Source organism: Juglans regia, chromosome 2 (genome assembly GCF_001411555.2).
Source record: "Juglans regia cultivar Chandler chromosome 2, Walnut 2.0, whole genome shotgun sequence".
In the NCBI taxonomy this organism is placed as follows: domain Eukaryota; kingdom Viridiplantae; phylum Streptophyta; class Magnoliopsida; order Fagales; family Juglandaceae; genus Juglans; species Juglans regia.
In genome coordinates, this window is record NC_049902.1 from 25,466,649 (window position 1) to 25,538,737 (window position 72,089).

Below are 72,089 nucleotides of genomic sequence, written 5' to 3' on the forward strand. Positions count from 1 at the left end.
TTCACATTCTGATGTTCCTTGTCTTAGAAAATTGTCTGGGAGAATGGACCAAGTTTGAAGATTTAGGTAAGGTTATTGTGTGAAATCCTCCTTTAATCTGTAATCAATTGTTATAATGAAAGAAGTCATGTGTAGTATTGGCGTGTCTTTGGAGATTGAAAGTGTAAAAGTGTTGAGGAATTGCTTTGTTAGAGAAAGTACCACTCTTATTTGACAAAATTCCTATCCTTAAAAGTTTTTTGCTACAGCCTCTCTATTGGAGACTTGGGTTAGCAATATAATGACAGAACATCATTATATTAATATCTATTGGAAACTAGGCTTGATATTAATATCTTCTTGACTTAGTTAAGTTAAAATGAAATGAGATGAGATATTTTGATAAAAGTTAAATAAAATATTGTTAGAATATTTTTTTTTTTGAATTTGAAGAAATTTAATTATTTATTATATTTTGTGAGAAAGTTTGAGAAAATTATAATGATGAGATGAGATAGTTTAATTTTGTGTAACCAAACCACCACTTTCATGAGATTTGATTCCTTGCTTTATGATTGAGTTTGGTTGTTGGCTAAATGTTAATTTGGAACCAACTATCAATGAAAGAAAAAAATAAAATTTATCTGCAAATATATTTCTTGACAAACTCAATATATTACTGATGTAAATTAAGATATTTCACATCAACTAACATAAAAATATTCGTTTTTTGTTTTTTGTTTTTGTGATGGTAATAAATCTCATAATAAATAGTATATCTATACATTGAGTTGTAAATAACATAATTCAAAGGAAAAAAAAAAAAACAAAATTGCAAGGTAAAGTGGCCAACAGAACCTATGCTCCATCAAGCGGAATCTATTGGCCATAAACTGATCAGGACCAGACGACAGTTGCAATTGGATGCATCGAGAGGACAATGGATCAATATTACATTTTCTGGAATACAATGTCAAAAGTGTTGTCATCATATATATTCTCTCTAAATCTTTTGCAATTTTTTTTCTTTCTCTCTCTTAAATACGACATATTTTACTTTTGCTTAGTACATGTACGAGAGAGAAGCTTTGCGGATAAAACAGATACTCAAGGTTCTAAAAAAAATAGAACAAAAAAGAAAGACACTGGTTTGGATAGAGAGTTAAGTGAGATGAGATGTTTTGTTGAAAGTTGAATAAAATATTATTAAATATAATTTTTTAGTATTATTTTTATTTTAATATTTAAAAAAATTGAATTAATTATTAAATTTTTATACGGAAATTTGAGAATTTAGGGTAATCTTTTTCACTCAGTTTGTGTGGTACAAAGATGCAAGTCAATGCAAGCTTTCTACAATTTATACGTTTAAAGTATTTTTGAGATTCTCACTTTAACTGGCTTGAAAAATAAAAAAGAAAAAAAACAATTGATTTTGATTACTTTAATGACTCGCCCAACCGCCAACAACACCTTAGTCAACAAACCATCATCTCGAAAGCAGAGAGCCAAATGAAAGAAAAAGAGATCACGAACAAGAAAAAGAAAGAAAAAGAAAAAGAAAAAGAAAAAGAAGACCCTCGAGCTCTCCTTAATGTTGCTGTCCTTGTTTTCTATCCAAGCCCCTTTGGCAACTTTTCCACCCTATCTTGTCTCTTCATAGAAACTTAACATTGTAGGAGCTTTCTCTCCCTTTGCTTGTTATTCTTGCCTTCCCATCACTGCTAATCTACAAAATCAGCAGTGTTTTCTGTTGCGCTCATCTGCTTTATATCAATTATTGGGAAGAAATTCTCACGAACCAAACAGGAACTATCCAATCTAAACTCTTGTGTTCAGGTAATAGTTTGGTTATCCTATTTTCATTTCACAATTACAATACACGATTATTACTCACATTCCTTTCATGGTTTCTAGATTTTGGGATTCCAGTCTGTAGTATGAAGGTCGTGTGCAACTGTTTTGAATGATTTCATTCCCAACCTCTTCAAATACCACTTTCTGTTCTCAAAATATTCATGATCTTAGCAGGAAGAAAGAGAAGCATGATGTTCTTAATAGCTTAAAACTCTCTAGTCTTTTTATTAAAATCAGTAATGGCGACTCTAGACAACCCAAAAACTTGGATACCATATATGGGCAGCAAAGACTGTTCTCAAGGCTTCTGTACTTTATACTGTCCTCAGTGGTGCTACATCGTCTATCCTCCTCCACCTCCCTTTGAATTCCCAGATGGGAATTCTGGTCCAAATTTCTCCCCTCTTGTTATTGCAATCATTAGCATTTTGGCAAGTGCTTTCCTTCTTATAAGTTACTACACCATTATATCCAAGTACTGTGGCAATGGGGACTCGGCTAGAAGAGACGATCATGACTTGAGTGAAGAATCGGAAGATAATCAGAGCCATTCTCTCCATGAACCATGGCATGTTGTAACTGCTGGCTTGGATGAAGCTCTTATAAAGTCTATCACAGTATGCAAGTATAAGAAGGGAGAAGGGTTGGTTGAAGGCACTGATTGCTCTGTTTGTCTCAGTGAGTTTGAAGAAGATGAGAGCATAAGGCTCTTACCAAAGTGTAGTCATGCTTTCCATCTCCCATGCATTGATACCTGGCTCAAATCCCACTCGAATTGCCCTTTATGCCGTGCTAATATAGTATCTTTAGGCGGTACGCCGCTTCCTTTGCCTGCACCAGTGACCGACATACCTTCGAGTAATGAGACTTTGCCGGGAACCCAACAGGCAAATGAAAATGTAACCCTTGCCCAAGACTTGGAAAGCTATGTTAGGGAGGAAGAAATGGTGCATGGTGATACAGCTCCAAAGACCTCAGTACGTGCTTTTAGTGATTTGGGCAACTCAGAAGAGAGAGATACAATTATTGAGATTAGAGATGGAGGATATCAGCATGTTAGAAGATCGTTTTCCATGGATCTTTTGTGCCAAAGCCGTCCTTCCGTAGCTGATATATTGTGCATGGATGAAGATCATGAAGATGTTCAAGTAGTAGTGGAAGATTGCGTTGGTGATTCTAGCTCATCGAAGCAACTAGCAGCAGGAGTCGAGGAGAAGTCTAGCAGTAAAAGCAGGGTCTTGCATATGGTAACGAGTCCTATTGCAATGAAGAGATCATTTTCAAGCGGAAGATTCTTTCTCACCAGGCATGGGAGGAGACGGCAAACGGTCATTCCAGTCTGAAAAAAAGGAAAAGAGAAAAAAAACAGAAGTCTTTGAAGTAAATGAATTTAGTAATATTCTTGATGAGATTACAAAATTTTTGTTTGAGATTATGGAATTTGATTATTGTCCTATATAATGTTTAAGAGTGTGAGAATTAGTCCTCTTCTCCGGAAATGCTTGATACTTTAATGTTTTGTTGATCCCTTTATATTCTCAACAAGTTTTCTTCTCTCTGGGTTCATGGTGCAGTGAAAATGAGTTGTGCTACATTGAATCACTTTTACTTACTATTTTTACACACTGCTGAAATGATCAGTCAAGTCAATTATTTTATATTAAAAAAAATAACGCAGCCAATCACATTAATGAAATGTGTAAAAAATATGCAAAATTGACTGTACATAAAACTTTTGAGTGAAGAATTAAATTAGACACAAATACCTTCAATATGTCACTTTAGATTAATTTTGACTAAACTCTTGTCTATTGTGCCAAAGTTCCCATGTTTTTTTATATGATATAGCACGGCCACCACCTGCCTCAAGTATGGGACGATGTGGTAGAACTAGGATGCGATCCCAAATGAGAGGTGTATATCCCTTGAATATTTTCTAAAAAAATAGTGACTTTACTCTAATTTAACCTATTAAATTTAAACGAGTCAGGATATTCTAATCTAATTTATATTATATTTTTTTACCTTAATAAAAGTTGCCAGTCTTAAAGATCAAGTTGTATATCATGCGGCAATCTTAACCCAATTCATTTTATTAAACGGTTGAAATCCTCTCAATTTCAATCCTTTAATTTTGTTAACAATATGATACAAATAATTAAATATATATTTTTCATTATGTTAAATTTTTGGAATAAATAATAATTTTACATAATATCAAAATAAAAATTTTGAATTCAAATCTTGACTCTACACTCTATTATATTTATTAAATATTCTTCACGTTGAATCTGCTTAATAAAAAGAATCTGACTTATAAGAGAGAATATTAAAAAAATAATATAAATAATTAAATTTTTTTTTTATCAATTTAAACTTTTAACACAAATGTGAAAGGATAGTTTTACAAAATTTCGTGTTCAATTACTATCCAATTCAATCGTCTACAAAATACAAGCACTAGAGCAAGCCTTTCCTAATAATTAGCCACCTGCATGTTGTATGTCGCTCACTGATCACTCAATGTCTAACATGGCGGTGACAGAACATAATTTCGGGATGATAAATGATAGCCTTACTATCTCTTTACAATTTTTTTACAATTTTTTAATAAAATATTTTAACTTTAGATTATGATTTGATGTGTTTAAAATCTAAAAAAGATATTATTTTATTAAAAAATTGTAAGGAGGTGGTAAAGCTATCTCTGCGATGGGGTTATTCCAACATCTGGAATGAAGGGGCCTAGGGGAAGAACCCCCAACGCATTCTTACGTGGCATGAATTATTGTGTCATGTAGGCTGTCACTCTGCTGGGTCCACACAAGTTGGAGTTAGGGCATGAATTATTGTGCAGAGATTTTATTAAATAAAAAAAAAATATTATTTTAAAATAGATAATTTTATAATTTTAAAAAATTTTAAAAATAAATTATTTAGATTTGTATTACAATCCTCAAATAAGAGTAGTCCCTAATATTGCTCAAATATAAATGGGTATGTGTGTGGGAAAAAATACAAGGGTTAAAATCTTATAACATAATTATTAACACTTTGTTTTATATGAAAAGAAAGCCAATTTTATTTATTTATTTTTTCATGGACAAAGAAAGCTAATTTGAAATGATAGTGTCGTGTCGTGCACGCTTTGCTTAGTATTAGGAGAAGGCTTCCAATGACAAGGGTAATGCTACAACCACCGTTCTCTCTTATCTTTTTTACTTTTTGCTTGACGTGTCATTTTTTTTTTTTTGCTTTTTTTTTTTTTCCTTCCCACGTCGTCTTCCCCCATTTCATTTAGTCTTCACTATTCCATTTCGTCTTTCCGAATCTCCATTCCAGTTCACTCTCTACATTTTTTTTTCATTTTTACTCCCCCTTTTTCTTCCTTCCCATTTCTTCCCTCCAATCCATTACATATTTGCTCTCCTCTGATTTCATCTCTCTGCATTTTGTTCTCCTCTGATTTTATCTCTCTGCATTTTTTTCCCAATACAAGGCCTACTTGATTGAAGCATAATGATTTCTTGATAACATAATACATATTTGAATAATTTGAAATTAAAAACCTTATTTCTGTTATGTTCCAGCATTTTGTCAGCAACTATGCAAGAATCAAGAAAACTTACTTACTACATACAAATCAAAGGCACGTTGCAGTTGGTGTCTATTGTTTGGAGAATCCATCAAAGTCATGAAACAGAAGCAGGAGATATTACCAAAAACCCAAAAGAAAAATTCCAAGCTTTCTGACACGATCTCAAACAATTCACCGAAGTGGGTTGAGAGTTTTGAAAGGTTTGAAGTGTAGGGCTTTGTTGCAAACTCAGTATTGGAATTAATGCTTTTGTGAAACCAACTTTATTAAAAATACAAGTGTAAGGGTCAAATTCTGGGGGTATCAAAAATGGGTCATTTGAACGACCTCAACTTTAACTACATTTTTGGGAGAGAGGGAGGGAAACAAGAAAGAGAGGGAAAAGCTATTTCACATTTTCGGAAGAGAGATTTCTGCCGCTTCACGGTTTTGGGAGAGAGGCTGAAGAAGGGGATATTTTTTAATCTATTAAATATTTTCACATGGACTGCCACGTCAAGCGGGATGGATGAAGCAGGATGTTGAAGCGGTGGGCGTAGCTTTATCCTAATGACAATATATGGGGAAGCCGATCGATGAAGTAAACGGTCTGCCTCCGTATCAACACCCTCGTCCATCAAAACATATAGAAGAAAATATTTTAGATAAAAAAATTACACAAAAATAAAATTATAAATTGATGTAGCTTGATTTTATATATCAGATTATAAATTTATTTTATTATAAAATAGACCTAACGGATTTTATAATGTCACTTCAGTTTATGAATTTATTTTGTATAATTTCTTTATGTCTGTAGCATAAATGACCACCCTAAGAAGCGTTGCCCTCCTTCCCCCACCACCACTTTAACTCTCGTTTGATCATGATTGTAATCTGAATGAAAATTCTACTCATTATCTTCATACTATACACTACATATAATTTTTTTAATTTTTTTTTTATCTTATTGAATGTGTAATGCATGGATGATGAGTAAAAAATCAAAATTAATTTAAGAATAAAAAAAAATATGGTGTATTGTGTGTTAGAATGGTGAGTAGTAAAGTTCTACCTTAATTGTGTTGAATGGAATTTTCATAAATATTGAGGCTACGTTTAAATAGTTAAGTGATTTCAGATGATCTATAAATGATAATAAAAAAATAATAATAAAATATTAAATATTACACCGTCTAATCTCATAGTTACGAAGGCTTGCTTGCAAACAAGAATCGTGAAAAAATGCTCTAAATATGGCCCACATGGCACATGATGACATTCATAATTGAAGACTTTTAATTTTACCCTACTCTCTCTCTCTCTCTCTCTCTCTCTCTCTCTCTCTATATATATATATATATATATATATAAGCAGTATATGATGCGCATAAAAATTTATAACAATAACCAATAGTTTTGATCCTAAATAATGTTGATCTCATTTAGGCTAGAAGCTCGTTATTTTTTTTTTTCAAACAAGAACATATATTACAAATCCTCGACTGAGTCCGAATTACATATCTTATCCTGCACCAAAGCATTGCAAATTACAAATGGAATCCTTCGATCCAAACCCTTTCTTCCCCAAGCACTAAAGCATGTTTTGCCAATAAATGAGCAACATAATTTCCTTCTCTAGGAACATAACAGACTGACCATCCTTCCTTTTGATGAAAAACCTGTTTTAGATCATTGATAATATGCCCCATCCACGATTGATCTTCACCTTCCTTGTTGATCTTTTGAATAATATCAGCTGCATCTCCTTCAAATACTAGTTTAGAGAAAGAGAAAGAGAGGTCATTACTTAACTCGAGTGCTCTCCACAAGGCTAGACTCTCAGCCAAAGTAGGGTCATTCACATGTTGTTTCACGTCACACACATATGCTAGAAGATCGTTATTGAAAACGAAACATACATGTATTGTTCATTTACCTAACACCATATTATTTTATGGGTTGATTTTGTCTAATTTCGTGGAACTAGGCTTTCCAATTTCTTCATAATTTGCATGGTCACTATTATTCTTGTAACAACATAATAGTAGGAGATCTTGGTTTTGCTACATAAATATTAGAACATATTTAAAACTCCAATGACATACGAATTTCAAACAACCAAAAAGATGTCTTTGATGGAATCATACTATCATAATATAAGGATTTGAGGCGGAATATTGAATATCCTTGAATGTATTTTTTTGGAACATATTAATTGCCATGGATGTACGTACATATTGAATTCTTATTAAAGTATTCTAATAGCCACTTCAGCTACTATGAGAATTGAAACATTAGTTTATTTTTGCTCATGTTTGAATTGCTTAAATGAGAAAGATAATTCCTTTAGAATAGATGATAAATATATAGCAAGATGTACAAAGAGCATTGCTGTTCATAAACCTCATACACTACACACTATAATTTTTTTTTTATTTCTTTATTTTTTTAATTTTTAATTTTTAATTTTCTTAAAACAATTAAATTCTTCTACTCATTATCTATATATATACCACACATTTGATAAGAAAAAAACTTAAAAAAATAATAAAAAAATGTGGTGTGTGGTGTATTTATGAATAAAATTTTTCATGTACAAATATCTGTCTATTTACATGCAATAAATAGACAGATTGATAATTACTTTCTTTATCATATTTTTTTCTACGTCTAAAAGATTGCATGCATCATAACAACTAGGGGTGTAACCGGTCCGGTCCGGTCCGGTTTTGGACAAAATCTAGGACCGAACCGGTATGTACCGGTTTTGTATTTTTCAAAACCGATTACGCCCCGATTATCTTCCTAAACCGGTACTTCCGGTTTTACCGGTTTCCGGTCCGGTCCGATTTTCTGGTTTTTTTTAAATGTAAAAAACATATAATAAAGTGTTAATTCTTATTATAAAATGTTATTAAAAATTTAATATATATATTATGCTTAAAGCATATGATCAATTAAATTTTTATCTTTAAGATTAAACTTTTATTTTATAAATTATAACAACATTATCTTATATATAATTATATTAATAACATATGATCAAATAAATTACAAATATTCATATTTAAGATTAACATTTTATGTTATTATTTATAAATTATAATATAAAATTTTTTGATATATGATATATAATTATATATAAAAATTTAACATATAATTATATATTATATATATAAATATTTTGTATAATATATAAATTAATTTTTATATTTTTTTTTTCCAACCGGTCCGGTTCGGTCCGGTCCGGTCCCAAAACTACGGAACCGGAACCGGACCGGAACCGGCCGGTTTTCATAAAATAGGAACCGGTTCCGGACCGGACCGAACCCAGACCGGTTTTCTGGTTTAAATTTACATCCCTAATAACAACACATGAAGGAGTTTATAACCGGTCTAGATACTCAAAACAAAAAATATAGGAAGTAAAAACATGCTTCACTCTACTTGACATCTTGGGCCATTTTGGGTAAAGCCCAAACAAGAGTGGCACGAAGTGTACACTGTTTAACTACGGGCCTAAAATGACAATATCCAAACCTAAACTAAGCTAATTGAGATAGGCTATAAATCCTTCGCATTCTACAGTGTGATAACGAAGTCCAATTTGAGAGATGATAACGAAATTGAGAATCATTGAAACTCTGTACACATATTTTGTTTCGATTAATTTTTAATTTTCTCTATATTTTTTTATTTAATATTTAAATAATTATTTTTAAATAATTTTATGATTTTTTTATTTTTAAAATTTTTTAAAAAACGATTTACACCATTCAGTAGAAAAAATGGGTAGAAGCTTTTGAGGTTGTAGCATCACCCTTTAAAAAAACCATGATCTCTGCAAGAATTTAACAATAACAAGAGAGCAAAATACTCTACTTTAAGAATCAAAATTTCAGTATTATTTAACTCTTTTTTAGAAAATAGGATGATAGCTCATTATTTTTATTAAAAATCCTCAGTTATTGTAAAAAAATACCATATATACCTCGAACCGGTTTTATACGTGACTGGTCTCATTACAAGGAATTTACTCTTTTTCAACGCTACAAATTCATCGCTAAAAGTCCAACAAGATGTTGTAAAAAGTTATTTTTAGCAAATTTATAATCGCTGCACATTGGTTGCCATATTTTTTACCGGTAATTTACAATAATATATGCTGAGAAAAACAAGGGTTAGAATGTACGACAAATTTTCCTTGAATTCTGCTCGAACTTGAAATAAGATTTCAAGTTAGAAAAAATTAATATATAAACCCTCAATAATATTCATTACAATTTTATTATTTATATCTCTCCTGCTTGAAATTATCAGATTCTATTAGAATTTGAAGGAACCTGATCCCAATGACAACATAACTGCAACACTTGTTTTAAAGGACATCAAAAGAAAGCCAATTTAAAATGAAATTTTGCTGCATAACTTCCACTATACTCTACATTTTGCTGCATAACTTCCACTCCTCCCTCACTAAGCAGCCCGCGATGCCCTCCCTCTACCCAGCGACGCCGTCGATCTGTTCAGCACCACTCGTCGAAGCTCATTCGATTCCTAGCGCCACACCTCCCCGCGAGCTCACTTAACGGACCAAACCTCCGACACTGCTCCGATGGAGCTCTGTTTCGCTGCCGCCCATGCTCAGCTTTGTAGGTAAATGGTACCATTTTTCCTTCCATACTATTATGTTCTTCTTGTGTACCGAGAGAGGTGATTTTTGGGTTTTGTTAGATGGGTATTTCCGCTGCATGGAGAAAAAACATTGTTCTCTGAACCTGAGTTCAGAGGCATGGAAAAAAAATAATGTTCTTCGATTTCTACTATTTTAGTCTTATCATGCACTTTCAAGTTTGTGTGTTTCTACTTTAACTGCTTGAGTGAAAGCAAATGGTCTTGGTGAAAGTCATGTGTTTCACCATTGTTACAGTCTATAATTAAATATGTGTTCATGAAGTGGAGGTAAATGCTGATAGGAAAATTATTTCTTATATAGGAATCGGTACAAGAATTTGATCAGGAGACTGCTGCTATGGTAATGGCAAGATTGACTTCCCAGAAAATGATTATAGACTTATTATTATCATGTTTGTCACTTAGACATGATGGGCACCCTCCATTGAGTTAAGAATATACGAAGGATAAATATTATGGTGTACTAACTGAATTTCTCTTCATGGTATAGCCCATATGGTTGTTGCTAGCATGTTTCTTTCTTTATTATTTTTTCTTAACTCCATCCATGTTAGTTTTTTCATGCCAAATTTACACTATTACAATCAGGTGGGAGCCACTCTAGGTTCTATAGAGCAACTTGTTGAAGAACAGAGTCTGGACCCATTGTTTTTTAATAAGTAGGTATCTTTAATTTGTGATTAATGTGCATTCAAATATATGGTTGGTTGGAACTTATAAAATATATATATATATATATATATGTATATGGTTGGTTGGCTGGTCATATTGCCTAGAACAGCTAGATTGATATTAGCATCCACCAATTAAGAGGCAAAGCAGTCTTGGTTTTCCTCAACTTCTCCTCTAAAATCCAAATATATATACATGAATACCCAAATCCAAGACAGTCATTGACATAATGAGAATGGAGAGGAGGAATGAGTCAACAACATTTTAGAGAAATTAGGACGTGCACGCTTTTTCTTATACCCTTCTAGCTCTTCCCAAATTTTGTTCACCTAGGAGGATCAAATCAGTGATAAGTAATAAATCAATGTAAATAAATAGCATCTGAACTGTTTGCACATTCTAGTTTCGTATTAATAGCTTACTATATATTAAGTAGCAAAACTTGTTCTAAAGTGAATTGCAAATGGTAACATATCATAGTGCAAAGGAAATAAAGCACCCCTTAAGTGCCTCTAACGTGCTATTAAGTTTTCAGGAGTCAAGTTGATGCCAAAGAAATATAGTGTGGTATGCAAATGGTGCTTAGCAATTTGCCGAGGATTTTTTTCTTTGGTTTTTGAGCTTTGAACTCCAAGTCATCCTAAATGTGGTGTGATGTGCAATGTTGCTGTTATTTAGTATGTGAATATAAGGCTTCAGAGTGACATGTTAATCTTTTGCTGCTACATTTGCCAAGAAATGTTGTTGTGATTGCCACCCGCAGGATTGTAAGACCACCAAAGAAAGGTTCTGTTGCTCAGAGGCCAGGCTCCCGCACACTAACATCTGTTAAAAAATGCTATGTTAGAGGACATTGTGCATCCTGCTGAGATTGTTGGGAAACGCATCAGATACCGAATTGATGGTTCTAAAGTAATCAAGGTAAATGCAAATTTTGTTGAACATTGGATGATGACAACTAAAATCTGATGCGTTTGCCGGTTTAACTTCATACCATTTTCATAGTCATTGATGTCTGTTGGACTGCACCTTTTGCATTTATTAACAATTTCTTAATTACTTATAAAAGAACATTCTCATTGTTTATCTTTGTATGTGCAGCAAATTATGTGCTTCACATTTTTCTGTCTTTTTCTTTTCTTCTTTTTTGGGCTAGCATTTCAATTTCTACACTCTTTAAAATCTAGACATTTATGATATGGAAACCTATGTATTTTTCCTATCTTTACATGTATGAGTTGTGTTGTATGCTTTTGTTGCTTCCATGATTGTTATTGTTTTGGAAAAAATTGCAGGTTTCAGAGGCCTCCTGGAGCAATTCCATCTTCAATGTTGGGTTTGGAGGCTGTTACTGGTGGCTTGGATGATTTTGGTTTTTCAGGATTATCTGAATGGTAAGGAACCCATCGTAAACCAAGTGATACTGTGAATTCCAATAGTTATTCATTTGAAAAATTTTTGTTTGTTCTATTTCAATTTTAATAATTGATCAACAGCTTCTACGATTCTCAAATTTTTACTTCAGTTTCTATGTTTTCTGGATCCTAACATGAAAGTTTCTGCATCTTCGCCTATTCTTCTTATTCTTCTTTTTTTTTTGCCAAATTTTAGAATTTTTAATAAGAATGAGAATTGGTACCATCAAGAAAAGGAGAATGTTCGAGTGGCATATGTCTTGGAGATTGACATGGTTTGCAGATGTGCAATGCAATTTTCAAACCAAATGCTTGATGTGGAATGTTTTGGACATGCTCCAAATTTTGATTTTCCTTTCTATTTTGTTTTATTTCATGATTTCTTGTTTGAAGAAGTCGAATTCAGTTCTTTGTCCAGTTTTCCTCTTCACATATCCATCTCCTTTCTCAATATGTTTTTTCTACTAACTTTTCACCATTCAAAGTCTACTACTTTAGTCTCATACTTATGCTTTCCAGGTTGCCAATTGATTTTTATAGCAAGATGATGGAACCAGAGACGAGGATCCTTTCCAATGATTCAAGGAGCCAAATGGCCATTTTCTGATCTCATTATTTCTAGGCACCTACTCATCTCCTTTTGATTGCAACATAACAGGCGAAACTGACTTCATAGCATTGTCTAGTTTAGCAGTTTTTGTTAATACACTTTTCCATGTCATGTAAAAGGAAAAACAAAAGAGGAGAGATTGCTAGGATATTGTAGATAGTTTTTACTTGTTTTTATCGCAATTCTAATACACATTGCAAAATAAGCATTCTGTTTTGGTTTGTCAAAAGGGGTCTGGCTTTTTTATGCTCTTCCAAAATTTATACATTTTTTGTACAATTTTTATTTTTATTCGGAAGCAAGTTTCCTGTGCAATATTTATTCCAAGTTGAGTTGAGTTTTAAAATTTCATCCTCGGTTCTAAAAGACATAAAAAGCTTGAAATAGTCTCTGAAATGTTAGTTAAAAAAAGAAGATCGTTTTCCTGCTTAAAGAAAAATTCCAACAGCAGTTGATCAGTGTCGATCAATTCCAATTTTTATTTCCTTCATTTATTTGAGTGTTCCCCGAACCAAGCGTCTGATGCTTAGAAAGAAAAGCAAAAATAGATGACATAGACTTCTCTGTGATGGGTACCTCAAGAAGCAAGTAGGCAGGTTATGGCACTTCTCTATTCCCAGTCACAAAGATGACATGGACAGAGATAACAAATGGTAGTTTGCAATTTTCAAACCATTCATACAGCAGCAGTTAGAAAATTAAACAAAGAAATCACTATCATGCTTGATTAACTACATCATCACAAACAAATAAAGCATCGAAAGTTATCAACATGGGGACCTTTTCTCTGACCTATCAACATGGAGAAATTGCTTCTTCACCATATAAAATCAAATACAGTAATCACACTCATCCATGATGAAAACAAAGCAAAGAAATTAATCAATAAATGATTAATCTTACACACAACCATTAATCAATAAATGATTAATCTCACACACATCCATTATGAAAATAAATGATTAATCTCGTACTCAAAATTATCTTTTTGAGTATGACTACATGATGACAATCATGGGCAACTAATTTTCTCAGGAAAAGTAATTTTCGTGCCCTTTTTCCAAACAGAGTAAAGTATTAGTTCACTTGATTCTTACATATTGCAATACCTAATTCTGCATCAACAGTCATTGGGAATTAAGAAAGGCACAAAAAAAGGGAGCCTTATGTCTGCACCCAGAAAAACTCAACAAAAATAAAATAAAAAAGGGACCCCAAACTTGTTTTGTCTGCACTATGAATTTGTTTTTTCTAAAGCTCAGACCTAAACTATACCTCTTACGGCATTTGATATGGAAGTAAGGATCAAGTGCACTCTAAATACTAAAGTATCTTATGAATTTGTTTGAGATGTTAAAAGTCATGAATTTGTGGAGTGGTGAGCAAAGGAGATTTGGCGTGTGCGGTCGAGTTGTTGGCTACCGAGGTTTGGAGGGTGGGTTGTTTGGTTGATATTGAGTTGTTTTAGTTGTGGGAAATTGTGGTTGTTGTGTTTGATGTGTGTGTAACTTAATGATCATGGCTGATGGTTTATTTGACATGTCAGGAATGAGTTGTTTGGTTTGAAGATGTGGTGGTTTTTCTTAGCGGGTGTATGAGGAATTAACTACTAAGTATGAGCTTATGTTAATCCACCATTAGAATCGGGTAGTACTGTAGTTGAGTAAGTTTGGGTTTGTATAGGTTATTAGTATGTTAATGTTTATTCTCCAATATAGGTGTTGAGATTGCTAGAGCTCAGACTGAAGATTTAAACAATACATTACGAGAATCATGTAAGCGAGATTTTTATGCTAGAGTTTGCATGAAATATATGAACTGAGGTTGACTTTGTAAAAAATTATGCATGTTTTGTTATGAAATGAGAACTTAGAAAAAATAACCCTAGTCATTTATCTGCATTACTCATTAGATTTTTACAAGTAAAGAAAAATATTTTGTCATAACTAGTGTAGACATGAGCAAGTTTTTGGCATTTAGTTCTTAAATTTTGTAAAAAGAGTGATTATGAAAATATGAAAATTGGTGCATAGTTTTATCAAGATGCTTTGACTCTTTTTTTTTTTAAGTATGTGAGAATGAACTGAATACATTTTGTACTCTGTTTTATTTTGATATGGCATCTGAAAACCTTTAGCATAATGTTCTGATTTTGTATTTGACTCTAATTCTGATATGTTCTGCTCTGTTTGGGTTGGTACCAACTTCTCTGTCTCTGAGTACACCCACTTTGAAAACAAAGTGATTCTCTGTGTGGTCTTTCCTATATGCACACTTGGGGCTTCGAGAATGATAAGGGGAAGATTCACTTCTGTCTCCACCTCATTTGGCAACTGGGGAAAGCACAACCTTACCACGAGATTAAATATAGTCTTTGTTCTGATATGATATGATGATGATAATCAATTTATACTATGCCAAAGTACTTTGAAATATAAATATTTTGAACCATCGCTCTGTTATTTTTATATCATATTTTGTTCTGCAAGCTGATACTGAAAAATGTTTTAGTTCTGCATTCTGTACTTTTAAATGCTCATGGTTACATATTAGTATATGTCATTCACTTACTGAGTTGTGGATAACTCAACCCCTTATCTTCATTATATTTTCAGATGATTTAGACGGTACAACTGGTGATCAGGAATAGACAACTTGAGCAAGATTAACTGGGGGGTAGGGAGTTGAGTACTGAAGGGTACATTCGCTATTGGAGAATCCTCTTTTGGTAGTTTGGTTTTCAGTATGTGTAACTGGTTTATGGAGACTTATGAAATTTCTAATTATTATGTTGAGTTTAATGGGAGTTTGTGGAACAACTGTAACGCCCTGTACCCAGAAGGGTCGGAGAATTACTACATGTCACTTACCAACCTGTCTCTCCAAGCACCTAAAACCCCAAGGATTTCATAAATAGCACACAATCTTATATTATCCAAATAATCACAATACAAACTCCATAAGTCATTATTACAAAATAACATAAACCAAAAGAGTCTAAAATTTTTCAATAATCTCAATGAAACAGATTGATACATCTTTAAATCTCAATAGGTCCAAACAACTCAAAGTACTTCAATTACTCAAGTTATACCCTTCTACTAATAATGGAACTTGGCCTTCTATCCATATCTAGACAAGCTCCAATTTCTAATCCTAACCCCCAGCTGGGCAATCAATATCATCTGAAAATATAAGAAGATAAGGGGGTAAGTTATCCACAACTCAGTAAGTAGAGAACATATACTAGTATGTAAACATGAGCCAATTTTAGAAAGTTTGGTATGCAGAAATAAAACATTTCATTTTCATATGCACATCTCAAAACGTGTTATCAGAAAAATCAAAACGATTTTTAAATCTTTTCATACTTATAAACCAATTTCATATTCAAAAACCGCTTTGTCATAATGTAACTTCACATCTTCATCTTATTATAGCATATCGGATCGTATCATGTCATATACCATGTTTAACCCACGTGGTAGAGTTGTGTTATCCCCAGTGGCCAAACCAGGTAGTATTATATTGTGAAACTTCTACTTTTTCAATTTCGGAGCCTCGAGTGTCCACACATGAAAGAACACGTAAAAGACTAATTTGTTTCCAAAGTGGGTGGACTCATATCATATCATATCATACCATGTTGATACCAACCATATCACGTGAACCAGTATCATCATATCAGAACCATATTCAGAATCAGATTCAAAACAAATAAATATGCCAAAGGTTTATCATATCCATATCATATCAACACATGTGCAAAACATATTCATATAATTTTCCTATGATCAATAACAGTTCCAAAATATTTCATGTCACATGTACAAAAATTCACAGATATCGTATTCGCTCTTTTGCATATTTCAGAAACATGTTGAATATTGCCCATGTCTACACATTTCATGTCAAAAACATTTATTTTTTCTTTCATACGTATCTCATGAGTGAATGCAAAACATATACTGAGGTTATTTTTCACTTTTTCTTTTTAAAACAACATGCACATTTTTACAAACCAATCTCAGTTCATTTCTTTATATGCAAATCTAGCATAGTAATCCCGCTTATCTGGACTTTTTAGCTTTTCAAAAATTTCCTCAAAAGTGCCGAACAAATATTAATCTTCACCTATAAGATAATCACGTAAATTTTCATAAATTTCCAATCAATCTCGTATTTCGATATTCAAGCCTAAAACTTCTAAAATAATCCATTTTTAATTCCTCAAACCCAAAATTCTCATTATTCCTGAAATACCAACATCACTTTCTAAACTCATCAATATCCAACATAATAACTCTGACTAAAACATCAAATTCCAATTTATTTACAATTGAGATCTTACTATAATTTATAAAACTAAAATAACATAACTATATTGAGATCATCATAAGTAGAAAATCATACTTTTGTTTAAATCAAAAATATTATTTTAAAAGGATTCAAAATAGTATTTTGCACTTACTGATCATACCAAAAATTCATCAGTATTTACATAAAAATATTCCGTTAAAATATGAGTCTCTTACAAAAACCCAACTTATCAAAATCATTTCTATAAACATGGAAAATTTTAGAGTTTACAAATATTTAATAAAGGTTTAAAACACAATAATGCAACTTGTATGTACAACTCTTTAAGTCAACAATATGAAACATAAGGGAAATGAAGTGCAGCGGCGATGACTCACGACTAAACCGAGAGTACGCATGGAGAGGCAAGGTGCGACGGGCTGGCTGGAAGAGCTACAGTGGCACAACTGGAGTCCAATGGAGGGCGTACGGTGGCGAGTCTACCTGCGCTGGCGAGAGCACGAGAGACACATGGTGAGAGAACGAGGGAGAGACCGAGAGAAAAGAGCCATCAACTGGAAATGGAGTGAGCTTATCGGGGGACTTGAGGTGGCATGCGGCAGACTGGGGGTGACGGTAATCTTCGTCGGCCGTTTTTGTGGGGTCACAACACGGATGAACTTTCGGTGGAGGGTGATTGCAGCGGCGACTGAACTGCTCTGTTTTCGGATATCAATAACAGAGGAAGACAATGCTTGAAACAGAGGCTTCAAGGGTGCTGGGCGGCAACTTTGTGTGGTTGGGCACGGTTGGGGTGGTGAACTCAGAGTGGCTAAGGTACCTGTGCAGACTGAGTTTGGAGGAGTTGTGGCACGTGGATTGGCTTTGGGGGTGGCAGTTTACTGGGTGAAAACTGAGCCCTTCAGTTTGGTGTTTTACGGTGACAAGATGGCTGGTTACGTGGCGGTGCGGTTCTAGACTAAGGTTCACAGAGGGGAGTGGATGTTTAGAAGCATTTGGATGGCTGAGGCGTGAATGAGAGGGCAGCGGCAATGAATTTAGGGTTGAGAAAAGCATAACATATATATAGGCTATAAATGGAAAACAGATAAAACCTAAAGAGGAGGAACGGATGGACGTGCATGAAAGAGGAAATATGGCATGAACCTGAGCGACGTGAAATCTGGAAGCGTTTTTCACGGGCCTGGGCCTGGCAGCGGGCTAGGTCTCACAACAACTGATTTATTTTATTGGATTAGTGTATTGACGACCTTGTAAAGGAACTTATGTGTTTGTCTAATTAGATAAACTTATGTTATGTTTTGGAACTTCAAAAAATTTTATCTGTATTATGAGAGATACATTTAGGTGACAGGAACTAAGTCCCTGGACCTTTGGGATCAGGGTGTTACACTTTGCTCAAGAAAACAAATGCAACATGGAGGCGAGGACGGAATGAACAATACACCTGATCCATTGCTCAGGAAAATGAATGAAGTATGGAGCCATGGAGGCCAGGATAGAATGAATAGGACACAATCCTTTGCTCGGGAAAACGAATGTAGAACAATGGTGAGGACAAAAATAAATAGTACACTTGATCCTTTGCATTACGGTCATTACGCAAGGGAGCCGAGCTCCCATGTGATCAAGGTTTACATATTTATGTGTAAACCCAATCTTCATTTTTCCTTTCTACATTTTTTCATACGACATGGGAGCTCAGTTTTTAAACATGTAAGCTCACCAGTATCCAATCAAATCCACACAAAATCTTCCATTAGAAATCTCATCTTAGAACCATCAAGCCGACAATAGAAATACCCATCGAAGATCTCCATCTTAGACCCAGGGCAATGACAGTGTCGTGAGTCTTTGGTGCGAAATTAAAGATATTTCTAGTTGTTTCTCTATATGTCAATCTCTATTGTGGTGAGATTCGGTCAAGTCGACATGGTTGTCCATCTATGTCGTGGCTTGTGCCATAGTTGACGAACGAACATGGTTCTCCAATTTCTTTGCAGAAGAAGGCTGAGGCAAAATATGAAAATAAAGAACAAAAAAATGATGAGCAAGAAGAGGGTAGGTGGAGAATGGGGAGTGCAAGAGAAGATGAATATGAAGATGGTTTTAGAGACTTTGGTTGTCGTCGGCTGTTTTGATTTCCATCAATACTGTTTCTGTCTAATTCATGTTATTTTAGTCAGTTTAGATATAAGGCAGGGCATTTTAGCCTAAACCAAATCTCTTGCAAGGGCACCTTCGTCAGATTAGCAAAAGTAGCAAGACCATTTCAGTCCAACATGAGATCTGTAGATCAGGGACACTTTGGTCCAAATCGATCACATGCATGAATTCCTACTTGCAGGATCTAGATTCTAAACTCCGGCTTCTTTTATTGTAGATAGATACACGCACCAGCAACTTTGACTCAACGCAATTGAAATATCAAAACGTGGTTAATTTTAACCAACATGAAACTAACATTGGTTTTTGAGGAATGGGATACAATTATGGCGAAGTTTCAAAATATATATGATCCGAATTAGAATTTATAGTTGCAAAAAAGAAGGAAATAACACTTGGGGAAAATATAATTAATCCAAAAAAAAAAAACTTGAAGTCGTTTAATTGAGTGCCTAATTGGGCTGCCCTTTTCTTGCACAGTCTTCTTTTGATCATCAGTTGGTCACATGTAGAAGTTATGACTATGGAACCAAATTACACAAAATAGATCAATGTTCCTCAAATTGTTGATAATCGAACCCTCCAATATGTATAATTCCTTCCACTTGGGAAAATTGCAGATTCAGGTAGGCGAGTCCCATAACATGCAGTCATTCATTAGATAATGACATTTTTCTACAATTGCAGGACCCCAAAATGATGGGTTTAACGAATTACAAAGGGAGACATGGATAAAGAGTTTTTGAGAGAGAGTGGATCAGCTGAGTATTTATCCCTGAATTGTTACGATGGCCGGCGGGGGCTCAGAACACCAAAATAGAAAGAATTGGATCGATGGGAGTTAGGGATCTGTAAAGCAAATTGTCTGACAATAAGGAAATTGAATCATTGCGAACTAAATAATGCATTTCAAGCTATTAATTGATGGTGCTACGTACCGTACGTACACGGAAAATAATAAAGAAATCTCCTAGAAGAAAATTGCTTATTTATGATTAGTTATTTTTAATGAAAATAATTATTTTCTGTCGAAATGAGTCTATTTTTATTCTAAATACTTATTATCGTCACAAATAATCCGTTAATATTGTTTATTTTTCTTATAGTGGGCCCCCATTTTGAATGCTTTCGGGGCCTTGAATAATGGGTTGTAGATATATACAATCAAATGCTATCAAGAACGTCATATATGGAGTTATCTTGGGTTGGGTAGCTAGGTAATTTGGACCGTCTGGTTAGTTTTCTATTCTCGAGGATTACTATTCCACAAGAATCAAAATGATGGATAGCATATTGTTTAATACTTATAAATTATATTAATACACACATAATCTAATTATTCCTTACAAAATTAATTAAAAAGAAAACAAAATCAAAACTAAAGTAATATTATTGCTGCATGTCCCAAAGTTTTACAAACTTCATATACAAACTATACCGCTATATATATACGTCAGTATATGCTTGGATTTTTTTTTTAATATATTACAGTGATAGCTCCATGTGGCGACTAGTTATAACTACTATTTATGTTTAAAAAAAATTAAAGAGATAAGGTCCATGATAATCTAAATTAGAATTGTATTATAAGGCCCGTGTTTTTAAGAAATTATCTGATCATTTCCATTTAGCAGCATATATATATATATAATTAATGAATAAGAAATTCTTTAATTACAAACGGATTGTACAAAAATAAATTTATAAATTGATATGATTTGATATAGTACATTAATTAATTTTATTGTAAAGTAGATTTAACGTATCATATAAAGTTACGTTAATTAATAAGTTTACTTTTGTAAAATCTCTAATAGTGACTGTAGCATTACTCACAATAAGTACTATTCCATTACAATTTCTTTCATTCTCAATGATGACTATTCTTTTTCGTTTTAGAATAATTATTTAACGTGCATGCCAACCACTGCCCTAAGTTTCCGTGATTTTCATGGAAAAAATAAAATACGGGAAAAAGTGGTGTGATATGCATCATTGAAATTTGTATATATGTTGTTTAGTTCCCATTGAAATTTGAGGATATGTAAAAGCTGCGCGCCTTTCCTGTTAAAATATTTGATTTGATCAAAGATACGGATGCTATTATAGTCATACATGTCAGTATGCCTAATGCCACGATGCTCTAAATATTGATGTTAATGTAAATATTATTATTATTATTATAGGTCGTACTCCATTCTCTCTGATCTGTCTAATTTCATGCATGCAGGTCATACACACCTACACACACCCACAGGTTCTCAACTTCATCTTCTTGGTAAAGAAAGGGAGTTCTGATCATTGTTTAGGGTGCAGTACTGGGCATTGGAAAAAGTGACATGTTTTTTTTTATTTTTTTGTCCATAGTTTTGAGGAAAAGCTGGGAAGGAGGGGTTAATTTGCGGAATCGATGCATGCATTTTCCAATGTCCCCTTCCTTTTGTGTTGATTCTGAGCCATTTCATGTTTTGTTTCTTTGTGTGGGAAAAATCGAGTATCCTCATTAAGAATCCCGTCCTCTTGCGTAAAACCAGATAGCGACATCATGCATGGATCGATGGCGCTAGCTAGCTACCATGTTTATTTGTGTTTGTTCGTAAGAGTGAGATCTAGATATGATGATTTTACTAGGTATTTTTCACATTTTGGGCATGAGTTGAAACGCTAGTTAATAATCGCCGCTAATAAATCCCAAATCATGCATGCGTTCAAATTTCACATTTCCCAAATCAATCCCAGTGAGTTAATAATCGACGTCGCTAATTAATTTTGAAGACGAAACGCTAATTCACAGTAATTTTATAATTGCCGTAATTCAGTTATTCCTAGCGATGTTATGATCGCTGCTTATGAGTATATGTCAATTGCAACGATGAAAGTTCGCTAGTAATAAGATTTAGTAGCGAAATTTTATCGCCGCAACCGTTATTTCATAACCATTAATTGTATTACGGCGATTTCTAAAAACCGCTACTAAATTCAATTGTCAGCGATTTTTACTTCTTTGGTGATAGAAATTAATCGCTGGAATTAATATTTTCCAACGATTAACATATAAATCGTATCTTGAAATTTCGGCGATTAAATGCGCTATTAGTGGCGTGTTAAATTTTCCGGGATGAAAAAAATTTTGCCGGCGATTTTTGGCTTCCGTTGGAGTAGATCTAAAGTGAGGCTTTAATACCAGCGAACGGCTAACGATTTATAAATCGTTGCTAAAGGTTATAGGCGGCGATTTTGTGACATTTTCCAGCAATTCATTTTCACTGGGAAAGGTATTTCCCCTTGTAGTGTATCCTTATCCAAAAAGAAATATAAACAATATATATATATATATATATATAATATTTAAAAATAAATAAATCTTAAAAGAATTTATAATATTTTATTAGGTACATACGTATAAGTTGTGTAATAGTTGGGTCATCATGTTTATCATTTTTGAAATACTAATAACTAATAAAACTATGCCTAGATCATCAAAGTACTGCTCATATTCTTGCTCGGGAAGCATTATCTCTACGAGAGGATATCATTGGATTGGAAGAAATTTCAACATGCATGTATTCAGTCAATTGTATCTCTAGAAATGTTGTAAGACTTGTTGATCGAGCAATAAAATTTCATCTTTTTATCAGAAAAAAAAGTACTTGATATTAATTGCCTAGTTTATGAATCATATATATATATAGAAAGAAAGAAATAAAGAAAGAAAGAAAAAGCCAGGTTTAAGAGAGGTTTTATGCCGTGGGATTTCCCAAGCAATACTGAAATTAAAGGCTTTGACGTGAATTCGTGGGCGTAACCATAACACATAGGTATATACATGGCACAGGCACTGGCCTAGATTGACTATATATACACCTAAATATTTGGTCCTTTTTCTTTGACTTGATCATATAAACAAAGCATGGAATTAGAAAACAACCACCTTGTCTATAAATCACATTAACTTCTCTCCACTTCTCCAAATTAACTTGTCATATTCAATGAAATTAGCTAAACCGAGGTTCCTTTCTATATACCCTAACAAGTAGAGAGAGAGAGAGATCAGAAGGGGGGATCTCACACACACCTAATCGCACTAAGCTAAATACAAGGACAAGGAAAAAGAGGGTACTGGCATTCCGGTGATTCCAACTCAACTCCAAGGTTATATGAGGAATCTAGGACTTGTTCAACATAAGGCAGCTTCGTCCTCAATTATTCTAAGCATGTGGTGAACTGCTCCAGCTATGTCATCTACTGAAGTGAGTCGGCATCCTTCTTCTACCTGCATTCAGAAACGTTCCAAAGTCTTAGCTGAAATAAAGCTCTTTGATTTTTGAAAAATTAGGTGCAAATGGATTACTTCCAAACATAAAAAATACCCCGAACTGATGTCAGGAAAAGACACACACACACACTCTCTCTCTCTCCCCATGTTTTCGATGCATGCCTTGTGACAATAATTGAAGACCCCCATTAAAAAGTGTTGAAATGCTCCAAAAAAACATGATTCTTGCTCGAAATAGACGTAAAAATGATCCCCATAAACTTTAAAATGAGCTTTTACAGTGTGTTTTTTTTAAAAAAAAATTAAAGTATCTCTAATGCCCTTACATTTTGAATAAAATATATGCATACATATGGGCACGCAGACCAATGACCTTTTCGTTTAGGGACAAGCTGGACAAATTATATTTGTTTCTAAACGGCTAGAAATCCAAAAATTCTGCCTTTATGAACAGCGGTGGAACTATTTCCATACTATTTCCATGCGAATATTTACAGCAGTAATAAATATTATTACTTGTAGTCCAATAAATTTACTTTCAGTTAATTATTCTAAGTACACCTTCATATATACTAATTTTCTCTAACGAGATTCAATTACTTTATACGAAATCATCATACTGAATGCTAGCTTGAGAAACATAACATGGTAAGAAATTGTTGGCTTGTTATAATTTAATTCCATGTAGTTAGTCACTTGCATATATGGTTGTAAAACTAAAATAAAACGAAAGTATGCAATAAGCAGTCGAAATCATCCATAAATATTTAGTTCACCCATATTATTTGGTTATGGACCGCGTCATAGTGATCATGACACGAGGGGCTGGCCTGAAACACCGCATGAGTTCCTTTTATTATCATTTCCAATTCTGAGCCCTTACTAAGGTCAGGGGCAGGGCCTAAAACACTAGGTGGATCAGTCATTACTTAATGACAGATCACAAGATTCAGTGTTCAAGACGGGCAATTGGCCCGCTCCCTAGGCAGCTGTTTATGGCTCAATTTCTGATGTTTTGAGGAAGAAGAGTATAAATACATTGTGTCAGAAAGAAAAAGTATAGGCTCCTACGTACGTACCTTGGCGCTGATGGAGTAGAGGACCAAAGGGTCCATGGTGGTCACATTGAGGTGAAGGATGGAGAGGCAGAGTGTCTGAAAACCAGCAACCAATTTTGAGAGCTGTCTAGGGCTTCTGCGCGAGAGGATTCGAAGGCTTGCATGGGTTTCGATCAAAGTCACCTCGATATCGGCTATGGCAGCCTTGGTCTTCGATGCATATTTGTTAGGGATCTGAGACCAGGTGTACTGTGGATACGCAAAAAATTGTGCAAATGGGGGTCGCTGCTGCTTGAGGAACTTGGGGGTTGTGGTCATGTCTTCGTTCAGGCCGCTTTCTCCTGGCTGTGGACGTTGAAGTTTCTGAGCTTCAAGGGATTGCAGGAGGTGCTCAAGTACCTTCACAAATTCTATAGCACCACCTACTATGGAGGCCTGGTCACCCTACACCAGCAAATGTTTTATGTTAAGGGGTATATGTACAAGAAATAATATGCTTGACTAATGGAATATATATATATATATATATTTATATATATGACTTACAAAGTTAAACGTTGATATGGATGATGAAGAAACAGGAGAAACTGACTTCAATCTCAGGGTATGTTAAATATTATTTAACAGGCCTCTAATCCCTCATTACCACTTATATATATGCTAGCACTAGTACTACCTACATCCAAGTTAATTTCTTCAGTTACTTTCAGGCTTTCAGCTAGACCGTACGTTCACGGCCTGATGCTTCTTTTCTCACACAAACAAACACGTACAAGAATAACAAAATCCATTGGTTGGAATATGGTGTCAAAAATGGCAACTTTCAGCATAACTTTCACATGACTGGTCTCTGAATTTTGCTGCACTGCCCCACTTTACGGTTAACTTTTCCATATGAATAATTGCTCAGCTTCGAATTCATTCAGTCCAACTTTTCAGAACTTTACCAAAATTTCAAATTTTCTTCCAGGATTGAAAATCTAAGACGCGAAGCTCTTGTTGATTATGTTGTGTCAAACAATAATGCAGCAAGAGTAAAAATAAAGATTATGACATAGAAGTAAACCATGGAAAACTTAAACTGAAATTCTCCATGGCAGTTCCATACATTTTCAACAATACAGAGAGAGAGAGAGAGAGAGAGAGAGAGAGAGAGAGAGAGAGATGAGAAAGAAGAAAGAATGGAAGACATACCCTTTGGGCATAGGATTCAGGCATGAGGGAACGCAAGACGACGAGGTGTTCATTCATCTGTTTCCGGCGGTTTCTTTCTACAGCAATGTGCGTCATCCTTTGTGTTTCAGCTTCTTCCTTGTTCTTGCATACCCTTGGCTTTCTCCTCCTCTTCTTCCTCCCTTGAACCGCCAAAAGCTGCCTCCGTTGGACAACGTCTGACCTGCCAGAGTGGCGCTTTTGGGTCATCAATGAAGAGTTCTCCAAAATACCACCTTGGTTTCGAGGCATCATTACGCTCTCCAATAAAACACCGGTCTCTGAAGAGTCATGGCTGCTATATGGGGTTGCAGAGATAGTATCGTAGATTATGTAGTTGAAAAGCTCGTTGGAAGAAAGAGCTTCTAAAGCCATTTTTATCCAACTGTTTTACCTAGTCTTTTCCTCCCCTTTAAATGGATTTCAATTTCTGGCCCAGCACTGTTACAATTTCCAATTCAAATACTACAATCATTTTATAGCAGACCCCAGTTCTTCACTAATTTTGATGGGAGAGAGAGAGAGAGAGGGTTAAAATATTCGGAGGGTAATGTGAAGTGAGGCATAGGGGTACACGTGAGAGGGCAGGAAAGGAGTTGTGCTTTTCTGCTTCAAAAGGTGAAGGAAAAAAGAAAGAGGTTCCTCTTTCATCCTTTTATGGTTTTCATTCCCCATTTCATAGATGAAGACCGGCACAGTCTCTGCAATGGAGACGGTGTGGTGGCCCCAAATCTATATAGAAATATGCATACAAACAACAGAACAAGCTGTGCAAAAGCTATCCCTCACATTCAAATCTGCGTTGGGTTTTGCAGTAATTGACTGGCTCACGTACCCTAGATTCTCAAATACATAACTTTAGACAGAAACTATAACGTCTGCTCGACAACGCATTGTACATTCTTACATGTCATGGCATTATGTAAGTTTCGATGTTGGGAGCATTAGACTTTTGTTTTTCTTAATCAAGGGCCGTTCAAAGTATGATTTGCAGGATCAGATGGTGGATGTTGATGTACCTATGAGAGCCGGTTTTATACAGTAACAGCAAGGACCCCTAGCTAGATAATCCTTGATCTGTTTAATTAAAAAGCATATTAACATGAAAATTAGTGATGATTTGCTTAGCACTTAAGGAAAGACGTCGTTTTCACCACTGTTATGAAAACGAGTTATCCAGCTAAAAGGACGAAACACTGACCAAAAAATAAGGACTAAGCTGATGATCATAGGCATTGGATTGCGTTTTTTTCGTCTTCGTAGTTCATATATATATAATGTCGTCATGTAAAAGGAAGCTTTGCCAATTACCTTCTAGACAAAGAATTAGCAATTTTTCCACCGTAGTTGGTACGTACCGTAAAGCTTTTTGGTAATCACTAACTGATCTATACAAATAATTGCGAGTGTCAATAATGCATATACCGCTTTGAGAAATTCTATTTATAATTTTGAGGAAAAGACTGTATGTACAGTTTCATTGATAAATATAGATAAAAAAAAATATTTTTTTTAAAAAAAAAATATTATTATAATTTAATTTTCTTTTTAAAATATAACTATATGTACTTACGAACAGTCACGAAACGAAGACTATGTAGAATAAGGTTGAGTTTAGATGTTGAAATGAGTTGAGTTGAGATGATAAAATATTATTAGAATATTATTTTTTAATATTATTATTATTTTAAAATTTTAAAAAGTTGAATTGTTTATTATATTTTGTGTTGAAATTTAAAAAAGTTGTAATGATGAGTTGAGATGAGTTGATAATCCAAACGAAGTCTAAATCGCTTTGCTTTAGATAAGAGAATTATTAGCAAAAAAACAATATTTGTAGAGGTTACCTAAGATACACTCTCCGTGTGTGAATCAGGGCCATTAATTTGCATCTATGAGAGAGAGAGACAGTATATTTAGATGTGTCATAAGCACGTAAGATCATTGATATTAGATTAGCCAAATGTCTTTTCATATTTAAATTTAACAAATATCATTCATATTTACTCTACACTGAATTAATTAAATTATTTTTATCCAAAATATAAGTTACAATAAATTCATTCTTCTTTTCAAATATGAAAAGAACTATAACAAGTTTAAAAGTATTTTTTGAATTTATTATATTATAGATATGAAATTTTATCATGTATATACATATGAGATTATTATATTATAGATTGTTAGATTGTGAAAATAAAAATAAATATGATTGTTGAACGTTATTAAAAATTATGAAAATAAAATAAAAATTAATTAAAAAATATAAATAATAAAAAATAATAATATTTTATTATTATAGAGAATATAATAACTAATTTAACGTAAATTTTAAATTTTAAATAATTAGTTAAAGTAAAAAAATTATATATTAATTAAAATTTAAAGATTATGATGTTCAATCTAATTGCTGTATTCGAACTGCAGCCTCATCTGGAGACGAGGACAAATGAATTAAGGAGGGTCGTCGAATTTGGACCATGGTCCAAGCTGTCAGGCACTCCGCCGGGGTAATCCACGTGGCTAGCTGGCTATCTCATCATCTTCCTCCTAACAATAAATTTTTATAGCTTCATCATACTCTTACTTCACATTTTTTTTAATTTTTATTATTTTTTTTATCAAATATTTATTATATAAATAAAAAATAAAAAATTTGAAATAATTTAAAAAAAATTCAAACAAAAATATTTAAAAATATATTAAAAATTTAAAAAAATATAGAATGTAGAATGTGGTGGAGCTTGTATAGTAAAACTCATTTAGGTCTTGAATAGTATTTTTTTAATCATCATAAATATTTTTTTAAAAAATAAAAATTCACAACATCATTAAAAAATATTTTCTTAATTACTAAAAAAAAATCTCATTCGGTATATAAATTTGGATCCCGAATTTAGGGCCCAAATCATGATTTCTCCAAGTCATATATACTCCATTTTCCAACATTTGTTTTTTCCCTGATAATAATATATATTGGTTAATGCCTAATGGTTTCATGCTCCTTTTTCATATCCTTGCACCGTTTCTCTCAGCAAATGGAACATGCGTCGCAAATGATCTGTGCCTGAAAAGATCATAAAGACGACGAATTAAGTATGAGTTCTGTAGATTGTAATTTTTTCTTTTTATTCCGCTAGCAGCTTCTGATTTAAGTGCATATACATACCGCCGGGATATGAAAATAACATTGCAGCTTACTCAAAAAAAAAAAAAGCATGCGGCTTCGTGAGTATGAGACCAGGGGCGCCATTCGGATGATCATGACGTGCATCATTATGCATGGCGTCTGCAATCCTAATATTTTTCATGGTATATATACCATGATCTTGGCATTAACAACCCAGTTCGGAAGAATTTCGATTATAAATTAAAAAAAAAATTAAGAAAAATAAATTAACACAATGGTCATAACATTGTCTTTAATTAGGCACGCTGTAGAGTTACGAACATTTAGCTTGGCCAGGCTCATCAGCTAGCATCATGAGTTAAAACATATAGTTGCATGTGCATTAAAGAATTAATTGTGATCATTTTAATAATTTTCTTCTACAAATACCTACATACATACATCCATACATATACATATGATGTAATATAATATATATGCTACAATGATCTGATCCCTACAAAAACTTTAGCCTAATGCCACTAAAATCTACATTAATTCTAACGACGGCCGATAAAACAGAAGCATTTATAGACAGCCAACATAAAAAGGGCGCTGCGACTGATACACTGACAGGATATCCACATATCCAAGTTTACCAGCCCAGTGAGCACATTAGCGTGCAAATTATTAAGCAAAACTTGGAATGAGCGAGCGCGCATATATATATATATATATATATATATATATAAAGGTTTCGCCTATATAGAAATCTTATATAAATGAATAAACAAACTAATAATGTGGATTGTTGTGAGATGCCAGATAATAAATATCTTTTAATAGATATAATATTTCATATTAAATCACGTCAATTTATAAGTTTTCTTTTATAAAATATCTCTCTACGTTTATATATAATTATGTTTACCAGAAGAAAGGCCCCCAGTAAGTTTTGGCCAAATGGTTCATCAAGTATTGAAGTTTTACATCTAGGAATATGTAATCAGAGAGAATTAGTAGTGTTGATGAATAAATTTATGGACTTAACTTATCTCATAAAATTGATTTTACAAGAGATGATTGTTCATTTATTATAAAAATGTCCAAGACGTCCAAAGGAAATATGGAATTTTTCCTCAACAGTTGACAACATGATAGAACCCCATGTTTAGTGGCCCATGGCCAAGGCCCTAGCCATGTGGGGACAAGGCTAGAGAACCCCCAAAATAGCCTTAGGGGCATGCCATGGGGCCTGCCTTGACATGCCCAGGGTGCCCAAGGGGGCTGGTGACCAAACCAGCCCATTCAGCATGCAGCCCGCACGCCCAGCGCACAGCCCAGCACGCCCAGCGCGCACAGCACGCATGCCGCGCGCGCGCGCAGCACGCAGCACGCCCAGCGTGCGCGCCCCGCACGCCCAGCGCGCCCCGCGCGCGCACGCCTCACCAGCGCGCAGCGTGCAACAGTCCCGCGCGCAGCGCCCACACCTGCGCGCACAGGCCCGCGCGCACGCCCAGCCCGCGCGCGCCCCAGCGCCCCAGCAGGCCCAGCGCCCAGGCAGCCTGCCTGGGCCATGCCAGCCTGCCCACGCCCAGACCAGCCCAGGGCCCTGCCAGCCAACTCCCAGCAGCCAACCTAGCCCACCCATGGGCTCATGCATGTCATGGGTCAACTTGACCCATGCCACTATGTTATTTTTAATTAGTTATTTTTATTTAATTATTTACTTTACAAGGGACCTATTGGGGGTTTCCAAATTGTATTCTCTATAAATAGGACCCTTAGTCATTACATTCCCATCTTTTGGCAAAACTCTTAGAGAGAGAACATTGTTTGAGAGATCATCTTCGGTGCAAGAGGACTTGGGCAATTTGGGTGCAATCCGTGAATCCCAAATTGATTTATCATTTTCGGTGCAAGAGCACTTGGGCAATTTGGGTGCAATCCGTGAATCCCAAATTGATTTATCATTTTATGAGTTTAATCATTCCTTGTGCAATACGTGAATCAAGGCTTGATTGTTTATTTGTTCTTTGTTTGATTCTAGTTTATCTAAGAGCAATAGTGTTCTATATATTGTTCTTGGAGATTCATATTGTTCTTGAAGTTCTTCCTCATTTTTACTCTTTCAATCCATTTGATTGTCATTTTCGGCCAACTAAGGTGTTATTCAACTTTCCATAAGTTGAAGTAACTCTTGTGTTGCCCTAGCCGAATACAAGTTGGTAAGACAAATCCCATTCGGCTATCCATTGCCATATTGGGAGTTGCCTAATCCACCCGCCACACTTTCCATTTCTAGCTCAAACACTTAGGAACTTTCCTAACTTCATCCCCATTCATTTCGGCTATTCAATCCTTGCAACCATAATTTTCGACCAACAAAGGTGTTAGTCACTTTCCATAAGTTGATTTAATTCCTCTTGTTGCCCTAGCCGAAATCACATCTTTGGTAAGTCAAATCCCATTCGGCCATCTCTTGCCTTATTGGGACTTGCCTAATCACCATACTACATTCCTTCTTCATCCAACACAATTAGGAAACTTTCCTAATCCCAACCCTCTTCCATTTCGGCAACCCTAGCTATCACCTTCCATATCCTACTTTGGAAACCCTAGCTGCCACCACCACTTCCCATATTGGACAAACCCTAGCCGCCCCATCCTTTTCCCATTTTGGTAAACCCTAGCTCCCACAAACACTTACCATATTGAACTAACCCTAGCCGCCCATCCTCATTCCATATTTGGCCAACCCTAACCACCCATAATACCTTCCATATTTATTCCATACAATTAGGAAACTTTCCTAATTTCGGCACTATCCCATTTTGGACAATCCTAACCGCCACACCTACTTTCCATTTAGGACAAACCCTAACCACCACACTCTCTTACCATATTGAGCTAACCCTAGCCGCCACCCTCATTCCATATTCGGCAAACCCTAGCCGCCCCACCTTCTTTCCACTTCTAGCAAACCCTAGCCACCCACCTCATCATCCATTTCGGGAAACCCTAATACACCCATAGCCGTGCATCATTCCAACATCCTACCCTACACTTACATCATCCAACCCCAATATCCCATACTCTTACTAGCCGAAATACACAACCCCATATTGGCACATTGGTCATCTTGACCATTTTTGGACGTGGACCAAGCAAGAGAAGGACTTGGACTCGGTCACCTCAAGGTTACTATTGGCTTAGCAAGGCAAGTGTTTAGGGACTAGACCGGGGTCCCTAACACAACACCTGCCAAACAACAGACATTTTTAGCGAGGACAATAGCTAATGCATGTATATAATGGGAACTGCAGTATAGACCGGTGGTAAAATAAAAGCATGCACGGTAGACATCTACTCGCCAAATCGAAGATAATGACACTGTAAACATTGTAGGCAGTTAAAGCCACCAGAAATTCCAATAAAACTCTCAAACTTCTGTTTTAATTTCGAAACCTCGCCTTTTCAAAAGGCAATCTCTACAACAACTACAAGACTAACTACAAACTGAAGGAAAAAGAAGTTATCTTTAGTTTGATACTTGGTGAAAATAATCATGAACTAAATAATCTGTTATAACATGTGGATGGCTCGCATCACATGCTCGCTTTTCTTTTTAATTAAGCGAACATACATACTGTCAGTTAATGAAAATGAAGAGTTTTTTGATCTTTCAATATTTTCTATGGATATATTGACAAACAAACTAAAATCCTGTGTATAAATTAAGCAGTGGTAAAGCCTGCATACATGACCACACCTGCAAGAATTGTGTAGAAATCTTAAAAGGTAAAGAGTTTGGGCTTTAGAGTCTCCCTCTTTCTTATTAGATGATAGCAACGAATTGGATGTTCATCCGTATCCGGATTTTGACCCTAACCGAAACCTGGGTTTCAAACCCGAGCAGAAAATCGGGGTTTCAAACCAGGGTGGATTTGAGTTTTTGAAACCCGAAAATCTGGATTTCGAGTTGTACCCAGATTTTTTTATTTTTATTTTTATTTTTTTAAGTCCATAAAAACGTTTAGAAGCATTATTATTATTATTATTTTTTTATAAAAGCCTATAATTAAAATGTTGAAAAGCATAAATCTTCTATATTTATTAAAAAAAATTAAAAGAATGTTGAAAATCATATTTTTTTATAAAAGCATATATTTTATGAAAGGAAAAATATTTGCATCAACCTACTATTTATCACACACTCAACACACTTAGTGTATTGAGTTAAAAAAAAAAATTGAATGCATGGTGTGTGGAGAGTGTAGGCTGATGCATAGAATTACTCTTTATGAAAAGAGTTCCTTTCCGAAACAGACCGACTGGCCTTATGGGATTAACAACCTCCAATTAGAATGAGACACATAGGGTAATTCATAAAAGGTAAAATAGACCCTTTTTAATCTGATTACACCCTTGAAAGCCCTTCACTCATGCACCTCATTGCCTCTAACCAAAGCAGACCTTGGAGAGTGCAGAAAAACCAAACGTCCTTCAAGCTGTCTGCACCCATGGCCATCAGATGAATAAATGGGGAAATAAGAGTCCTCAAGAATAAATTGAAGAATGTTCTCTCTGATAAACAAAGTTGCATCTACACCCCCATGGACAATAAAGATCAACAAGCTACATTGTTTATTCATTGATATAATACTTGAAGTAACCGAAAAGTCAGAACTATAATTTCTAAATAAACAAGTCCGAAAATTTAGTTACAGATCCCATAGAAAGCTCCAGGAGAAGAAAAGTATTCAATTGGACCTAGACGTTCAAGAAGATTTTCTATACAGATGTGCTCATCCTCCATATATGGTTTTGGTCCAATCTCCAAACAGCTTCTAGAGTGAAAAACAGGTTCAAACATGGTATTTCCATCTGATGGTGATTTTGTATTCTATGGGTTTGGTCAGGATGGAAGATGAAGGGGGCACCAAAAGTGGAAGCTTGTTTTTTCTGGGTCAGTCCGTCGCTTGTTTTGGTTAGTGGGGAAGACGAAGAGGGCACTGAAAATGGAAGCTTGTTTTCTTTGGGTTTGTCTCTGGGTTTGGTCAGTATGGAAGACGATGAGGGGCATGAGACTTGCAGAAGCTTTTTGTGGAGTTTTTGATCTTCCAGATAATGGGTGCAAGATATATAAATTGAAAGACTTACGTGTAAGACTATTATTGGAGGGCTGTTGTTTGGGATTGGACAGCCCGACAGGCTTGAAGGTATTCTCTTATGAAAAACATTTCTGATACTAACATTTTTCAGAATAATAAAAATATATAAAAGTGAAAAACTAAAATGCATGCAATCTACTACATATTACACTATTTTATTTTTTGCACATTACATTACATTGCAAAATACAAAACTACAAGATATGAATTACAAAACAATTCCAGCAAGTAGCAACTTCAAGTGATCTGACAGAGAGATCTTGCACATTTTGTAAGCAAAAAAGGTCAGTACAAAATTACTAGACAAGGGGCTAATAAAAAAAAAAAAAAAAAACTAAAATGTGCAATGCAATTACAAAATCACAAAACTAGTACAAAATTAAACAACTATGTATAACTCTAATTATCACCATATTGAACAAAAATTAACATTTATAGATTTCTGGGAATACCTTTATAAAGACATCTATAGAATTGGCTATTGCAAAGACATTGGCTATTGCAGGATGACTTGTCCCCTACTTAGAAAAGACAAACATATATCAGCAACTACTAGCCTGACCTTAAACAACGTTCCCAGTACACTTAGCGCGCTGCTGGTTCCACATTTAGAACTAAAACAAAAGGTTATGATCTAGCTAGCAAGTAGGGTTGTGCAAACTTCCGAAATTTCCGACTCCGCCCGACATCGGCTCCGATTCCGACTCTGATTTTTTTTTTTTAAAACAAAAACCCAACTATAAAACGACATCGTTTTACAACTGGATTTTTTTAAAAAAATTAAACGACGACGTTCCACTTGATGTGGAACGGAGTTCATTGTCACCGTCAACCGTGGAGGCCCTTATTTGCACACAAAATTGGATAAGTGAAACGTCCATTGGACTAGATATAGTTAGTGTTGATGTTGAGAGCTATAGATTTGAATCGGGTAAGTTTATATGCTTTTAAATGATTATTTAATTATTTTTAATGTTTCTAACTTCTACATTTTTATGATTTTATAGATCTAATTGTAAATCCTAACATAATTACCAATTACTGAGAGTTTGAGACAGATGCCTCTTGAGAGTTGGGATGGAGTTGAGAGAATTCCTTTTCTTGGTAAGAATGAAATTCTACTTTTATTGTTTTCAGTTTTTTTTATCAATTTTTTTTTCATTTATTGATTACAACTTTCTTTCTTTATTTTAGGCATGATCACAGATCAATGAACCATTGAGATTTGTTCGACATGAGCATTTAATATTTATGTCAATGTTGCTATTACGTTATAAATAAGACTATTATAACTTATGGTTACATCATACATGTTATTTAGTTTTTAAATTATTGTATTTAAGCTTTTTTTTTTCTTTTTAGTATTTTTTTTTTTACAGGTTTAGACTTGAGCTTTGGTGATCATATTAGTCTTAATGGATCAAATTTATTTTTGCATATCATTTATTTAACAAATAAATTGACCACATTATTTATTTAAGTACTATTATTATTATTTAGTCCAATAGACGCTCGGAACTCCAGTCGGAGCTCTGAGCTAATCGGAGTTGAACTCCGATTCAGTTCGGAGTCGGAATTGAGCAAACAATTAGCTCTGACTCCTGTCGGAGTCAGAGCTCAACCCTACTAGCAAGGTTGCATTCCCATTTTCCTTCTCAAAGGACAGAAAATGCATTTGGATTCAAAGTGCAAGTTACTAGTGTGTGTGTGTATGTGTATTTAGGAACAAAGGTGCTTTGGGATGCTAATATTAAATGCTTATGATCAAATGCTTATCAGATGCTTATGATCAATGATCCGAGTCTTTATCACCCTTATATTACAGTCATAATCATGAAGATGGAAACAACAACAACAACAACAACAACAACTACTACTCCTGCTGCAATATATAAGAGAAGAAATTAATACACATTGATTCAATAAGAATGATATATTATTCAAAACTAATGTGGAATCCATGACTCAATTAATGCAATGGCTAGCGAGCAACTTAGAACTTCTTACTCTCTCTGTTTAGAATTGACCAAGTAAATGCATTTAATTCACAGAGTATAACACCTCTTGTTTTCTCAGCCATAGTTTTCTTTCTTGTTTTAATTGAGATTGTGTCCAATATATTGCAAGACAACAAACAAAAGCTTTATGAAAGATTAGCCTAGCTTAAAATGATGTCCAATATATATCTAAATCATCAACAGAGCAACAATATGTCAGTATTGTGTTGTCTATCAAGTTACAAAAGTATCATTCTTTATAGGTAAGTTGATATTACATCTAGTTGAAACAATCGTTGAATAGGTAATTGAAACCAATAAAAGGAGTTGTTATGGTGGGCATTTTAAAATCTTCAACGTCTAATAACTCCAATATTTTTAAAATAGTAGAGGATATAACTTGGAAATGATTACCAATTTCTACTACAGAGCTCTATTATTGATTGGAAGAGTTATCATGATTTTAAATAAGGTACATATGAGTCTAGTATCAAATATGTTATAAGAAAATGGGTTCAATATCATCTAAAAGTTATGCCTACGATCTAGATCTCACAAGCCCAGATCTAGATCTTATTAGGAGACTCTGTGGTTATGGATATTTTCACTCCTCCCCACTAGGTCTCACAAATTCAGATCTAACCCATAAAAACACCACACAAAGATTACTCCATTCAAACATTCACATCAAAATAAACATAAAATCAATAGAGAGAACAAAAATCCGGTCATAGAAAGCAAGCCAAGACCAGAAAAATAATAGATCTAGCAAAATAACAGCATATAACAGACCCAAATAAATAAATAAACCCCACGTTTAAAAACAAATCCAAAACAGACCCTAATCCTTTCTCACATGCTTCCAGATCTAAAACAATGTAAAAAAGAAAAAAAAAAGATTTGGAAGTGTAAATACGAACCTTTGGTTTGTCAAGAAGAACCAACACATAATATAATTTGGTTTTTGTCAAGTAGAAGACGACGGCTACGAGGAACAAATATTCGATGGCAAAGGAAGAGTGACAGGAGCTAGGGTTTCAGCACGAGAGAGAGAGAGAGAGAGAGAAGAAGAAGATGACGGAGCCACGACCCACAAGTGAGAAACTCGAAGAAGAAGAAGAAGAAGAAGAAGAAGAAGAAGACAACGAAGCCAAGTGAGAAACAGAAACTTGAAGAGAAGGAGAGAAGAAAGAGAGAGAGAGAGAGAGAGAGGGAGACGACGATGACCGAAGTCCTAAGGGCTAAGGCAAATTGAGATAGAGAGTGAAAAAATTATAATCGTATAAATGCGGGTACCGGATTGGAAATCCAGAACCTGCTTTAAGTCACCCGCATTCAGACCATATTGGTCCGGGTTTTATAATCTTGGTTCCGAGTTTCGGACCTGGGCTAGGAAAAAACCTAGCCTGGATGAACAGTCTTAGTAACGATTTCAAAGATTTGTTCCAAACCAGTCACTCCATCCTCCCTCTCAGTTGAACACAAACTTATCTAATCCCATGAGAGACACCTGAGACCGTAAGGGGGCAATCTGGTCAATGGAGCGCTGCAGTACAGTATGCAAATTGGCCACCTAAATTCTCGTCAATTGTCTCAGTCCACCTGCCCTAGACGCCATTACTCATCCCCTTGATAACCTCATTTGGTACAAGAAATTTGTAGGTCAAGGGATGAATAAAGGAGCAGCTGGTTACATGTAGTCTATATTGACCTTGAGAAAGCTAATGATAGGCTTGAATGGAGCCTAGTCAAACACGCTAGTTTGCAAGATTTTCCTGAGAATTGGACCATCATGTCCTGCCAATACTCCTCATCCATAGGTATTGAAACTCATGGCGATCATTCTGAGTCTTTTCTTTCCTTCTAGAGGTATTTGGCAAGGAGTTTCGCTCTTTCATTTTTTCATCATTCAAATAGCGTTTCTCTAATCTCTTACTGAAAATTTTACAATAGAAAAGGATTGGCTGAAACCAACTAGAGCATCCAAAACTGGCCCCTTTTTCCCAAACGTTCACTTCATTTACGAATCCATTTTTATTATAGCTTGTTCACCATGTCTCATTATCATGAACCAAGTCCTTCATATCTCTTGTGAATCCAATGTCCATACATTAACAGAAGAAAGCCAAAATATTCTTTTCCCCTAGTATATTAGGAAGAGGGAAGACTTCAGCCTATTCCAAATTCTGATCACATATGCCCCGGAAAAATAGTTGGGTCTACTCATTATCCGTGGAGGAAGAAACAAATAGGATTGATTTCATTGTTGACAAGGTCAGAAACATTGAAGGTAAATTGATACAAATTGACAGTTACGGTAGTAATTTTTTGTGCAAATTAAAGAAGAAAACAATGGTTTTTTTTTTTTGGGGGGGGGGTTTCAAAATATACTTTCCACAATAAAATAAATTCACAATGATTTTTACATACTACAGGAACTTCTTATGGGGTCCACCGGTAATAGGAAAACACATCTGATCAGTTAAAAAGGTGTCAACAAGTCAAAAAGGCTTGGCAATTAGATCCAACTCAGCAAAAGCAAAACTCTTAGACAAATACGACTTGAGATGAGGATAAGTCTCCATGGGAAAAAATGTTAAGAGCAAAATAACTTCCAATGCTTGCGTCAATACTCATTACAACTCCTATCTTAAATCCATAATCAGTTCCAGCTTGAGAAACTTGTAAGAAAGGCCTTGAACGATTTCTCAAAAAGGTCTCTCAATCAGGTTTTGGAGTGTGGACCGACTGTTCAACAAAATCAGACCCAATTTTTTTTTTTTTTTTTTGGGGCTGTGCTCCAACTTTGAGTTGCTTATCTAATAACTCAAAAGCACTTGAAATCTTAATGGCCTCTCCTTTGCCTCCTATGCACATCACTCAGATTATAACATCCAATGCCATAGTCATAATCCTAATTCTAACTAGCTATCTTAAAGCTACTCCAGGAAAATTATGTCGCAAATCTTCTTGCTGGTTTGCAAATTTTGGGCTTGATGGTCTGATTTGCCACGAAGATATCTAGATCTATCCCGGTTGAATTCATAACAATCTTTACACCATTAACCCTTGTGTCAAAGATCATTGTGGCACTGTTGTCTTATATGAGGATATCCCTTCCCACATATTTTAACTAGAATATATCTATTTGCAAGATTCTTTATTGACACACCACTATGTGGAAGCCTACCACATCAGCTTATACAAAAAGATATTGGCACTTTGGAATTTTTTATGAATATAATCAGTCTCACAGTAAATGTTAAAATCCAGAAATAGATGTCAAAATCCATAAATAGTCCAAAATCCATGGATTGTGACCAGCTTGGATTCGAAGATGACTTGAGATGATTTGAGATGAGCTGAAATGAGTTGAGATGAATTATGAATAATAATGAGATGAGTTGTGAATAGTAGTGAGATTTGTGAGTTAAAGTTGTTGAATAGTAATGAATAATAGTGAGATGAGTTGAGATGGGCTGAGATGGGCTGAGATGACTTGCAAATCCAAACAAGCCCTAAAGTTTGCCGCTGTCTAACATTTTGGCACTGCCAGCGGCACAGTTTGACATTTTGACAAGAGAGATTTTGACATGCCATTAAGATTTCAAGTGCTTTGAGTTATTAGATAAGCAACTCTAAATTACGATGTTAGCCCCTGGAGTGGACTGCCAAACTGGAGTGGCCTATAAATTTCTTGGTATTTCACTCTTGTTTTGTCCTATAAATAGAATCTTATATCCGTCCTAGTGGACTCAGCAGGTAATCTCTCTTCTTCTTATCTAACAAACATCTTCTGAATTTCTCCACTGAATTTTAGCTCTTCACCTCAATAGAGTTCAGCAGTCCTCCTCTCCATTTCCCTACTGCGTTTACAGAAAGAGATTCGAAGCAAAGGTAAGCCCCTGCCCTGCCAACCGAAAAAGGGGTTCTCCATCTCTTCAGCTCGTACGTACCAAAGATGAACTTGGGAAATCGTTTCCTGGCGTTCTTTGAACCAATTATGACGTCCTTGCTCCAATTCTTCTGGAAACTCCTGGCAGCACCTCAATGTCCATCACTGCCGTCGACTGGGGACGTAGTCGACCTAGAAGCAGCAGCTCAAAGGGTTGGGTTGGAGGCAAGGCAGCGCGGCGTTGACTGGGCTACGATTATGGTTTCTTTTTGCATGGCATCTGCCGTAGCCATAGCACTAGTGTCCATTCAAGTGCAATCACATGAACTCCCCACAGCCATCTACGTTTTCTCTCTAGCAATCGCATTGGCCTTTTCTTCTTTCTTTGTCAGCGAATCCATCAGTTCCAAGTTGGACGTGGCAGGTCATTTGCTCAAGAGATTTGGCATGTTTCTCACTGCAACCGCCTTCTTCGTCGCCATTGCCTTTCCGTTTCCTTCTTATTTCAAAATTATAAGTTGGTTTGTGTACGCCATTTCCTTTCTCGCCATTTTAGTCTGCCATTGTTTCTAGCATACGCTCTTATAGAAAATAAAATGAAAAATGAGATTGAGAGAGGAGAAGGATGGACATTGGAGAGAGAATTTGAGGGTTAGTTCAAGAACGAAGTCCAAGACCTCAGTTAACTGAGTTTATATGTTTGTTGGGCCACCAGCCATGTTTTTCGGACTGTTAGGATAGCAAGTTATGGGCCGTACCCAGTTTTATTTCCTTTCCATGCTGATTAGTTTCAGTAGCCTGGCCCATGTAAGGGTCAGCAAATTAAGTACCGAGCCAGGGGCTCTCGTCGTCTTTGTCCACATTGTAATAGAAAGTATTTTTATTTTCTTTCTTCCTTTCTTCCTTTTTCTTGGAGACCCTCAAAGTTAGATCCTTCTAGGGGTACAATTTGAATCCAAAAATGTGTTTTTGATCACTTTGAGACCCAGGAATAATATTTGGAGCTAATTGACTAGTTCAATATTGAAGTGGGCAGGGGGTAGGGTACCCCGCCACTGGGAAGAGGAGGCGGGGGGATGGCGGTGAAAACCCCACCCCTGGCCCATACGAGGCTGTGGGCGGGGAACGGGTTACCCCGCACCGTATGGTGCGGGTAGCACCCCTAGATCTTTCTTTTCATTGCATCGCTTCAGAAGATTTTGGAGCTTCTACGGCAAACTCAGCAAGGCTATCTCAAGTTTTTCTGCAGCATTTAAAGGATTTTAGGAACAATTTTGAAGAAAACGTAACCCATTTGGAGCACCAAGTTTGTGCGGTGCAGGAAGACAAGGAACATACAGCGACGGATTCCTTGTGCGATTTCATTCTTTGACTAAGGTTGCTTCTCTCTCAGATTCTAATTCTTGATAGTGAAATCTCAAAAATCTCCAAAGGAACTAGTGGATTTGTCTTCAATCTCTAAGGTCGCTGACTTTGGTGACATTGGAGAAACCTTCACTATGGCGGCGGATCTGGTTCTTTAGCTTCGTTAGAATCACTGTTTACTTCTGACCTTACTTCATCTTCCATAGTCACAGTTGAAGTGGGCAAATCGGACACCAGTATGCAACCTTCAATCCAAGTGGTGGGTCAAGGAAGGGGAGGAGAGTTTCGGAAGAAAATAAGGAAAATAAGAAAAAAAAAAAAATACCACAACCTCCAGCTTGAGTGAGTCAATGTCTACTCCAACGAGGCCAATTGCGGCCGCTTCGCTGAGATCAACCAGATGTTGACCTTTTAAATCATGAGAGAGATTTTCCTTCACGAGCTTATCAGCAATTCCTCTGATGCTTTGGATAAGATCCGACTCGAGCGTCTCACGGACAAGAGCAAGCTAGATGCTCAACCGAAGCTCTTAATTAGAATGGTCCCTGCAAGGTTAACAAGACCCTCTCTATCATTGACAGTGGCATCGACATGACCAAAGCAGATTTGGTTAACAACTTGGGGACAATTGGGAGGTTGGGAGACCAAGGAATTCATGAAGGAATTGCAAACCAAAGCGGATGTGAGCATGATTGGTCTATTCAGTGTGGGTTACTACTCGGCTTACCTTGTTGTGGAGAAGGTCGTTGTTGCTGCGAAGCACAACGAAGATGAGCAGTACATTTGAGAACCTCAAGCCAGTGGTTCATTCACCACGACAAGGGATGTTAACAAAGAGCTACTTGGCAGGGGCACTAAGATTACCCTCTTCCACGAGGAAGACTAATTGAAATACTTGGAGAAGAGGAGGATTAAGTAAAGAAGCATTCTGAGTTCATCAGTAATGAGATTATTTCTCAAAACGTATACCAAGTGTTTGAAAGAATGTGCATAAGAGAATATCAGCTATGATTCATTTGTATTTTTGTTGTACACATTGTATTGTGCCTTTTACAGTCATTTATATAGAGAAAGTATAAAGTTAAATACAATTAACTAATTTCCATATTTTTTGGATCTATTGACACTTGTCCTTTTCTAGTATATTCCTTATTTCTTTGTTGTACATTACTATCCTATGTTATGCATTACTTGGTGATTGCACTAGTGTTGTGAGTCACTTCCTCATGTAGTGTTGGGCTCCTGCTTATCGTAGTGTCTTCCTTAATAGCCCCTTTCGATGCAAGTGGCACTTGTGAAATTGTGAGACTTGACTGAAGAAAAAGAAAACGAGCAGCTTAGAGTGGTTTCGTGAGAATATCAGGCAGTTGATTTGTGCTTGACACAAGAGAAACATTGAGGGTTTTGGCTGCCACTCGATCCTTGACAGACAAGTTGCTCACAGATTATCACACCATAGAGTTGGTGGGTCAGTCAAGTAAATTCCTAGTTCCATGAGAAGAGACTGAATCCATAAGATTTCACAAGTCGTATTAGCAACGGCTTTATACTCGGCTTCAGTGGAGGATCTTGCAATAGTTGTCTGCTTTTTGGAACCCCAAGAAATAAGATGAGATCCAAAAATATATACAGAACCCGCATGTCGATTTTAGATTATCAGGGCAACTGGCCTAGTCAGCATCAGAGAAATCCAAGAGAGCAAGTTTAGAGCACATTGCCAAGTCTAAATTTTGGCTAGATATTCAAGTTTTGGCTATAGCATTAACCTTTGTCTAGATGAATCGATATTGGACTAGCTATCTTAAAGTGAAAAGAATAATATAATATTATATATTTCAATAATATTTTACAAAAAAAAAATTGTAATATTTTGCAAATACACTTCATATATTAATTAACAATTTAATTTTTACTTAAAATTCTTTACATGAATTCTTTGGAGCTCACTTCACTGGTCACCTTTATAATTCTTTACATGAATTTAGATTCATACTCTTAACTTACATGAATACTTTACATGTTTCTCCAGCCCACATGTGGCTAGGCAGCTACTAAAATAAAATAATAAGAAGAAGATAAACTTGCTGCATGTGTTCTGTTTTGCCGATCTAGTATGCAAAGAAGATTAATTGGTATGCATGTGTTTTGTTTTGCAAAGAAGAATAGTAAAGACATTTTATTCCTGATCTGGTATTCAAAAAAGATAAACTTGTTGCATGTGTTCTGTGTTGCATAATTTCAATCAAGCCATGCTCTTATACTTGACAGATGGGATTTATCATAGTTATTACAGAACTGGAAATTTTACATGCTATCAGTTTTGGACGAGTTTGGTGGTTACCATGCACATCGTAGTCCTGGCCATCAGTAATAAGACGTGCATACACTACAGTATGTATGGAAACTTTACCCAACCCACCAGGCCACCACTATTCACAAAGTGCAAACATGACTAGGCTTAGGTACATAAAAGTTCTAAGAGCTAAAATTACAACCAACTTGACCATGTCAATGATTTCTTTTTCGATGTATATCATTAAGACAAGGAATAGAGCGTACCCAGTGAAGATCCGTAAAAGCGGGTTCATCCACATAAAACCTTAACTTAGATGCCTCTTCTTCTGTAATGATAAACTTCCCAATGTGAATTACACAAGAAAAATGAAACTCCATATAGATATTTGATCATGGTCAAATGTAGAAAATAATTTTCAAAAAATAAACAATAAAGAATTGAAGGAAAATAACGTAACAAATGAGAAATCAGCTCGGGGACATACTAGAAAGACGAAGCTCAATGATCCATTTCCATGCATAAGTAACTTTTCTCAACGTGTCTTTAAATAAATCCTTTCTACTTAGCATAGCCCTGTTATCTTTTCGAAAGGTCTAAAAGGAGAAAAAATATCAAATTAAACTTTTTACAAATCAAAGGATTTCAAACATATTGGAGTTCACAAACTAAAGGATTGATTTCTCTACTGAAATCAATCCAAATCAGAAGAACAAACCAATAAATTTACAAATTGATAGAAGAAAACAAAAGATCAAATTTCTTGACCGTTTCCTAGATTGTCTAGTGGTATCGAGCCAAATTGGGCAAAAAGATGAAAAAAAACACTGGAAGTAGAAAAAATGACCGGATCGCTAGCAATGAGGCGAGAAATATGATCGGAGAGCTCTAAGGTGTGGCGAGAACTGGCCCAGACGGCCTTCATCTCCTCCACATCAAAATGAGACTTGCTCCTCTCGGTCGCCAAATGATCAACACCCGCCATTTCGAAACAATCCAAAGTTCACACAGAAACAAACACAAAAGTAGACCCAAAACCTAATCTTTAAGAGTAGTTTCAGCTATGAAGTTTTAATTTGATGAGTATATATAAGGACCTGTTGTTACGTTGGCTTTGTTTCTATAATAACTTTTAGGAAATTGCACAACCGACTACACAAATGTGGGACGACGAGAACCAACAAGTAAAGAGACTCAAGAATTTTTGGACCCAGGAACGGAGAGACAATCAATCGAAGAAGATTGAGGTCCTTGCAAAGAAAAACACACGTCGAAGAGAAAATGGGATGAAATAGAAAGAAAAGAGGGAGAGGAAAGCCTACACAGAGAAGAGGGAGAGAGGAGCGAGGAGCGAGGAAGAGAGATTATTGTTTGGGCTGGAAGACGATGGCAATGTGGAAAATCGATGGAGAGAAAGGGGCTTGCGGGTTGAAGAAGAGCCTGCAAGGTATCTCGTGATGGGGAGCTTTCAGGATGAAGAAAGGAAAAAGTGAGGGAAATGGGCAGCTTTCGAGATGAAGAAAGAGAAAAGAACTAGGGAAAGAGAGAGCATGAGGTAGATGAAATAATAAAATACACTTATCCAGCATGAACAATAACTCGCCAAGTTTGGAGAGCAGCCAAGAATTATTGTAGCTCAAGTGTTAAGCTCTGGACCATTGGCTAGTCCAATGTGGAGGCTTTTTCTCATATCTAACTAAAGTTTGGACTTAAATTGGAATTTAGTTAGGCCATTTTCAATGCTCTTAGAAGACTTAGCAAAATGAATACCAAGGTAAGAAGTGAGTCTTAGGTATCTAAGATTTCTTTTGACTGATTGCCAGTGAGGAATTTTCAGATTATGCATGTACTGACACACTTTATTGACTGCAAAAGAGATGTAAGGTCGAGTGAAAGCTAAGTATTGCAAGCTTCCAACAACACTATGATATAAGTGAGGAGCCTCAAAAAAGGTCCCCTCAAATGCCGTGAGTTTAAGTGACGAGGATATGAGAATAAAGACAGGTTTGGTTTGATGTATATTTGTACGATGAAGAAGATCATAAATATATTTAGACTGACTTAAGTACAAGCCATGGTTATTTTTGCAAATCTCAACTCTTAGGAAATACTGAAGTGGACCTAAGTTCTCAACTGGAAAAGACATACCAAGAGCATAAAAAAATTCTGAAATTAATTGCAGACTAGATCCAATGACAATAATGTCATCAATATATAAGAACAAATACAACATGAGATGCATTACGAGGAATAAAGAGTGAATTGTTAGATTTTGACTCCTGAAAATCCAATGAAAACAACTTGCTACTGAGTTTAGAAAAAAGGCACGAGGGGTCTGTTTTAAACCATAAATTGCCTTTTCAATTTGCACACATAAGTGGAAAAATCAAGATAAACAAAACTTATAGGTTGTTGCATATATACTGCTTCCTCCAATTCACCTTATAAAAACGTATTTTTTATGTCTAACTATTGCAGTGATCAGTCGAAGGAAACAACAAGTGAGTGTAAGAGATGTATGGTAGTGGGTTTGACAATAGGGGAAAAGATCTCGATCTAGTTACAAGGCGTGCTTTACTCCTTTCCAAGGTACCAACAACTTTCCTTTTGGTTTAAAACATTAAAGAATTGTGATGGGGGAACAAGCTCCCGAGTGTGATTTTTCAGGAGTGCTTGAAATTTGGTTTCCATGGCTTCTAGCCAGGCCTCTGTGTAGGTGGTGGGTTCTTCTGGAATCAGTGTAGGTGTAGTAATGGTGAGTGACAGTGAGTGTTTTCGATGAGGCTATGGTACAGTGCCATCTATGCGTGTAAAGGGTTTCTCAGTGTTTGCCTTGGCACGTGTGACCATCGGATGAGTGTTGGGGGATGGAGCTGCGATTGAAGAAGCCGGTTGTAGTGAGGATGAGGAGCTCGCCGAATCTGGAGATGAGGATTTTAGGGATTTATTTGAGATTGAGTGAGGGAGAAGACGAATGTGAGTTGGGAGAAGAGGTAGACGATGGGAGGGGACTTAAGTGTGATGGGTTTGAGCTAGAAGAGAAAAAGAGATAGAGTTGGGCCAGAACTGATCTGTTGTGAGTGGGAGTGTAATGATTGTGTGAGTGGGTCTTGTGTTTGTGATGGAGAGGGTCTGAAGTAAGAAAATGGCCCATAGGAATTGAGAGGAAATGGAATGGCAGAGTGAGTGTTTTGTGGTCCAGTGCCAAACATTGGTTGCGTGTGAGAGATTTGAGTGGGTTGAGCAAAGGGAAACTAGGCTTCAATAAAAATTACATCTATAGAAATATAGATCTGGCCTAATGGAATATGAAGATACTGGTATCCTTTATGATCGGGGTTGTAGCCCATCAAAACATAGAGAGTAGATTGAAGATCTATCTTATGATGATTATAAGGACGCAAATTTGGCCAACAAGCAGTAACAAAAGTGTGTAAGAAATTCTAATTTGGAGATTTTTTTAAAAAGAATTTGAAAGGGAGATTTGTTTCCTAAAACTGGAGTAAGCATTCTATTAATAAGAAAATTTGTTGTTTGAAAGCCTCAGACTAGTATTTAGTAGGCATTGATGCTTGTGTTAAAAGGGATAAATTAGTTTCAACTTTATGCCTATGGCGATGTTTAACAGATCCATTTTGTGCATGTGAATAAGGACAAGAAAGGTGATGAATAATCCCAAATGATTGAAGAATTTTTTTGAGAGGTCTAAGTTCATCGCCCCAATCAGACTGGACTGCCAAGATTTTTGAAGCAAAATAATTATTGACATATCGGAAAAAGTCAATAGAACTTGATGAAATATCTGATTTTGATTGAATTGGAAATAACCAACTATACTTAGAATGATCCCACAATGGAAAAATAAAACCTACAACTATTATTGGATAATACTAGGGTGAGACCCCATACATCTAGAAAAAGTAATTGAAAAGGATGTGTGGACCAAGAGGAGGATAAGGGGTGTAGTAGTGCATGTGTCTTAGCTTAGAGACAAGTTGTGCAATGTGAAATTGATGTACGTGAATGTGTGGGAAGATTAAAGTTGCGAATTATGAAAGTAGTAGTTCTTGGTGATGGTTGTCCAAGCTGAAGATGCCACTGTGAGGAGGAGGTACGTTCACTAGTGCAGGCTTGAGGAGAAACCGAAATTGGGGATGAGGTGGTGGGCAGGTAAGACATATAAGTTGTCTCTAACGATGCCCTGAAGGAGAACCCGTCGAGTTTGCAAATTTTTCACAAGAAAACAATTAGAGTAAAACTCAAAGTAGACTGAATTATCATGCAAAAACTGAGGAACTGAAATTAAATTATTTGTAAATGTGGGAACATGAAGTAATTTGGAAAGCAAAAATTTGCTAAAGTATGAAGCTATGTGAAACCCATATGCTGAATTGGCAAGGTAAAACTATCTCCAATGCTGACTTGGTATGAGTCCTGATATGTTGAAGAATCCATATTAAGGTTGCTAAAATCTGAAGTGAAGTGGTGAGTCACAGCACTATCAGGAATTTATATAAGGAAAGACTGGGGGTACGATGGTGAGATTGGCAAAAAGAGAAAAGGGAGGTGCATTTTGATAGTTGTGATTAAATTAGTGATAACAAGCAAAGAACAGTGTGCCCTAGCTTATTACATACTTGACAAAGAGTGCGAGTATCGGATCGATGTGGGGAGAAAGAAGAATTAAACCGTCCTCCCCCATGCTGGCCACGAAACCCCTGAGATTCTCTACCATGAGATCAAGGTCTGATAAAGACGAATTAAGTGCAGAGAGGATAAGTTGATCAAGCAACACCCATTGTGAATATTTTGGATTCGAGTGATCATCAGTCGTGGGAGAAGGCATAGGAGATGAGTCATCCACATGACCAAAGAGTTGATGTCCCTTGAGAAAGGGTACCATTTATGCTTTCCATAGAAGAAAATTGTCAATGGTAAGTTTAATTGTAATAAAATGGCTTGCAGAATTTAGAATAGAGGAATTGATCATAGGGGATGGGTTATGTGTTGTGGAGATTGGGGATGAATCTGTGGAAGCCATTCAGCTCTGTGACAAACTAGAAGGAGAAGAAAAAAGAAAAAAAAAAGAAAGAAAGAAAGACACAAGTCTTTTAAGGTTATTGATACCATAATGAGATTATTTCTCAGAACACAAACCAAGTGTTTGAAAGAATGTGCATAAGAGAATATTAGCTGTGATTCATTTGTATTTTTGTTGTACACACTATATTGTGCCTTTTACAGTCAATTATATAGAGAAATTATACAATTAACTAATTTCCATATTTCTTGGATCTATTGACACTTGTCCTCTTCTAGTAGATTCCTTATTTCTTAGTTGTATATTACCGTCCTCTACTGTGTATGGCTTGGTGATTGCACTAGTGTTGTGAGTCACTTCCTCATGTAGTGATGCGCTCCTGCTTACCGTAGTGTCTTCCTTAACAATCAGTTACTACATTTACCTCAGGATGGAAAAGTCGACTGAGAAAGAAATTAGTGACAGTGTGACGATGAAGATGAAGAACCCAAGAAGGATAGATTTAGTATTGCATACAATCGGGACAGAGAGTTCGGGCTAAGGCTCAAGGAGCACATGGGATACTGTAAGAACCACCCAGTACATGTTTCCTCCTTGACATACATGGTTCCTGCTGGCGGTGACAAACTGGACAAGAAAGGGGTGGATATTGCTCCTCAGTTGCTCGATGGGATGTGATTAGGCGTAATATGTGACACAAGAAAGGGACAAGAAAGGGGTGAGGAAATGCCTCAAAGAGATGGAGGTACTTGGAATGCTATGATTACGGCGTACGCACAAGGAGGGTGCCTGAGGAAGGACTTGCCTTTGTTTTCATATATGAATGGTTTAGGTGTTCTTGCGTCCTGTGCGGCAATGTTTATGTTTTTTGAGATGTTCCCCAGAAGCTACTAGGCCCATGAATTTTGCATTCTCTAATACACTTATTGCTTATTCAAGAATATATGCGCTGGAGGAGGGGATGCAAATTCATGGAGTTGTGATTAATTTTGGTTTTGGGGATGATGATGTTGTTTCAAGCTATGTCATTGATGTAGTCTCCTCTCTGGTTTGTGGTTTGCGAACTAGAGGTGGCGAAATAGTTTTGGGACTACTAGTTTCTTTCAAGGTTAGTTATGGCAGGCTAGGAGGATAATAGGATGGATGGTCTTGAGGACCAGTGGAGGAAGTTCAGGTTAACGGAAGAAGAAGAGGTGGTTCTGGAAATAGATAGCAGTGGTGGTGAAGAGATATCATGAAAGGGTAACAGAAGCCTCAATGGGAAGGTATGCACAGACAGAGTTGTGGGGAAGGATCTCATTAGTAACACAATAGCAAAAATATGGAGAATTGGTAAAAGGGATACCTTTCAAGAAGTTAATAAGAATATCTTTACTATTACGTTTGAGACCCATGCGGATATGCACATAATCCTGGAGGGCAAACCATGGACTTTTGATAATGCTTTGTTCCAGGTATGGCCATATGACGGTGTGATGTGGTCAGGAAAACTCAAATTCGATAAGGAAGTGTCCTGGTTGCAGATACATGACTTACCTCTAGGTTGCATGACAATGGAATGGGGGACTCAAATTGGTGGTTCCATGGGACAAGTTCTAGAAGTTGATGTTGAGGAGGATGGTATTGGATGGGGGAGTTGTCTGCGAGTAAGGGTGGAGGTATCCCTCTATAAAGTCATCGCAAGAGGTCATTTTATAAGCTACCAGGGCTCTAAACTTTGGGTTCAATTCCGAGATGAGAATTTATCCAAGATTTGCCTTCAATGCAGCTGGATTATCCATGGTGAAGAGGGGTGTAAGGCAGTCCTTGAGGATAAAGGAGAAAATACAAGGTCAAGCCCATAGTTCGGGCCATGGCTATGAGTTTAAAGAATAACGAGACGAAGGCAATCATCTTCCAGTAATGGCAGAGGAGAAGGAGGGAGGGAAGATGGAAAAGACAAGGGCAAGATGGATGTGGAGACCACTACAAGCAGCCTAACTGAAGGGTTACCGGAGACGGGAGGGGAGCAAGGTCGACCTGGGGTTTTTTTTCTCAGCTTCAGAACCCTAGAGTTGTCCAAAGGGGAAGCACTGTAGCTGTGGGGAACAAAGAGATGTTGTCAGTGGAATCAGAGGGAGGGGATGTAGTAGTTGGAACAGTTCATTCCTCATAATTGGGGGAGAAAGTCTCACCAGATGTAGAGTGGGGATGTACTTTCGGTGGCAAAATCTGATGGAGGGGAGGATGATAGGTGGGAATTTGTTCTTGAGACTCAAATACGTGATGGGCCTAGGCCAGAGAGTGGGTCTCTAACTAATGTAAGGCTGGCTTTGGATAAAAAGGGCTTAAATTACTGGCCTCTCTTTCTCCAACGACTAGTAACCCAGGAAAGGAACTTCAAGAGCAGCCAGGTTCGGTTCTAAGCACTCGAAGGAAAGGGGAGGATCGAAAATGGAAGAGGTGTGCTCGTGTTCAACCGCAAATCAGAGAGGAGACTGTATCAACCGCAAACCATGTTTTTTCCCCTAGGAAAAAATGGTAAGCAGACGATAAAAAGGTTAGCTCAATTCCTTTAAAAAAAAGTACAAAAAATCGAGCTGATGTTAAGCTAGTGGATAGCAATAGTCCTATGGAATCGGTGGTGGCTGCGAGTCAACCCCGCTGGTATCAATGAAACTGTTAAGCTGGAACTATCGGGGGCTTGGGAACCCCCGAACAGTTCAAACCTTTGCTTGATTGTGAAGGATAAGTTGCCCGATTTGGGAGACCAAACTGTCATATGCTAATGGCCTTAAGGTCGCAAGGAGGCTAAAGTTCGATGGGTGCATTGTAGTAAAGGCCAGGGGAAGGAGTGGTGGGCTAATGCTTTTGTGGAATCATGATAACTTAATAGATATGGTAACCTAAGAACCCAGACTTGGAAGCTTCTATCTTCTTTCAAGACCTTGGATGGGGGGTTGGGGGGGGTATAAGAGATTTTAATGAAATATTATATAAGGAAGAGAAGATGGGGGGGAGTCCTCAAAGTGAAGACTAATGAGTATGTTTAGGGGGGTGATGGAGGAAGAAAATCTTTTTGACCTGGGGTGGAGGGGAAACAAGTTTACCTGGTACAATCTCCATGAAGATGAGTCTTTTACCAATGAAAGACTAAACCGAGTCATTGCCAACAATGTTTGGAGAGTCAATTACCCTGAGTTCTCAGTAGAAATCCTTCCTACAGTGTGCTCTGATCACAACCCAATACTACTGCAATGTAGTAGCAAAGTGCCTTCATTTCGGAGGACTCATAGCCTCTTTAAGTATGACTCAGGTTAGAACAATGAGGTGGGATGCAGTAAAGTTGTTTATGAGGTTTGTAAGGGTAGAAGGGGGGGTCAGTCATATGGATAGTGTGTTGTGGAAGCTGGAAGAAACAAAGAAGGGACTTAGACAGTGGAGCAAAAACTTAGTAAGGGACACAACCGAAGCCATTCGGGACAAGACCAAACTGTTAAGCAAGCTACAGAATGAAAAAGGACTTGGCAATATGACTCAGCAGAAAAGGCTACAACAAGATCTAAACTTCCTTTCAGACCAAGAAAACATATGGTGTAGGCAAAGTGCAAAGAAACATTGGTAGTTAGGCGGGGATAGAAACACAAAGTTTTATCATGCATGTGTAAACTAAAGGAGAAAAAGGAACTGGATCCATAGAATCTTTGACATGAATGAGGCAGTTTTAGTTGGGAAACCAGAGATAGTAGATGGCTTTAAGAAATACTTCTCTTCAATTTTCCAGTCTACTCAACCAGACTTAGATTGTGCAGGCCAATGCCTTAAGGGGATCCATACAAGGTTGTTAATTGAAATGCAACATCAATTGGAGAAGGATTTTACAGAGAAAGAGGTGGAAGAGACCTTAATGCAAATGTCACCCTTCAATTCTCCTGGGCCCGATTGTTTCAGTGCAGGCTTTTACCAAGAACACTGGAAACTAGTGGGGACTGAAGTGACTCAGGCAGTTCTTGAATTTCTCAAAACTGGGAAGATGCCAAAGGACTTAAACCACACCCTTTTAGTGCTAAGCCCCAAGGTCATGTCCCCCAAACTCAATGCATGAATATAGGCCTATCTCCCTATGTAATGTTGTTTATAAAATAATTTCCAAAGTCTTGGCAAATAGAATGAAAGGGATGTTGGAAAAGGTTATATCTTGGAACCAAAGTGCCTTCATTCCCAACAGACTGATCACAGACAACATAATGGTGGCCTATGAACTACTCCATACCATGAATTCAAAACAGAAAGGTAGGGAAGGCTCTATGGCTATCAAGTCAGATATGTCAAAAGTATACGATAGAGTGGAGTGGGTTTTTCTAAAAGAAATGATGCTCAAGCTTGGTTTTGGGAAGAAATGGACTAACTTAGTGATGGAGTGTGTAAGGACACTCTCTTATGCTATCATGATTAATGGGGTACCTGGTGAAATTCTTTTACCATCCAGAGGCTTACGTCAAGATGACCCCTTGTCACCTTATTTGTTCTTAACCTGTGCTAAAGGTCTCAGCTCTTTATTGTACAATGCAGAATCTAAGGGCTTCATCAAGGGGGTGACAGTGACAATGGGTGGTTTGAGGATAAACTACCTCCTTTTTGCTGATGACTGTATAATCTTCTATAGAGCAAGGCTAGTTGAATGGTACCTTATCCGTCACGTACTAATTCTCTATGAGAAAGCTTCAAGCCAAACTCTAAACAAGGAAAAATTAGTTTCTTTTTCAGCTTGAACACTAGGGAGGAAGCTAAGGAATCTATCTTGCAACAAGTGAATGGATCAAGATGCAATGATTATAACAGATACATTGTAGTTGGGAGATCCAAGTATAACACTTTCAGAGTTTTGAAGGAAAAGGTGCAGAAAAGGATCAACAGCTGGAAAACCAAACTCTTGTTCTCAGCAGGGAAAGAGATCCTTATCAAGAGTGTGCTACAGGCTATCCTAGCATACACCATGAGTGTATTCAAGCTGCCTAGGCTGCTTCTCAAAGAAATAGAAGCTCTTTTGGCTAGATTCTGGAGGAGTAATAAAGGGGAGGGGAAAGGTATCCATTGGAGATCATGGAGGTGATTGGGAGAGGTTAAAAATCAAGGGGGTTTGGGGTTCAGAGATCTCAACAGTTTCAACAAAGCCCTCATAGCCAAGCAAACTTGGAGAATGATCAAGGAACCTAACTCACTGGTTTCTCTAATTTTTAAGCAGAAATATTTTCAGAAATGTGACCTACTGGAGGCTAAATTAAAAGGTGCTTCCTCTTATATTTGGAGAAGTCTATGGTCCAGTTTGGAACTGATCAAGGAATGGGCTGTGTGGAGGGTTGGTAATGGTAATAACATAAAGATCTGGGAGGATAAATGGTTGCCTAGCCCTGTGACTTATCAGATTCAGTCTCCCATCAATATATACTGGACCCCGAGGCCAGAGTAGATGAATTGATAGAAGAGGGTAGCTGCTCTTGGAAGAAAGAATTGGTGACAACAATGTTTAATGAAGAGGAAGCTCAAATTATATGTTCCATTCCAATTAGTAGCAGACGTTCAAGAGACAAGCTGATTTGGGTGGGATTAGTTAAAGGAATCTTCACTGTTAAGAGTGCCTATTTTTTGGAAACTCAAATTTTGAATAAGAAAGCAGGAGAAGCCTCGACAAGGGGGGAGAAACAAGTGATGTGGAGAGATGTGTGGAAGCTAAAAGTACCCGGCATGTTTAAAATATTTATCTAGAAGTGTTTTAATAATGTTCTTCCTACAAAAGAAAATCTTTATAGGAAGAACATTATTGAGAACAATCTATGTCCACTATGTACAAGAGAAGTGGAAACAATACTGCATGTTATATGGGATTGCCCAGCTGCAACAGATGTATGGGGAGGAGAGACTAGTCTGTTCTGTAAATGGAGAGATACCATGCTAATTTCCAGATGCTGTGGGTTGAGATGAGGAACAAGCTGAACAAAGAGAATTTAGAGTTGGCATTAATCGTGTGTTACTAGTTGTGGGTAAGAAGAAATGTCTTTATCTTTCAAAATCATTTTATGCACCCTGGTATACTGGCTAAGAAGGCTAAGCGAATTTAAAATTTTTTTAAAGAGACCAAACAGAACTGCTTAAAGAGTACCAAAAGAAATTCTGAGAGAGGATCAACCCCAAGATGGAAACCACCTGCATGACCATATGTCAATGTGAACTTCGATGCAGCTTTTGAAAAAGCTAAGGGCAGGATGGGCATGAGAGTAATTATCAGAAATTCAGAAGGCAAGTTGTTAGCTGTGGTGACAACCTCCAAGGACCACATCTCTATAGCTGCCCAAGCTAAAAGTGTTGCTCTTCATAGAGCTATGGACATTTGTACTGAGCTTGGTTTAAACTAAGTTTTCTTTGAAGGGGATGTAAAGGGGGTTGTGGATGCAGTGAACTTCAAAAATAAAGATAACTCGTGGTTTGGACAAATGACAAAGGATTTGCAGCAGTTGATGGAAAGTAACCAAGCATGGAGCCTTAATTTTGTACACAGGTCAGCAAACAAAGTTGCTCACACGGTAGCATAGTTTGCTATTAGGGATGTTTGTGAAAAAGTTTGGTTGGAGGATGGCCCTCCTGAGGTCTTAGGTTGTGTTTGGATGTTGAAGTGAGTTGAGTTGAGTTGAGTTGAGATGATAAAATATTGTTAGAATATTATTTTTTAATATTATTATTATTTTGAGATTTGAAAAAGTTGAATTGTTTATTATATTTTATATTGAAATTTGAAAAGGTTGTAATGATGAGTTGAGATGAGTTTGGTAACCAAACTCACCCTCTGTCCTGGGGGAGGTCGTTATTCACGATATAATTTTACTTGATTAATGAAATCTTTACCTTTGTTCCAAAAAAAAAAAAAAAGAAGGCTATGTCATCGATATGTATGTCAAGTGTGGGAAATTAGAAAATGCTCGCAGGGTATTTGAACAACCAGGCCTATATACTCTATCTTTCAAGGCTTATAATAATGGATACACTGGAAGAATGCTATTGGAATCCGAGTGATTTTCTTGTTATCTGGGAGGAGGCCTTCAGAATTCCTTGCTGACAACGAGATGACCGATTACTGTGCACTTCTCTTGGCATTGCTCCATCGCTTAGAAAGAAATAAACAAAATCAAACTTCGGTTAAGGCTCAAATTAGGCATGGATGCAGCTTTATGCATGCCCTGTACAATCTCGATCCCTACACAAGGAGATCATGATGCTTGACTACTACGCCCCCTATCTCTAATATTAATTACACTGGAGGTAAACGTTGGACAAACGAAGATTACCATATGAGTAACGTTATTATAGTCTCTAATTTATATTACTTACTTTGCCCCTTGATCTATCACCAAAAATAATTTTAAAAATTTTTAAAATATATATTCAAAACAAAATTACGCTAAAAAACACAAAAATAAGAATATTAAAATACTAGATTCTCACTTCCTTTTATGTTTGTATTTTAAATTTTTTTATCTTTTTAATAGGTCACATGGCAATGCCATGTCAAGAAGAAAAAGTGAGTGGTATAAATGAGAGGGCTTAGTACCATTACTCCTACCATATATATATATATATATATATATATATATATATATATATATATATATATACACTTGAAACCAGCACACATATTTACAAAGCTTGATTTCTATTTATATTAGAGAGGTAATTAGCTTTTAATTAAAATGAAAATGCTAAAGATGCTAGTGCTTGAAAATTGACACTCTCATTGCAATAGTTTTCCAATTACTCGTGGTATCGATCAATTGTGCCCACAATCACAGCTAGTTAAAAGAGGAATCTGTAAGACCAGTGCACAACAAAATGAAAAAAAAAAAAAAAAAACAAGAGAATGTAAAATAGCTAATGTTTCAAAATCATCTTAAGTATAGAGAGAAAAATTTTAAAAAAAGATTTAAAAAAAAAAACAAATGCAAATACAAAAAATAAAGTTTAAACCTTGTTGATATTTCCCCCGGAACAACCACACATGACCTCCCCAAAACCTCCATTGCCCGCCTCTTCATGGTTTGAGAACTCCCCAAATGTTGTACAACTTTTGGCGAAGTTATGCCCTCTTATAAGTCTTACCTTTACGTGCTCTGGCAATCTCAGCTTATACCTATCCTCATCTTCTCTTCTCTTAACTATAGAATGCCCGGTTGTGTGCGACCTTGAAAATCTTTCCACCATTTTATCTTCATGATCATTTTGCAGTGTCTTAGATGAATGTTCATGGCTTCCTCCACTGTCTGAGCTCTCATTGTCATCATCTTCTCGGATATCAATGCGCACAGGTTCAGCATCATCTGAAGGCTCATTGCTACCATGAATATCGTGCATGGCGTTATGATCTACAATCGCCGGAGACTTTTCCGAAGACTCAGGAGGCAAATCAAGGTTCCCACGACAAACCGGGCATGTTTTGTGAGATTCAAGCCAAAGGTCGATGCATTCTTGATGAAAAACATGGTAGCAAACCGTCAAAAGGCGAAGCAGACTATCGTCCTCGAACTCCACCAAGCATATTGCACATTCCAGACCGTATTTTTCCTTGCGAAAATCTTTGACACTCGAATATATAAATGTCGGGAAGGAAGCTATCAGAGAAGGATTAAGGCCACTGATGTCAGATACATCGGCGCCTGAGCCAACATTGCGGGAGGGTGATCGTCGGGAGGTAGACATGCTGTCAACGAAACACCTGCAGAAGTATACAGAGAAGAAGCCTAGAAAAAAGAAAACAAGGAGGATTACTGTCAGGATTACGGTTATAGGCGAGGAGATACCGAAGTCACGTGGTGGTGGAGTGGGATTCATTGAAACTGCCTGGGCAGAAGAGATCCGGAATAGCTTAAAAGGGTGGCCGGAGGGTAGTTTGTTCCGGCCTTCGGTTCTTTGCACAGATGAGAAGGATCGAGCAGAAGAAGACAATGGTGGTAAGAAAAAAGAAGGGAAATTTCTTTCCTGAAATAGTTCAAACATGTTTTGTGGGAGTAGAAAGAGAGAAACAAGGAGGCATGTCAAAGAGTCTGTGACAGTGAGCATATAAAAGGGGAGCTTAATTAGGAATGGTGATCATGTGGAGCGTTGGTCTTTAGCCATTGAACGAGTCCTTGTGAAGGGAATAAAGGAGTTCCCTCTGGAGGTTAGCCACTTACTTGGGTTCAACAAATTAATTTCTCACCTTTGCTGACTACACCACATCCTAGTTACTTCGTAAGCATCGGCTGGTTCGGTACAATTAAAACTCAAAACCTTACCTTGATCAAGTTTGTCAGAGATATATATAATTTAAACAATTATATTTACTTATTTATTTAATTTTTTAAAATAAGTGATGATTTAAAATATAATTAGAATATAGATTCTGAATTTGAATACTGACTGTACATTTATAATTTATCCCTAAGTGGTGACAATACTTCATTAAACGGTGGGGAATGGCAATAATCGGGTTACCGTATGCCTTGACAGATATAAGATAGTTCCCTTTTGAAAAATGCTAAAACGCACGAAAGTTTTAAAACACGAAAGGGAACACCTTATGAAATGTCCAATTTACCCTCCTTTAAGGCACAATCTCATGTATTTTTAGACTATCCTGGGTGTGTTTTCAGACCATCCTCACTCACGAGCATCAATCGCATTTTTCAGACCCCTTCTTGGCCATATGGCTGCTGCACCCACATCTGCTTTGTTTTTACACCCTCAAAAACACTGCAAATCTTGGCCATGAAGCTGCTCTGCATTTCTTTTCAAATTTTTTAATATGCAGAATGTCTAAATTGTACACATCTAAATGAAGATAAAATGGACAGTTAGATAAGATGAAATTGTTTTAAATGAAAATTAAAAATTAAAAATTAAATAAAATATTATTAGAATATTATTTTTTAATATTATTATTATTATTTTGAGATTTAAAAAAATTGAATTGTTTATTATATTTTATATGAGAATTTGAGAAAATTATAATGATAAAAAAAATGAAATAAAACACTTTCACTATCCAAACTGGACCCTTAGTGCAGGAGAAGTTTTTATTTTTATTTATTTTCGTAAACCTGGGTGGAGGATAAAAGAGCTGTAAAGGAGAGGGAGAAATGCCAGAAATTGTAAAGAAGCTTCCATTTTACTTTTTCATGTTTTATTTTGTTTTTTCTTTACTTACACGACTCAGCACTATTGTTGTGATTCGTGCGCTACAAGGGGCTTCCCTGAAGCAGCACTCCTCTCTTTTATCTTTTGTTGATATATACTTTTCTTCAGATTATAAAGTTCGTTACGAAACCATTTAGGGAATTTCTAATCAAAATCTTATGCACTTTCTTTGACAATTAAACGAGCATAAAAGTGCTGTTTTACTTAATTCATGCCCAAGGCCAGGAAGGAATCTTATTACTTATCGCATCATACTCGACAAGCTTGATGACTCTTTACGAACAGCAGAGAAGAGAAATGCTTTTTACATGCTCAAGGGCGAAAAAATAAACAGTGAAGTAGCACGTACAAAAGGATGCACATCAGGTTATGTTAGTGAAAGAGAAACCCTGCTAAATCAGGGGCAGGGTATAGACCTCCTAATTAAAGCAACAATTTCCGACCAAAATCAATGTGTCTGTGCGTGCACGTATGGGAGAGAGATTCAGATAGAGAGACAGGAAGAGGGTGAGAACATTATGTGTAAATCTAACAAAGTGGTACAAAGATCGATACCATTTCTTTCGATGAAAAGGGTATCTAGTGATTATACAAGGGAATGAAGGGAAACTGCAAAGTTATTACATGCACGCACAAAGACAAAGGGTTCTACTGAAACTTGAAGCAAACAAACTAACTCTTTTAACCATTGGCTGAAGCTACGTGTTGACAACATGCCCACACTAAGGAGATTAAAGTACACTATGATGGAGATTGTTTTGTCACTGTCCGTCTTCAATATATGTCGACAAACGATTCCAATTTCTATTCGATGTCATCAATCCAGTCACCATATATCCTACTGATTTTGTCAGGACCCTTCCATTTCTGGTGAGTTCTCTGCCCTGGCCTTTGACTTACAATGGGTGACCTTTGAGATGTAACTCCCATATGATAGACATCAGAATGAGGAACTGAAGGGACGGACGCTACCTGAGTATCTGCTGGATTTTTTGAAGGTACTCCACTCTGCTTTGAGTCAGGAGGAGCAGAAGAAGAATCTCTAGTATCCCCCTCCACAAGACCCCCTCCATATCGGTGCAATTCTGTGGTCAGACACATACATTCCAAAGTTAAAGATAGAACAAATATTTCCCTAACCCATCAAAATTTGTAAAGCTAAAAAAAGTGTCTTCATTATTACGTTTCCCTTTCAGTCCTACAAAGTATGATGCTGAGCTGAACACGAGATACACCACTACTTGTAGTTGAAGAAATAACTATCCAAGAAACTTAAATACGGGCCAACTTCACAACAATCGAAGTCAAATAGTTGATAAGTGCCAACGTGAGAGCAATTTTCTTAAATATAAAGGCATAAGGTAAATCATTTCACTTGCCCAATCTAAAGCATGCCAAAAAAATATGCCTACTGGGGTCTATCACATTTTGCATTGCCGATACCAGAATCAGGACTACTATTAAGAAAAAAAATCCTTGCTGAAGAGTTCTAGGGTCACCAATATAAGAGAATTCTAGGGACTCGTTAGGATGTTGAGATGAAGTACAAATACTTTTCAATTTCAAATCTTCAACTTTTTCATCTAATCATTTACCTAACCATTACAACTTTCCCAAACTTCTATACAAAACACAAAAAATAATTCAAGTTTTTCAAATTCTAAAACAAAAATTATATTCTAACAATATTTTAACTTTATAATATTTTTATTCAACTTTTTCTTTGTCATTTTCCAAAACCCCATAAAACATCTTAACTCAAAGTATTTCACTACTATTCACAAATCATCTCGCTACAGTTAACAGATTTTTCATCTCATCTCACCTATAAAAAGCCAATGCATTTAGCTATCAATTAAGTGCATGCCCAGTATACGTCTCACTGAAAAGGGCAAACGCTCCCAACTACACCTTAAACCACAAGTTAAAGCCACCACGAGCAACCCTCAACAAAGATGCTAGGGTGGTAGACCACGTAATTTAGTCAAAGAATCGAAAGCCTTTGATAACTGAATAGATACTATACTATAAGAGAACACAATGGAAAAAATTGCCTCACAGAACTTGGAAATTTATATGACATCTTGCTTTGAAGCCAAAAATAGTTTGAAAAGGAACGTTTTCATCTTCACCAGTTTGGAGGAATTTAGCCCAAACTGCTAGGTTGTGTTATCTAAAAAATCCACTTGATTTTCTGTCGTGACTTTCAGATGACACTTCTCATCAAACCATCTACTCTTTCTAAGAGAGAGACAGAGATACATCTGAAATCTGTGGAATTTACCCATCTTGCATAATGGAGTTTAATGAAACCAATGTTTCATGTTTGGTTTTGAATTAGAGACATTAAAAATGAAGAATCAACATTGAGCATAGCACAGCCTTCCAAACTAATGGTGCAGGTTTGATTGCGGTCAGATTTTCATACATGCTACTGTGAAGAAACTTCCTACAAACTGCTAGGTAGCAATTTTCAAAGCAATCTATGTGAATCTATAGACTCATGGCTTTCACATGGTCTTAAAATAACTTATAGGATCTGACTAAGGAAAACTCTCCCTCATCTCTGAAAAAGTAGTGAAATTAGAAGACAAAAACAGAAAAGGGAGGAGATTTCATGGATACATTTGGGATTCCAAGACAACAGCCACTAGAGCATTGAAAGTAGCAAAATCAGGCATCATGATCCTGTGATTTGTGCCTCCTATATTGTTAACACAATAATCAATTAGCCAGAGAGAGAGCGAGAGAGAGAAGAGATTTCCTTCTTATGATTAGTAAAACACTTACCTAATAACTGAACATAGGAGGTGAATATTACATGTTAACTTGCAAACTAGAATGTCTATGGCATGATTTATTTATTTTTGATAATTGTCTATGGCGTGATTTATAGAAGCAAAAGTCTTAGGAGTTACACTAGGCATAACTAGGAGTTCCACTAGGTTGTTGGATCTTCTAGGTTTCAGACCTCAGAAAATGACTGAGGGAAAGAAATATAACCCTCAAAATAATGTAACTTAAGTTTGATTCAGCTTAAAAAAAAGTTTGATTCAGCTTGAAAGATCTTAGATGTTGAATTGCACCCAACATTTGTGTACACAAACACGATTTTAAAACGTTTTAGATTGTCATTGCCATCATTTGCCCTACACTGGCTAAAAGGTCAAATGGTTAATTTTTATGAAAACCATACAACCTTAATACATAATTTTGGGCCTGCCAAGACCCACTATGAAACAAAGACGGTGATATATCTGCACATAACTGTTTGTTAGAGACGATATTCTGGTCCATCACTCTAGAGAGCAGGAAGAATCAATAGGCTTTCTCTCTGGTAGTCATGCATGAAAAGAAAAACATATGCAGATATATGAAAAATAGTAATGCTATTTATCATCTTTCCATCCATGATCCTCTCATCATCCCATGATGTGCTAAATGATTGGAAAACTAGTTGTTATATTTAACTTGTCTACCAGTTATTTGATGCCACATCAAGGAATGTTGAGATAATGATGGTTAAAATGATGATGAATAGAATCTTTCTTTAAAAAAAGTGTTTCTGATCATGTGAAAATCAAAGGAATGTTGGATAATGCTACTCTGTGAAAATCAAAAGCATGTGAATGTTCAAATGTGCATCAGATTAGGAGCTACAAAGATCAAGCTTACAGCGTTGAACATAATTAGTGTAGGGAGAAATGTTCTAAGTTGAAGCATTTCCTAATCAAGAAGAAAGTCGATAGAAATTATTTTTTGGGAACTGAGATATCCAGACATCCATCTGATTAAAACAGATACCATCCTCAGATGGGAAATTAAAACAAAATGGTAAGCTCTTCTTTGTTCAAGTGAATTCATGCCAATCAAGAGCGACGCTGACAATGTAATCAATCACAAGGTTATGTTCAATGACTCTAAAAGATATATTGATTACCTTTTTTTTTTCTTTACTCAATGGCGTGTACAAAAAGAGTTATCAGCTCACGAATAAAAAAATATATAGAAAAAAAGAACACCATAAAAATTTCCTTACATCCTAACAGGAGTGGAATAAAGAAAACAACTCATCCCTGCCGCACCATGAGCAAAATGGCATTTGCTTCCAAAAGGGCAATACCCCGTCAACTCCCACTTGTTGCATATCCTCGTTTTCCAATTCGACGGCTTGGCATTCTGCCCGCTCGCACCCCCAGCAGAAGCACCACCACCATTACTGCTGCCGCTACCATTACTGCCGCCGCCGCCGCCGCCGCCGCCGCCACCATAGCCACCAGGCCCCAAGCTTATTGCCACGCTCTCTCTATTCTTGGACTGCTCGTCGTGAAGGAATGTGCAACTATCCCCATAAGGGCATCCTTCCTCCGTGTAGAACTTCTTGCAATGCCGCCCCTTAAACGACCTCTGCGTCTCCCCCACGAAATTCGAAGATCCCAATGACGGTATCTGATATTCCTCCATCGGCTCTGATGACACCACCGCCTTCTCCTCCTCGTGCGCCGCCACAATCTCCTGCCAATTCGGAGGCGGCCGCCGAAGCTCTTCAATGCTGTGAGCAAAATTACAGTCAGTTATGTACGGGCACGTCCCAGCACGGAACTTGCAACAAAGTTTTGTCTTGAAGAACATTTTCCCAATCGCTTTGGATCGATTGGACGAGTTCACATCCTGCGAGTTCCTCGATCTCTTGTGCGAGGGCTCGCTACCGGAGCGACTTTGGGATAGCCTCAGCTCGTAATTCGAGTTGCTGGACGGCGTGTCGTCGCCGTTGTTCCAGGCTCGGTAGTCGTCATCCGTGGCCCACATGCCGTGGTCACCCCCGGACCAGCTGTCGGGTCCACTTCCGGTGATTACTTGGACCACGTTGCCACCGGAGAAATCCATTGGCAAAAGAAGTTTTCTTTTCGCGAAACCCTAAAGTTCTAATGAGAGTAAGCTGCCACGAATCGAGTGGAACTGACGGGAAAGTGTTTGAATTTCAATGATTTGAGATATGGGTCTTTCGCTATTTAACACATCTAACTCTAAATTACATAGATTTTCTCAGTCGGCCAAACTTCCAAGAAAAGGGAAAAGAAGAAAAGAAAACTAAATTCTCTTCAAACAAAGACGAAAAGAGAAAATGGATTACGAAAGAAAGAAGAAATACACATAAATTGAAAGAGAGTTACCAAATGGGGAAGTGGGGTTAGATCCACAGCTTCGAGAAATGAAGAGAAAATCTGGAAACCACCTACAACTCGCTGACAAAAAGGGAAAATCTTGATGAATGTTCCGTGGAAGGAAACATGGATGGTGAAGTTATAAATGGGAAAGAAAGATTTGGGATTTAGAGATAGATTTGCATTCGGACGAGGGAATGAGTATCTATGAAATAAGAGAGAGCCCGCCCCCCAAAAAAGGTGGATTTGGGAAAGAAAGATTTGGGATTTAGTAGCAATTTATTTTATTTTTTATATTATATTATTTAATAATTTATTAGAAAAAAATATAAAAAGAAAGAAATTATTATGAGAAATAAAATACATAAAAAGAAAATAAATAAATAAAATATTTTTACATTTATAAATAGTTCATATTAAATGTAGTTGAATATTATAGTAAAATATAAAATAAATTTAAAAATAAATAATCTATTAAAACTATTTTTAAATTATTTTTTAAAAATTTTACTGCAAAATAAATTTTACAAAATTCATTGGGATGCTCGTGTCGGAAATTGCAGAAGTCATTGGTCGGTCTGTTGCTCTCTCTGTCCAAAGTCCAAACTCTAACGAAACTATTTCAAAAAGGATGGGCCGATTACACACTTTACACTCATGATGTAAATGGGCTGTCTAGCCTAGCCTATGCTGGCGAGAGGCCCCGGATTCGATAGTTTCGTGTATTTATAAGATAAGGTAAATTCTATTTGCAATTTTTACTGATCTTTGTAAGAGAAATTTAATAATTTAATTTTTGTAGTCAAATTTCATCATATCAGTTACAGGAGCGATTCAATACAAATTGGTGGGGCTAAAGAAAAAATTTAAAATGTGTTTTTTTTTACTTATAATATAATAAAATATAAATTATTATTTAAATATTATTTAGATTTTTTAAATAGAGTAAGGTTTCACTTAAAATTTAAAATTTTATATTTAATATAATAATTTAAAACGAGACCTAATTGTAAATTTCCTCAAAAATTTTAGTTTAGGAAAATTATTTTAAAATATAAATATTATTTAGATATAAAATTTTGCATTGGGCCTTGCACACATTAAAAATATTAAGAATTGTGCTTTATTTAAATTTTAGTTTAATTTAATGGCTTTTTACTCAAAAACACAAAATACAAATAAAAATTTAGGTATCGTTTGGTTATGCAATTTAAATAAGATAAGATAAGATATTTTGTTAAAAGTTAAATAAAATATTGTTAGAATATAATTTATTATTTGTATTTTAGAATTTGAAAAATGTGAATTATTTATTATATTTTGTGTGAGAGTTTGAAAAAATTATAATGATAAAATGAGATGACATGAGATGATTTTATGTATTCAAATCGGGCTTTAGTTTTATTTAAGGGAGCTTTCCATATAAGGTGGGGACTTGAAGCAAGTTTTATTTAAGGGAGCTTTCCATATAAGTTGGGGACTTGAAGCAATGGCCTGTGGTCTTACTTTGAGCCGGCTCTGATCAGTTATATGGACTGTGTCGTACACAACAACTTGCAGGTAGAATGTGAGTGGTGTTTTTTTGGATTGGAAACTGGAAAGAAATTGATGCATGCTAGTTGGGAGTTTGTTTGCTTTCAGGTGTATGGGTCTTGGTGGGTTCGATGGATGGATGTGTTGTGGGTTTGTAGGCTGGTGTTGAGCTATAATTTTTGTTGCGTCGAGGGTTCAGGGACTCGGATTGTGCGCGAAAAAAAAAAAAAAAATTGTGTTCAAACAATATCCCCGTGTCATCAATCATTTAGGTTAAACACCAAGTGAACATGAGTCGAAACAAGACCAACTGGCAACAGTTGGTTCAACTCATAATAGTTCATGAGGAATGGTCCAGTACTTGATTTGATGGTCGGACTCTAATACCATCCAATCCCAATGATCTGACGTTTAATGTTCGATGATCTGAAGTTTCAGCAATTCTAGGGTTGATGAAGCAATTTGATGCATGGACCCCAGATGTTTTCTAATTTTCATAACTAAACTTCAAAGTGGGTATCTACTTCCATCAAAGGAATCAACTTCATCATAGTCACTTACACGCAATTATTGTTTCGACAGATCGAATTCAGTTTTTGATATTAAAATTATCTCAACTCATTTCATCTCATCAATATAAATTTTACAAATTCTTATATAAAATATAATAAATAATTCGACTTTTTCAAATCTCAAAATAATAATAATATTAAAAAAATATTCTAATAATATATTTTTTTAATTTTTAATTTTTATTTAAAATTATTTCATCTCATCTCACTGTCTAAACTCCACTCAATGTTTTGGTTTTTAGGAGCCGACACTAGTTTTACTTAGTTGACCATCAAACAATGGATAACACTAAACAACCCTTTCAGACGTCATCTAATCCTAGATTTCATCAATTGTTGGGGTTGAGAAGCCATTAATAGACTCGGATATTTTCTTGCCAACTACACTACAAGTGGATCTATAGTTCCATCAAGGTGTTATGAACTCACTAGGTAGAACTCACCCTTGAAAACTAGCTTACAAGGGAAGGGTGCTTAGGAGCTTATAAACCATCAACTAATCTCATACTTAGTCAATATGGGATCGTAACACAAGGAATAAATTCCAACAGTTTTGCCAGCCAATATGAAGTTGGCTATTTCTTTTGAGGGATTTTTGGAGGAATTGGAATGGATTTTTAGGAATCATTATTAGAAAGAGTATAATTTCAGTTCGGTTTTCACGTAAAACTAGAGAAAGTTTTAAGCCCTTTAATTGAAAGGTAATAGCTGAAATATCAGCTTTCTATTTATTTAATAAACAGCATGGGAAGATAAAAACTATCTTAATACTACAGACTTTTGTTTTAAAAATTTAAACCCATTCTTCATTTTCTCTCCCCATCAATAACACTCATCCGCCTTTGTTCCGCTTATCAACTCATTCTAAAATGAGGTTTTAGGTGAAAACTTTAAGTCCTGTTTAGATACAAGAAACATTTCATCTCATCTCATATTATTTAATCATTATAATTTTTTCAAATTTCTACATAAAATATTATAAACAATTCAACTTTTTCAAATTTTAAAATAATAATAATATTAAAAAATAATATTATAATAATATTTTATTCAACTTTCATCTCAACTCACTATCCAAACTGCACCTAAATGACATCCTTGATCAATTTTTTTAATGATAATTGAGTAAATTATTATTTATATATAAAATGTTTTAAATCTATTTAAATCTACTTTTGTTAGTTTTTTGTATGCAAATGTACTTAGAAAGTTTTTTTTTCAATAGATGAAATTACTAACCTTTTAATCTTTCCCTAGTAGGAGTAAAACGGATTCCATTAATTTTGGTATTTAAAAGCTTCACTTTGCGAAAGCAATTGTCACAACTATTGCCAACAATATATATATATATATATATAATTAATGAATGCATTTTAAAAAATCATTTAATTATTTTTATATAATCTAATGCTTCAATTAGCTAGAGTATTAGTTTTTCTTTGCATTCATATATAAATGCTTTTAACACTTTCATTATTATTATTATTTAAATCTAAAGCATCAATATAATATATAATATTCATTATTCCAGATGAAACCATGTTTTCTAAAGTCATCATCATCTAAAGCTTTTCTTCGAAGCTGGGTGGGAGGATTTTCCTTCCTCCAAATCACTCTATTATATACAAATAAGAACATATGAGAAGTCTCAAAAGAAGATCCATCTATATTGAGTTGAAACCACCAATAATAATACTAACAACGACAACAATAATTATAAAGGAACCACCAACAATAATATCAGCCCAATTGGATGAAAATGCTTGCTTCAATTGGTTGGGAAAAATAGCTAGAGCTTATGCTTTATATCCTGCATGTTTACTAGAAACTGAGGAAGGCTCTGCTGTTTTTGTTGATGCACTAAAGTCACACGATTGGCATCACTGGCCATACTGTGGAGTATGGACTCTTGTTGGGACCATAACCTTAATGATCACCATTGTCTAGAACTAGAGCTGGTAATAGTGCATCAATGCACCTGAGATCCACACTCAAAATCCACCATCAATTGGTTCAGTTTCTTGTTGCTTATCCTCTGTTGGATGATCCTCATATCCTGCTCATAGCTGTATATAGCAAAAGAACATGTTACAATGGAAAGATCACTCGACATCAACCTTTACGTATGAGTCTTGCTAATTACAAGTTTGACATGTAAACACAGCTTATTTTGAGACTCGTTACAATTAAAAGAAAAATAGTTAAAATACTTTTTAATGCCAATTGATATGATAAACTTCCATATCAATAGCGCATTTGCTGCTAACAAAGTTTTTGACGCTTTTTTTTTTTTTACTAAGAACTGGTTTGGATGGAGAGATGAAATGAGATAGTTTTAGATGAAAGATAATAGTTAAAAAAAATACTATTAGAATATTATTTTTTAATATTATTATTATTTTGGGATTTGAAAAAGTTAAATTGTTTATTATATTTTGTGTGAAAATTTAAATAAATTGTAATGATGAGATGAGATGAAACGCTTTCTAAATCCAAACGGAACCTAAACATCAGAACAGTATTTTGTTTTGTTTTGTTTTTTCCAGCTCAATCTGTGAGTAAATTGAATGGCATTGACATGATAAGAAACTACAAGGAATAAATGCCATTACGAACCTTTGGGGTAACGTAGGAGCAGCAGAAGGGGTGGTCAACATCTGGGCCAGCTTGAGAGCATCTTCATGGCGATTAACAACATGATTGAAGCATAAATAACGACCAAAGGATGAGATGCTTTCGAAGACACAAATGTGGGCATCCACCAAGAAATTCAGATCGACGGTCAGCATCACCCCATCTTCGTACATCTCAGCCGCTCCTTTCAGATAGGGGTGAGTGATGGACACATCAGGACCACCCATCATCAAGGCTGCGTTCACGGATACCATGTTGACCCCTCTGTCCATCGCCAGGGCCCAAGCTGTCTTTTCCGCCAGCGTCTTCGACAGACCATGCCACAACTGTATCTCCTCACGGATTTAAGATTACATTAGTAACTTCCAAATGCTTAGGACTTGGGAGGAAAAAAATAGTATACTTATAAATCAAATTGAACTTCAAAATTTGTGTACAATATGATTCTTTTATAAGAGACTAAACAAAAATCACTTCCCAATTCAAGAATTTAAGACAGTTTTTAAGCAATAAAGAGCGTCGATCTTTTCATTGCTGAAGGGTAATTTATTTTTTAAGTTGTAAATGCATTGAAATTGAGAAAAATTAAACTATTTCCAAGATAATTATAGAATGTGTACCTTATATTTGCGGCAAAAGTTAACATCACTCCAATGCGTCTCGTCTAACTCAGATGCTGTGGACTTTCGATCGTCTCTCCAAACAACGGCAGTGACCGAGGATGTGAAAACCACTCTGTCAATTGTTTCCGTTTGTGCGCAGGCTTCCAGCACATTGTGTGCTGCCCTTACCTCCACTTCCACCATAAATTCCTGCACCACCCCCAACAAAAAATGGCTTTCTTGAGCTCTAAATTTGACTCAATATACTTCCCTAAATCATGTCAGAATTAAATTGTGTGTATATATATATATATATATATATATATATATATATATGATATTACTCGGAAAGTGATGAGCAAGTTGGGATTGCGCTGGTAAAGGGACAAAATTATTAGCAACTTGAAAATGACAGACAATTACATATGCAACTGCAATATCAATTACTTCACGTAAGCCAAGGGTCACAGTACTGAATCTACAATATCTCAGATTTTTCCTTAGTTATTTCGTTGTTTTGATGAAATCGGAATCATTGAATTAACTATTAAGAATGGTAACAAGGACCATAGAGTCATTAATCTTGAAAAGATATTATCTATAAGATTCTGATAAACATGTAAAATTAGGTGTAAAGCAAACTTTGAATAAGAGAAAAAGGCTTACATCATAGGTGGGTTGGTCTTGTGGCGGCTCAAAGGCGTAAAACAAGCCAGAGCAGCCTTTCAAAGCATCAGTTATGCTCTGGTAGTCGAAGGGATCTGAACGGAAAATCTTCAGCTTTTTGTTCTCGCAAGAAAGCCCATTAAATTGCATCTGTTCATCTGAAGAATCCAAAACGAACCCCAGATGTGATTTATCCAAAAAAAAAAAAAAAAATACCAAAAGAAAGAACAAGAAGCAGAACCAGAAGCAATGATATTAGAGCTCTAACCATGGTGTTGAACCGCGGCGTGGACAGTGTAGCCTCTGAGGAGAAGACGCTCAACGAGGGCCGAGCCAAGGTGCCCGGAGGCGTTTATAACGCACACTGTGTTTGATGATGTGTGGCTGTGCTGGAAATTACAATCCGCCGGTGCCATTTGCGTGCGTGCGTGCGTGTGTATGTCCGTATGAGCGAGAGTGAGAGGAAAATTTGAGAGAACTTTCGGGGTTTAAAGAGCTATAAAAGGAGAAAAGTGGGGCTACTGTAATCGATGGAGAGGTGGGTGGGTGGGAGAGACGGGTGAATTTGTACAAGAAAATAAAGGGGGAAGGGTGGCTAGCATTCAAAGAGCGTGCTTTAGTTGATGGTTGGCAACTCGGTGATGTTTATTGGAAGAGAGAGATGTGAAGTAATTTAAATACAATATATGCACGATTAATATGGTTTGGTGGGGAACGTGCTTCCTCCCTAGCTACCGCTACCCCAAACTCTCACGCCCCCACTTATATCTATTGAAGAAACTTGGGTTCTCTAAGGTACGTTTGGCTGATGATATAATTTTTTTAAATTTTAAAATAAAATTTTTATTACAAATTTATATTTAAATAATTTTTTAATTTTATAATATTTTCATTAAGTTTTTTTTCTTCTATGAAAAATACTATTTATCGTCTCTACACAATATACTGTCACGTAATTTATTATTTTTATTATTATATTTAAATACACATATTTATGTGATTTTTCATTCCGAATATCCAAATGAGTCCTTAATTTACCTTTTTTACAGCCGTAAAAAAATTTCTATATATGATTTTAAAAAAATTTCGGTATTTAAATTCTAGATATACTTGAAAAAGTCAGTCAACGATAAACGGTTCTGATCGATAAAAAAATCTAAGTATTCTTTTTTTAAAACTTAGTTTCGGCTTAAGAATTCTAGAAATCTATTTTTGATTTTGCTTCGTTAGCCATTTTTTTGTTCAAGTTTGCATTTATTATTTTTAATTATTTTTTACTTTTATATATTTTAATTTGTTTGAATTAAAATATTCTTTGAAGACAATTTAATTTTATAATTTTTGGTTTCTTCTGATTTTGAGTTTTTTTTTTTTTTTAAGTTTTATGTTTTTCTTTTTTAATATTTCCAATTTTTCTTTTCAGTTTATTGGCATGATTTGTGAACATATATAGTTAACAATTTAGTTTGTAACAAAATGACCAATTATATCAATCTTAGAATCATAGAGAGTAAAAAAGCTCATCTAAAATGTAAAAAGAGTGACTTGACGTTAACAAACCATAGAAACTAATTTTGTATTTAACCGTATTAATTTAGTATATAAACCGTTTAATATTGTGGCTAACTAGACTACTAATGAATACCAGATTTATCATAAAAAAATCCTATTTACATAAAAGACTATGAATACCAGAAGATAAATGGGTGGCTCTACGGCCACCGCTCATAGTCCCGCTGGGAGCTACCAATAGTATAAAATATTGTGTTTTTTTATTTTACTTTTTTATATATGTATTTTTTTAATGTTGTAAAATATTTTTAAAAAAAATAAAAAAATATTATGATATCATTAAAAAATACTTACTTAATCACTAAATAAAAAAAAAATTAAAAAAATATAACGGGATCGGGAGCGGTGAGAGTAGCTTTTCTCATTTTATTTACAATTCTGAGTGGGAGAATGTATATACAGTGTCATTGATGAATAGGAATAAAAAGAAA

The 72,089-nt window shown here is 35.9% G+C and overlaps 5 protein-coding genes, 1 long non-coding RNA gene and 1 pseudogene across 7 annotated transcripts; 3 read left to right on the forward strand and 4 right to left on the reverse strand.

The window, feature by feature from the left end:
- The first annotated feature begins 1,528 nt into the window (after window positions 1-1,528).
- Window positions 1,529-3,290, forward strand: LOC108984453 (E3 ubiquitin-protein ligase Os04g0590900-like). Its single transcript, XM_018956424.2, has 2 exons — window positions 1,529-1,818; window positions 1,897-3,290. The coding sequence occupies exon 2, from the start codon at window positions 2,076-2,078 to the stop codon at window positions 3,177-3,179; it is 1,104 nt and encodes a 367-aa protein (XP_018811969.2). The 5' UTR covers window positions 1,529-1,818; window positions 1,897-2,075; the 3' UTR covers window positions 3,180-3,290.
- A 6,522-nt stretch (window positions 3,291-9,812) lies between these two features.
- LOC108984455 lies at window positions 9,813-13,037 on the forward strand. Of its 2 annotated transcripts, XR_004798619.1 has the most exons (4): window positions 9,813-10,072; window positions 11,319-11,704; window positions 12,079-12,177; window positions 12,718-13,037. It is a non-coding gene; the product is annotated as an uncharacterized LOC108984455 (long non-coding RNA). The 2 variants fall into 2 exon arrangements; XR_004798618.1 differs by lacking the exon at window positions 9,813-10,072 and having other exon boundaries at window positions 10,868-11,704.
- A 10,116-nt stretch (window positions 13,038-23,153) lies between these two features.
- On the reverse strand, window positions 23,154-26,664 carry LOC108984837 (transcription factor bHLH71-like). The gene is made up of 3 exons (XM_018956910.2): window positions 25,823-26,664; window positions 24,650-25,072; window positions 23,154-23,567 (listed from the first exon to the last, which is right to left on the reverse strand). Exons 1-3 carry the CDS (start codon window positions 26,213-26,215, stop codon window positions 23,472-23,474), a joined length of 912 nt encoding a protein of 303 aa, XP_018812455.2. The 5' UTR covers window positions 26,216-26,664; the 3' UTR covers window positions 23,154-23,471.
- Window positions 26,665-41,798: 15,134 nt separating this feature from the next.
- On the forward strand, window positions 41,799-42,299 carry LOC108984838 (annotated as a pseudogene).
- A 14,404-nt stretch (window positions 42,300-56,703) lies between these two features.
- Window positions 56,704-57,645, reverse strand: LOC108984839 (RING-H2 finger protein ATL29-like). The gene has a single exon (XM_018956912.2). The coding sequence runs from the start codon at window positions 57,568-57,570 to the stop codon at window positions 56,704-56,706; it is 867 nt and encodes a 288-aa protein (XP_018812457.1). The 5' UTR covers window positions 57,571-57,645.
- A 1,774-nt stretch (window positions 57,646-59,419) lies between these two features.
- On the reverse strand, window positions 59,420-64,324 carry LOC108984840 (zinc finger CCCH domain-containing protein 12-like). Its single transcript, XM_018956914.2, has 2 exons — window positions 62,991-64,324; window positions 59,420-59,999 (listed from the first exon to the last, which is right to left on the reverse strand). The coding sequence occupies exons 1-2, from the start codon at window positions 63,799-63,801 to the stop codon at window positions 59,719-59,721; spliced, it is 1,092 nt and encodes a 363-aa protein (XP_018812459.1). The 5' UTR covers window positions 63,802-64,324; the 3' UTR covers window positions 59,420-59,718.
- A 3,501-nt stretch (window positions 64,325-67,825) lies between these two features.
- LOC108984841 (cinnamoyl-CoA reductase-like SNL6) lies at window positions 67,826-70,751 on the reverse strand. Its single transcript, XM_018956915.2, has 5 exons — window positions 70,355-70,751; window positions 70,087-70,244; window positions 69,439-69,630; window positions 68,801-69,144; window positions 67,826-68,250 (listed from the first exon to the last, which is right to left on the reverse strand). The coding sequence occupies exons 1-5, from the start codon at window positions 70,500-70,502 to the stop codon at window positions 68,154-68,156; spliced, it is 939 nt and encodes a 312-aa protein (XP_018812460.1). The 5' UTR covers window positions 70,503-70,751; the 3' UTR covers window positions 67,826-68,153.
- Window positions 70,752-72,089: the final 1,338 nt, after the last annotated feature.

What these genes read in the sequence shown, in the direction of transcription:
- LOC108984453 (XM_018956424.2), top strand. Translation starts at nt 2,076, where the DNA reads ATGGCGACTCTAGACAACCCAAAAACTTGGATACCATATATGGGCAGC.
- LOC108984841 (XM_018956915.2), bottom strand. Translation starts at nt 70,502, where the DNA reads ATGGCACCGGCGGATTGTAATTTCCAGCACAGCCACACATCATCAAAC. An exon ending in AAGACCAACCCACCTATGAT is followed by an intron (nt 69,631 to 70,086) that starts GTAAGCCTTTTT and finishes GGGGTGGTGCAG; the next exon opens with GAATTTATGGTGGAAGTGGA. An exon ending in GCTCCTACGTTACCCCAAAG is followed by an intron (nt 68,251 to 68,800) that starts GTTCGTAATGGC and finishes TGCTATATACAG; the next exon opens with CTATGAGCAGGATATGAGGA.
- LOC108984837 (XM_018956910.2), bottom strand. Translation starts at nt 26,215, where the DNA reads ATGGCTTTAGAAGCTCTTTCTTCCAACGAGCTTTTCAACTACATAATC. An exon ending in CTGAATCCTATGCCCAAAGG is followed by an intron (nt 25,073 to 25,822) that starts GTATGTCTTCCA and finishes TTGCTGGTGTAG; the next exon opens with GGTGACCAGGCCTCCATAGT. An exon ending in TCTACTCCATCAGCGCCAAG is followed by an intron (nt 23,568 to 24,649) that starts GTACGTACGTAG and finishes TTCTGAATGCAG; the next exon opens with GTAGAAGAAGGATGCCGACT.
- LOC108984840 (XM_018956914.2), bottom strand. Translation starts at nt 63,801, where the DNA reads ATGGATTTCTCCGGTGGCAACGTGGTCCAAGTAATCACCGGAAGTGGA. An exon ending in TTTTGCTCATGGTGCGGCAG is followed by an intron (nt 60,000 to 62,990) that starts GGATGAGTTGTT and finishes GTCTGACCACAG; the next exon opens with AATTGCACCGATATGGAGGG.
- LOC108984839 (XM_018956912.2), bottom strand. Translation starts at nt 57,570, where the DNA reads ATGAATCCCACTCCACCACCACGTGACTTCGGTATCTCCTCGCCTATA.